The 72,089-nt window shown below is 34.7% G+C and overlaps 2 protein-coding genes and 1 pseudogene across 4 annotated transcripts; 1 reads left to right on the top strand and 2 right to left on the bottom strand.

Annotated features, from left to right (window-relative positions):
- The first annotated feature begins 24,786 nt into the window (after positions 1–24,786).
- Positions 24,787–33,232, top strand: LOC139844542 (pyruvate dehydrogenase E1 component subunit beta-1, mitochondrial-like). 3 transcript variants are annotated; one of them, XM_071834763.1, is made up of 15 exons: positions 24,787–24,835; positions 25,267–25,348; positions 25,457–25,531; positions 26,090–26,170; positions 26,248–26,274; positions 26,388–26,450; positions 26,543–26,629; positions 27,564–27,689; positions 31,215–31,348; positions 31,732–31,804; positions 31,902–31,949; positions 32,101–32,139; positions 32,235–32,359; positions 32,691–32,805; positions 32,911–33,232. In XM_071834763.1, exons 2-15 carry the CDS (start codon positions 25,295–25,297, stop codon positions 32,977–32,979), a joined length of 1,116 nt encoding a protein of 371 aa, XP_071690864.1. In that variant the 5' UTR covers positions 24,787–24,835; positions 25,267–25,294; the 3' UTR covers positions 32,980–33,232. The 3 variants fall into 3 exon arrangements, with proteins under 3 accessions (XP_071690864.1, XP_071690862.1, XP_071690863.1); XM_071834761.1 differs by having other exon boundaries at positions 31,902–31,967; XM_071834762.1 differs by lacking the exon at positions 24,787–24,835 and adding an exon at positions 24,903–25,028 and having other exon boundaries at positions 31,902–31,967.
- An 8,390-nt stretch (positions 33,233–41,622) lies between these two features.
- On the bottom strand, positions 41,623–42,930 carry LOC139842318 (ubiquitin-conjugating enzyme E2 1-like). Its single transcript, XM_071832469.1, has 4 exons — positions 42,741–42,930; positions 42,236–42,284; positions 42,021–42,144; positions 41,623–41,775 (listed from the first exon to the last, which is right to left on the bottom strand). Exons 1-4 carry the CDS (start codon positions 42,928–42,930, stop codon positions 41,623–41,625), a joined length of 516 nt encoding a protein of 171 aa, XP_071688570.1.
- Positions 42,931–48,448: 5,518 nt separating this feature from the next.
- Positions 48,449–52,619, bottom strand: LOC139844540 (uncharacterized; annotated as a pseudogene).
- Between the last annotated feature and the right edge of the window lie 19,470 nt (positions 52,620–72,089).

Below are 72,089 nucleotides of genomic sequence, written 5' to 3'. Positions count from 1 at the left end.
AGAGGCATAACACTCACACTTGCACCTAAATCTGCTAGTGCATCATACATGACACAATCACTAAGTAGACAAGGAACAATAAATTCACCCGGATCACCCAACCTGGGTGGAACTTTTGGTGGAATTGTCTTCATCGGGTTTATTTTTACTGTTTTTGTTTCTTGCACTTTCTTATTCTTCTTCTTCTTTTCAGAGGTATCACAAACTTTATTACCTATCACTTGCTCATACTCAACTCCTTTTCTTGGAAACGGGATGGGTGGTCTGTATGGTGCCACCACTGGCTTTACATACTCGGGTGGTGGTGGTGTGGTAACTTCTTCATTGTTACTTACATCTAAAACCTTCCCATCTTCTGATGTTGGTTTTTCAGAATTTGTTGACACCATATTAACATTCTCATTCCGAGAATTTACTTCAGTATTACTCGGTAGCTTTCCTTGTTCCCTCTCACTCATCATGCTAGCAAGAGTACCTACGTGTTTTTCAAGATTCAAAATGGAAGCTTGTTGAGTTCTTAGTGACTGATCAAACCTCTCATTTGTTTGGGTTTGAGATATAATAAATTGTGTTTGAGATTCCATTAGCTTTACCAACATTTCTTCTAGATTTGGCTTTTTCTCTTCGGTTTGTTGTGGTGGTTTATACAAGTTAGTCTTTGTTGATTGAAAGTGTTGTTTTGAGTTGGTTGGTTATTCGGACCTTGTTGGTTGTACGAGTTGTTGTTTGGCCCATTTGAATTGTAAAGAATGTTTTGATTTCGATTAAAGTTTGGCCTTGGCGGTTGATAATTATTTTGATAATTATTTTCCGGCCTTTGGTTCATGTAGGAAACATTCTCTCGTTGTTCCATGGTTTGCTCAATGTGACAATCTTTCATTAAGTGTGGTCCATCGCATTGCTCACAACTGATTCGTATTGGGTGAATATCTTTATTCATCTTTTCCATTCGTCTCTCGAAAGCATCTATTTTTGCGGAAACGGAATCAAAGTCATGGCTAGAATCGGCTCTAGCCACTTTAGATGAACGAAAAATATCTTTTTCTTGGTGCCACTCATGTGAGTGGAGGTAGTGTTATCAATAATCTTGTGAGCTTCGGTAGCGGTTTTCTTCATAATGGAACTACCAGCTGCTATGTCGATGTCTTTTCGTATAGCAACGTCAACACCTTGGTATAATATTTGTACTATTTGATAAGTGTCTAAACCATGTTGAGGACATCCTCTCAACAACTTTCCAAATCTTGTCCATGCCTCATATAGAGATTCATTTGGCTTTTGCGTGAACGTAACAATTTCTCCTTGAAGTCTCACGGCTTTGGATGCTGGAAAGAATTGTTTAAGAAAATTTTCAACTAAGACATCCCATGTGTCAATCGCCCCTTCAGGTAACGATTCTAACCAATCTTTGGCTTCTCCCTTTAAAGTCTAAGGAAATAACATGAGATATATCTGTTCATCCTCAACTTCTCTGATTTTGAATAGAGTACAGATCCTATTAAAGGTTCGAAGATGTTCGTTTGGATCTTCCTTCGGCGTACCACTATATTGACATTGATTAGTTACCATGTGTAGGATTTGTCCTTTGATTTCATAATCTGGTGCATTAATGTCTGGCTTAATAATGGCGTGACCTTGGCCTGTGCGTGTAGCTCTCATTCGATCTTCCATACTTAGAGGTTCTGTTACTTCCATAATTGAATTTGTTGAATCTGAATCACTAGAGGATTCTGACTTAATGGTTTCTTCCTAGACAATATCTGGATGAATAATTTGTGGTTCAGGAGGAATAATTAGTGGTTCAGGATCTCTGAATTGTCCCTGAATATCCTCCGGATTCTCAATTGTGAGGTCGGGTTCAAAAAATGGATTATCGGAAATTTGAATTGGAGTACTTGGTCGACTTGATGACGATTCTAAAGAAAAATCAACGGTGACAATATTGGCTAGATGTCTTGATCTGGTTACAGGTGGTGAACGTATGAAAGGTGGTGAACGTTTTGCTCGGTGCATTCACTGAATATCCTATTAGTTATAAAGATAAAAATTATATAAGTTATCAAATTAATAGACTTTTATGATATTGCTCACGTTTCGAATAGCCAATAGATGCAGCAGGTAGCCAGGACCCTTTAAATCGGAAGCCCACAACTCGCCACTAACAAATCCAACTATTACTACGAACCAGAAAATTTTGGATGTCTATCAATTTAACCGCTTAAAATAATTTTTTTCGTTTTGAAATTTTAGAGAAGAAATAGAAAATTCTATGCCCTAAAAACTTGAGCGTCGAGAAATAAGAAAGAAAAAGAGTGCGTCGAAAAATGTCGAAAAATAAAAGGTTGAAAAATAATCGTCGAAAAAAATAAGAAAATTGCAGCGTCGAAACTTAAAAGTCTAAAAACTAAAAATTAAAACTTACGTCTAAAGGTATTAAAGCTTAAAAGGAATTCTATATCCAAAACGGCAATAACTTAAAAAGTACTAAAATCTATTAAAACTAAAGCGATAAGCGATGTCGTAAAATTCTATAGCATCTAAATCTTAATCTAAAGAAAAAACACTTAAGAGATTTTACGGCAAAGCCTAAAAATCTAGAAATATAAATTAACTACGGCAAAAACTAAGCTTAAAACTAGTTATGAATGATAAAAATACAAATTACGAAATAAACAATTAAAATATATGATTTATAAAAAGAAACTAAAAAGTAATTACAATTTTATAAAAATATTATTTTTATATTATTATTTTATAAAAGTATTAATTTTATAAATAATAAAACTAATTGAAACTTAAAAATACAAAATAAAATAAACTAAACTTAATTATTAAATAACTAACCCTAATTAGGGTTTAATAATAATAATAATTAATAATACTCCGTAATTAATGCTGATGGTCAAAGGTTTCAGACGTGTCGGAGAGTACCATGCGGACGCATGGATTTTAGCCTACGTGTTCATGCGGTCGCATGGCCCAGATGTTCAGATCACAAATTGGGCTGCTACAGTTTCCAAGCCCGATTCTTTTTACTTATTTTTTTTTGTTTTTAATTTATAATTTGATTTTTTAAGTTTACAAAATAATAATATAAGTTATAATTTTAAGAACTAAACAAAAAAATATTTCTATACTTTTTTTTATAAAAGATATTTTCTATTTATAACACTTAAATATTTATATATACTTTTTTTTATATATTTGTATTTCAATATTTATATGAAAAATATTTTTACAAAAATAACTTAAAAACTATTTTTTTTTATATATAGCGTTTCGCTTTTCGATCCCTGGCAGCGGCGCCAAAAACTTGATGTGTGCAGCGGTGTATACGAAATAGTTATATTTTTATTGCGAAATACTATTAAATACGATACAATTTTACACAAGTTATTTATTTATTTATAGAGTGGATATACCTAAACCTTTCTACAACACTATAGGAAGTGTACCTAATTGTACAGTAGTGTAGTTTTTAGTAAGTCCGGTTCGTTCCACAGGGAGCTAGCTGAGTTTAACGCTATATTTTAAAAACTATATTTGTATAAAATATATATAATTATATATAGTAATATTATTATAAAAGGGGGTTTTTACCGTTTAATGACCGGTTTGTCGATTTTAAATAAAGTGTAATGATAAATGACGATAATATATATGACAGAATTTAAATTGCGATAAAGTAAATTGCAGTAATTAAAATGAAAGTAAATAAAGGTACGATGAAATATGAAATAAAAGTATTATGCTTATTTAAACTTCCGTAATCATGATGTTTGACGTTTTGATTTTAATTAATTGTTACCCGGGTTAATTGTCCTTTGTCCTGGTTTATTTGATACCTATCTGGTTTTTGTCCATAATAGTCCATCGGTCATAATTATAAAATGCTCGTCAAATTAACCTTATTCCCGAAGTCAAATATTCCAACTAATTAGGGATTCGAACTGTAACAAGGTTTTAATACTTTGTTTAATGATTACATCAGGTTATCGACTATGTGTAATCCAAGGTTTTATTACTTTGTTAACAATTACATCAATTATCCTTGTATGTAATCCACCCCTGTTTTAATGAGATATGAATATTAATTTACCCACTTGATCAGAATGAATAATCAATTACCCAACCCGAATAATTAAATAAATGATCGTAAAAGATGTCGTATAAACGTCACTAAATAGAACATACATAATTATTTTAATAATTATTAGATTAACTAATTTGAATATAGGTTCGACAGATTCTAATGAGTTGTCATTCGATTAGACAATACCCCCTATCTATTAATAGTTAATAGTCCAATGTCCACAAGTGTCGGTCTTTTGTCCAAACCTTAATTATGGTACAAAATCTAATAACCCCGTCTTAATATTTAGTCTAACATCACGATTACTTTGGCTCAAATAAGAATAATAATAACTTAGTTACGAGACATTAATTTAAAAGGAAGAACATAGCTTACAGTGGTGATTAATCGCGTAGCGTTACACGGACAGAGTTCCGACTTACAAAACCTTAAAACATTTCTTATAATAACCCAATTATTATTAAACTTAAATTAAACTTTAAATTATAAATACATATATATATATATATATATATATATATATGTTTTTTACAGAGAAGGAAAAGAAAAAGATGGTGTATATTACTCGTTCAATTCGTCGCTTTTTATAGCACTTGGCCAGATTCTGATGCCCATGCGATCGCATGGATTTTTAGTGCAAATCTCATGCACTCGCATGGGCTCATGCACTCGCATGAGTTTTATGCCTATTTCCCATGCGATCGCATGGCCGTCAGATCCAGCTCACATTTTTTTGTTTTCTTGCTTGTCGACATATTATTATATAATATAATATATATATATATATATATATATATATATATATATATATATATATATATAATTTTAAGAATTATTTATATATTATATTATATTCATGTGCATAGTTGACTTGTAATTTTAGCTCCGTTGCGTCGCGCGTTGAGAGTTGACTCTGGTCCCGGTTCCGGATTTTCGAACGTCCTTGCGTACTATTTAATATCTTGTACTTTGCGTTTCGTGGCTCGTACTCTTGTAATTTTGAGACGTTTCTCATCAATAAATTGAACCTCTTGGATTATATCTTGTTCATTTGAGCTTTTTGGTCATTTGCGTCTTCAAATCGTCGTTTTCTTCTTTTGTCTTCGCACTTATTTATTTAAACGAATATTACATAAAAATAGAACAATTGCAACTAAAAGCTTTACATATTGGAAGGATATTGCTTTGAAATATATGTTCATTTGGAGCACTATCAACACGCGTAACTCGCGAATTAAAATTCATTCATATGGTGAACACCTGGTAACTGACCTTAACAGGATGCATATAGAATATCTCCATCATTCAGGGACTCACATCGAACATGATAAATCGAAGTACTAAAGCAGTTCAAATTCTCTGACTGGGGCTTGTTAGTGCCCATAGATCAATCTTTAGGATTCGCGTCAATTGGTGGCAATTATAATAAACACCAATTCTTAGGCTACCAAGCTAAAAAAGGGCATATTCGGTTTGATAATTCAACCATAGAATGTAGTTTCGATCAATTGTGTCTATTTCGTAAAACATTTATAAAAGCAGCGCATGTATTCTCAGTCCCAAAAATATATATTGCAAAAGCATTTAAAAAGGGAGCAAATGAAACTCACGATACGATATTTTGTAGTAAAAATATGCATACGACGAATCTGAACAATGCAGGGTTGGCCTCGGATTCACGAACCTATATCATTTGTTTATTTATTAATATACATAGTGTAGTGACCCGAACTTTTCCATGTTTATATATATATTAAATGAAATTGTTATTTACATGATTAAGTGTTTCCAACATGTTAAGCAATCAAACTTGTTAAGACTTGATTAATTGAAATAGGTTTCATATAGACAATTGACCACCCAAGTTGACCGGTGATTCACGAACGTTAAAACTTGTAAAAACTATACGATGGCATATATATGGTTATATATATAGTTAACATGATTTTATTATAAGTATGTATCTCATTAGGTATTTTAACAATGAGTTATATACATAAAAATGAGACTATTAATTTAAGAAACTCGAAAACGATATATATAACGATTATCGTTATAACAACGTCTTACTAGGTACATATGAATCATATTAAGATATTGATACACTTGGTTAATTATGTTAAATGATAAGTAAATATATTATTAAGTGTATTAATAATGAAATACATATGTAAAAATAAGACTACTAACTTAATGATTTCGAAACGAGACATATATGTAACGATTATCGTTGTAACGACATTTAACTGTATATATATCATACTAAGATATATTATATATCATAATATCATGATAATATAACAATTTAACATCTCATTTGTTATAATAAATAATGGGTTAACAACATTCAACAAGATCGTTAACCTAAAGGTTTCAAAACAACACTTACATGTAACGACTAACGATGACTTAACGACTCAGTTAAAATGTATATACATGTAGTGTTTTAATATGTATTCATACACTTTTGAAAGACTTCAAGACACTTATAAAAATACTTCTACTTAACAAAAATGCTTACAATTACATCATCGTTCAGTTTCATCAACAATTCTACTCGTATGCACCCGTATTCGTACTCGTACAATACACAGCTTTTAGATGTATGTACTATTGGTATATACACTCCAATGATCAGCTCTTAGTAGCCCATGTGAGTCACCTAACACATGTGGGAACCATCATTTGGCAACTAGCATGAAATATCTCATAAAATTACAAAAATATGAGTAATCATTCATGACTTATTTACATGAAAACAAAATTACATATCCTTTATATCTAATCCATACACCAACGACCAAAAACACCTACAAACACTTTCATTCTTCAATTTTATTCATCTAATTGATCTCTCTCAAGTTCTATCTTCAAGTTCTAAGTGTTCTTCATAAATTTCAAAAGTTCTAGTTTCATAAAATCAAGAATACTTCCAAGATTGCAAGTTTACTTCCAAGTTTCTAAATCCATTCCAAGTAATCATCCAAGATCAAGAAACCTTTGTTACTTACAGTAGGTTATCTTTCTAATACAAGTTAATAATCATATTCAAACTTTAATTCAATTTCTATAACTATAACAATCTTATTTTGAGTGGAAATCTTACTTGAAATTGTTTTCGTGTCATGATTCTGCTTCAAGAACTTTCAAGCCATCCAAGGATCCTTTGAAGCTAAATCTATTTTTCTCATTTCCAGTAGGTTTATCCAAGGAACTTGAGGTAGTAATGATGTTCATAACATCATTCGATTCATACATATAAAGCTATCTTATTCGAAGGTTTAAACTTGTAATCACTAGAACATAGTTTAGTTAATTCTAAACTTGTTCGCAAATAAAAGTTAATCCTTCTAACTTGACTTTTAAAATCAACTAAAAAAATGTTCTATATCTATATGATATGCTAACTTAATGATTTAAAACCTGGAAACACAAAAAAACACCGTAAAACCGGATTTACGCCGTCGTAGTAACACCGCGGGCTGTTTTGGGTTAGTTAATTAAAAACTATGATAAACTTTGATTTAAAAGTTGTTATTCTGGAAAAATGATTTTTATTATGAACATGAAACTATATCCAAAAATTATGGTTAAACTCAAAGTGGAAGTATGTTTTCTAAAATGGTCATCTAGACGTCGTTCTTTCGACTGAAATGACTACCTTTACAAAAACGACTTGTAACTTATTTTTCCGACTATAAACCTATACTTTTTCTGTTTAGATTCATAAAATAGAGTTCAATATAAAACCTTATCAATTTGATTCACTCAAATCGGATTTAAAATGAAGAAGTTATGGGTAAAACAAGATTGGATAATTTTTCTCATTTTAGCTACGTGAAAATTGGTAACAAATCTATTCCAACCATAACTTAATCAACTTGTATTGTATATTATGTAATCTTGAGATACCATAGACATGTATACAATATTTCAACCTATCATGTCGACACATCTATATATATTTCGGAACAACCATAGACACTCTATATGTGAATGTTGGAGTTAGCTATACAGGGTTGAGGTTGATTCCAAAATATATATAGTTTGAGTTGTGATCAATACTGAGATACGTATACACTGGGTCGTGGATTGATTCAAGATAATATTTATCGATTTATTTCTGTACATCTAACTGTGAACAACTAGTTGTAGGTTACTAACGAGGACAGCTGACTTAATAAACTTAAAACATCAAAATATATTAAAAGTGTTGTAAATATATTTTGAACATACTTTGATATATATATATATATTGTTATAGGTTCGTGAATCAACCAGTGGCCAAGCCTTACTTCCCGACGAAGTAAAAATCTGTGAAAGTGAGTTATAGTCCCACTTTTAAAATCTAATATTTTTGGGATGAGAATACATGCAGGTTTTATAAATGATTTACAAAATAGACACAAGTACGTAAAACTACATTCTATGGTTGAATTATCGAAATCGAATATGCCCCTTTTTATTAAGTCTGGTAATCTAAGAATTAGGGAACAGACACCCTAATTGACGCGAATCCTAAAGATAGATCTATTGGGCCTAACAAACCCCATCCAAAGTACCGGATGCTTTAGTACTTCAAAATTTATATCATATCCGAAGGGTGTTCCGGAATGATGGGGATATTCTTATATATGCATCTTGTTAATGTCGGTTACCAGGTGTTCACCATATGAATGATTTTTATCTCTATGTATGGGATGTATATTGAAATATGAAATCTTGTGGTCTATTGTTACGATTTGATATATATAGGTTAAACCTATAACTCACCAACATTTTTGTTGACGTTTAAAGCATGTTTATTCTCAGGTGAATATTAAGAGCTTCCGCTGTTGCATACTAAAATAAGGACAAGATTTGGAGTCCATGTTTGTATGATATTATGTAAAAACTGCATTCAAGAAACATATGTCGATGTAATATATTTCTATTGTAAACCAATATGTAATGGTCGTGTGTAAACAGTATATTTTAGATTATCATTATTTGATAATCTACATAATGCTTTTGAAACCTTTATTGATAAAATAAAGGTTATGGTTGTTTTAAAAATGAATGCAGTCTTTAAAAAACGTCTCATATAGAGGTCAAAACCTCGCAACGAAATCAATTAATATGGAACGTTTATAATCAATATGAACGGGACATTTCAGTTGGTATCCGAGCGTTGGTCTTAGAGAACCAGAATTTTGCATTAGTGTGTCTTATCGAGTTTGTTAGGATGCATTAGTGAGTCTGGACTTCGACCGTGTTTACTTGAAAAATGATTGCTTAACAAATTTTGTTGAAAACTATATATTTTTAACATGTGAATATTATGTGATATATTAATCTCTTAACGTGTTTGATATTATGTGATAGATGTCTACCTCTAATACAAGTCCCATTGACTCACCTAATAATAATGAAGAGTCAAATGTAATTTGGAATGATTCGTGGACTGATTCACAAGTTCCCGAAGAGGAACCGGAAGAAGAATCGGAACTGGAAGAAGAATCGAAACCGGAGGAGGAGGAACCAGAAGAAGAAATAGAACCGGTGGGGGAAATAATAAAACGGTTAAGTAAAAGAAAATCCTCAACCAACCGACCAAGGTTAATTATGGTCAACGGTGTTTCCGCCAAGGAAGCAAAATATTGGGAGGATTACCAATTCTCTGATGAATCAGATCCCGACGAGGATTCCGATGATGTTATAGAAATTACCCCAACTGAATTTAATAAGGCAAAAGAGAACAATAAGGGAAAGGGCATAAAAATAGAGTAATTTGATTCCAAACCCGATGAACTTTATATGTATCGTCAACACCTGTATTTCTTAAGTTGTAACAATAACCCGGGAACCTCTAAACCACCAGGTTTTTCTAAACCGTTGTGGAAAATGACAACTCGTATTAGGGGAACATCATATATCCCTAGAAACTTGGCAAAACGAACCAAAACCGAAGAAGAAGAAGAAACGAGCGAGTCGGAATAAGATAGTTGTATTCGTGTGGTGTAATATATGTAATATAGTGTGCTTATGCTTTATGATATATGTAAAAATTGCTTGTATTAATAAGTATTTTTTTTTATGAATCTAACTCTTGTCTATTTTACAGTATAAAAACACAAAATGGATAGACAACCCAATATTTTAAGAGACCTACCCGGAGACATGATTGATGAAATCTTGTCTAGAGTCGGTCAGAATTATTCGGCACAACTATTTACGGCAAAATCAGTTTGTAAGACATTCGAAGAACGTTCCAAGAATGTCTTGGTTTATAAGAGACTTTCGTTTGAAATATGGGGGATATCACATTGGGAAACCCATAAGTTACGATGTGTTTACTTTGACGCATATATTGCGGGGAACCCAAATGCTATTTTACGCAATGGGTTAAGAAATTATTTTGACTCAATGTATCCGAATATAGGACTTCATGATTTAGAAAAAGCGGCTAACATGCAACATAAAGAAGCATGCTATGCTTACGGGTTAGTAATGTTCGCTTCTCACCAAAGTGAGAAAAAGAACATCGGGCTACAACTATTAAAGAAAATGTTCCCACAAGTGACGGAGTCGGTAATTGGGGTAAGAAATGAGGTTTTTAGGTTATTACGAGACTGTTGGTCATTACGTAACCTTCGTCCTTTTGACGACGTTACAACACGTTGTCATACTATCGGTCACAACGGTTACGTTTCACAAGACCAAGGATGGGAAGTGGTATTAGTAAAACCAGAATGCATGACTTGTTTCTGGACGTATGAATTACGTGTCTTTGTTGCCTTTGCTGAATGCCTTATTTATTAACTAGAATTATCTTCGCAACTACTTTGTATCAAAGTTTTATGTGCTATATTTCATGCTATATGTAAAATAGCGGTATTGTAAGTTTGCAAGTTATTGTATAAAGGTTTGAATATGATATATATTTTTTTTGTGATTAGTTTTTCATATAGAATTGTAGTAGTTGAAATGGTATGTTAGCTACTAAGTATGAACTTAACGGGTAGGTACTACCCGAATTAAAGAGTATAAAACGCTAATATGAAGAAAGAGCTTTTATAAATAAGTTCATATTACGCTACGAAATACTATTGACTACTCTTGATATTCTATATGATTAACTCGTTTCATTTGACTATTTTGAAGGAAATGGCACCGACTACTCGACACACCTTGAATATGAGTGAAGAGGAATTTCGTGCCTTTCTTGCTTCAAACATAGCCGCAGTACAGGCTGCGCTACATACCAACAATAACCTTGGATCTAGCAGTACAGGAAATCGTGTAGGATGCACCTACAAAGAATTCACTGCCTGCAAACCTTTGAAATTTGATGGAACCGAAGGACCGATCGGATTGAAACGGTGGACCGAGAAGGTCGAATCGGTGTTTGCCATAAGTAAGTGTACTAAAGAGGACAAAGTGAAGTACACTACGCATACCTTCACAGGTTCTGCGTTAACATGGTGGAATACCTATCTAGAGCAAGTGGGACAAGATGATGCTTACGCACTACCGTGGTCAGCATTCAAGCACTTGATGAACGAGAAGTACCATCCCAGAACCGAGGTGAATAAGCTCAAGACAGAACTTAGAGGGTTACGAACCCAAGGATTTGATATTACCACGTACGAAAGACGATTCACAGAATTGTGCCAATTGTGTCCGGGAGCGTTCGAAGATGAGGAAGAGAAGATCGACGCGTTTGTGAAAGGATTACCGGAAAGAATCCAAGAAGATATAAGTTCACACGAGCCCGCCTACATACAACAGGCATGTAGAATGGCTCACAAACTAGTGAACCAGATTGAGGAAAGAATTAAAGAACAGACGGCTGAAGAGGCCAATGTGAAGCAAGTCAAAAGAAAGTGGGAGGAAAACGGTGATAAGAATCACCAATACAACAACAACAGCAATTACAATAATAATCGCAACAATTATCCCAACAATCGCAACATCAATCGCAACTACAACAAACGGCCCAACAACAACAACAACAACTACAACAATCATCCCAATAACAATAACAACTGCAACAACAACAACAATCAGAAGCAGCTATGCCAAAGGTGTGAAAAGTATCACTCGGGGTTCTGCACCAAATTTTGCAACAAGTGTAAAAGAAATGGTCATAGCGCGGCGAAGTGTGAGGTCTACGGACCAGGGGTTAACAGAACGAAAGGAACAAATGGTGTCGGAACGAGTAATGGCGGAGCAAGTAGTGTCGGAGCAAGTTATGCCAATGTAGTTTGTTATAAATGTGGAAAACCGGGCCACATTATTAGAAATTGCCCGAACCAGGAGAACACGAATGGACAAGGCCGCGGAAGAGTTTTCAATATTAATGCGGCAGAGGCACAGGAAGACCCGGAGCTTGTTACGGGTACGTTTCTTATTGACAATAAATCTGCTTACGTTTTATTTGATTCGGGTGCGGATAGAAGCTATATGAGTAGAGATTTTTGTGCTAAATTAAGTTGTCCATTGACACCGTTGGATAGTAAATTTTTACTCGAATTAGCAAACGGTAAATTAATTTCAGCAGATAATATATGCCGGAATCGAGAAATTAAACTGGGTAGCGAAATATTTAAGATTGATTTGATACCAGTAGAGTTAGGGAGTTTTGATGTAATAGTTGGCATGGACTGGCTGAAGAAGGTGAAAGCAGAGATCGTATGCTATGAAAATGCAATTCGCATTGTACGAGAAGAAGGAGAACCCTTAATGGTGTACGGAGAAAAGGGCAACATGAAGCTACATCTTATTAGTAATTTGAAGGCACAAAAACTAATAAGAAAAGGTTGCTATGCTGTTCTAGCACACGTCGAGAAAGTACAAACTGAAGAAAAGAGCATAAATGATGTTCCCGTCGCAAAAGAATTTCCCGATGTATTTCCGAAAGAATTACCGGGACTACCTCCACATCGATCTGTTGAATTTCAAATAGATCTTGTACCAGGAGCTGCACCAATAGCTCGTGCTCCTTATAGACTCGCACCCAGTGAGATGAAAGAACTACAAAGCCAACTGCAAGAACTATTAGAACGTGGTTTCATTCGACCAAGCACATCACCATGGGGAGCTCCTATTTTGTTTGTCAAGAAGAAAGATGGTACATTCAGGTTGTGTATCGACTACCGAGAGTTGAACAAACTTACCATCAAGAACCGCTACCCACTACCGAGAATCGATGACTTATTTGATCAACTACAAGGCTCGTCTGTTTATTCAAAGATTGACTTACGTTCCGGGTATCATCAAATGCGGGTGAAAGAAGATGATATTCCAAAGAATGCTTTCAGAACACGTTACGGTCATTACGAGTTTATGGTCATGCTGTTTGGTTTAACTAATGCACCAGCTGTGTTCATGGACCTTATGAACCGAGTGTGTGGACCATACCTTGACAAGTTTGTCATTGTTTTCATTGATGACATACTTATTTACTCAAAGAATGACCAAGAACACGGTGAACATTTGAGAAAGGTGTTAGAAGTATTGAGGAAGGAAGAATTGTACGCTAAGTTTTCAAAGTGTGCATTTTGGTTGGAAGAAGTTCATTTCCTCGGTCACATAGTGAACAAAGAAGGTATTAAGGTGGATCCGGCAAAGATAGAAACTGTTGAAAAGTGGGAAACCCCGAAAACTCTGAAACACATACGCCAGTTTTTAGGACTAGCTGGTTACTACAGAAGGTTCATCCAAGACTTTTCCAGAATAGCAAAACCCTTGACTGCGTTAACGCATAAAGGGAAGAAATTTGAATGGAAGGATGAACAAGAGAAAGCGTTTCAGTTATTGAAGAAAAAGCTAACTACGGCACCTATATTGTCATTGCCTGAAGGGAATGATGATTTTGTGATTTATTGTGACGTATCAAAGCAAGGTCTCGGTTGTGTATTAATGCAACGAACGAAGGTGATTGCTTATGCGTCTAGACAATTGAAGATTCACGAACAAAATTATACGATGCATGATTTGGAATTAGGTGCGGTTGTTTTTGCATTAAAGACTTGGAGGCACTACTTATATGGGGTCAAAAGTATTATATATACCGACCACAAAAGTCTTCAACACATATTTAATCAGAAACAACTGAATATGAGGCAGCGTAGGTGGATTGAATTGTTGAATGATTACGACTTTGAGATTCGTTACCACCCGGGGAAGGCAAATCTGGTAGTCGACGCCTTGAGCAGAAAGGACAGAGAACCCATTCGAGTAAAATCTATGAATATAATGATTCACACTAACCTTACTACTCAAATAAAGGAGGCGCAACAAGGAGTTTTAAAAGAGGGAAATTTAAAGGATGAAATACCCAAAGGATCAGAGAAGCATCTTAATATTCGGGAAGACGGAACCCGGTATAGGGCTGAAAGGATTTGGGTACCAAAATTTGGAGATATGAGAGAAATGGTACTTAGAGAAGCTCATAAAACCAGATACTCAATACATCCTGGAACGGGGAAGATGTACAAGGATCTTAAGAAACATTTTTGGTGGCCAGGTATGAAAGCCGATATTGCTAAATATGTAGGAGAATGTTTGACGTGTTCTAAGGTCAAAGCTGAACATCAGAAACCATCAGGTCTACTACAACAACCTGAAATCTCGGAATGGAAATGGGAAAACATTACCATGGATTTCATTACTAAATTGCCAAGGACTGCAAGTGGTTATGATACTATTTGGGTAATAGTTGATCGTCTCACCAAGTCAGCACACTTCCTGCCAATAAGAGAAGATGACAAGATGGAGAAGTTAGCACGACTGTATTTGAAGGAAGTCGTCTCCAGACATGGAATACCAATCTCTATTATCTCTGATAGGGATGGCAGATTTATTTCAAGATTCTGGCAGACATTACAGCAAGCATTGGGAACTCGTCTAGACATGAGTACTGCCTATCATCCACAAAATGATGGGCAGAGCGAAAGGATGATACAAACGCTTGAAGACATGCTACGAGCTTGTGTTATTGATTTCGGAAACAGTTGGGATCGACATCTACCGTTAGCAGAATTTTCCTACAACAACATCTACCATTCAAGCATTGAGATGGCACCGTTTGAAGCACTTTATGGTAGAAAGTGCAGGTCTCTGATTTGTTGGAGTGAAGTGGGGGATAGACAGATTACGGGTCTGGAGATAATACAAGAAACTACCGAGAAAATCATCCAAATTCAACAAAGATTGAAAACCGCCCAGAGTCGACAAAAGAGCTACGCGGACAGTAAAAGAAAAGATATAGAGTTTGAAATTGGAGAAATGGTCATGCTTAAGGTTTCACCTTGGAAAGGCGTTGTTCGATTTGGTAAATGGGGGAAACTAAATCCAAGGTACATTGGACCATTCAAGATTATAGATCGTGTCGGACCAGTAGCTTACCAACTGGAGCTACCTCAACAACTCGCGGCTGTACATAACACTTTCCACGTCTCAAATTTGAAGAAATGTTTTGCTAAAGAAGATCTCACTATTCCATTGGACGAAATTCAAATCAATGAAAAACTTCAATTCATTGAAGAACCCGTCGAAATAATGGATCGTGAGGTTAAGAGATTTAAACAAAACAAGATACCGATTGTTAAGGTTCGATGGAATGCTCGTAGAGGACCCGAGTTCACCTGGGAGCGTGAAGATCAGATGAAGAAGAAATACCCGCATTTATTTCCAGAAGATACGTCAACACCTCCAACTGCTTAAAATTTCGGGACGAAATTTATTTAACGGGTAGGTACTGTAGTGACCCGAACTTTTTCATGTTTATATATATATATTAAATGAAATTGTTATTTACATGATTAAGTGTTTCCAACATGTTAAGCAATCAAACTTGTTAAGACTTGATTAATTGAAATAGGTTTCATATAGACAATTGACCACCCAAGTTGACCGGTGATTCACGAACTTTAAAACTTGTAAAAACTATACGATGACATATATGTGGTTATATATATAGTTAACATGATTTTATTATAAGTATGTATCTCATTAGGTATTTTAACAATGAGTTATATACATAAAAATGAGACTATTAATTTAAGAAACTCGAAAACGATATATATAACGATTATCGTTATAACAACGTCTTACTAGGTACATATGAATCATATTAAGATATTGATACACTTGGTTAATTATGTTAAATGATAAGTAAATATATTATTAAGTGTATTAATAATGAAATACATATGTAAAAATAAGACTACTAACTTAATGATTTCGAAACGAGACATATATGTAACGATTATCGTTGTAACGACATTTAACTGTATATATATCATACTAAGATATATTATATATCATAATATCATGATAATATAACAATTTAACATCTCATTTGTTATAATAAATAATGGGTTAACAACATTCAACAAGATCGTTAACCTAAAGGTTTCAAAACAACACTTACATGTAACGACTAACGATGACTTAACGACTCAGTTAAAATGTATATACATGTAGTGTTTTAATATGTATTCATACACTTTTGAAAGACTTCAAGACACTTATAAAAATACTTCTACTTAACAAAAATGCTTACAATTACATCATCGTTCAGTTTCATCAACAATTCTACTCGTATGCACCCGTATTCGTACTCGTACAATACACAGCTTTTAGATGTATGTACTATTGGTATATACACTCCAATGATCAGCTCTTAGTAGCCCATGTGAGTCACCTAACACATGTGGGAACCATCATTTGGCAACTAGCATGAAATATCTCATAAAATTACAAAAATATGAGTAATCATTCATGACTTATTTACATGAAAACAAAATTACATATCCTTTATATCTAATCCATACACCAACGACCAAAAACACCTACAAACACTTTCATTCTTCAATTTTATTCATCTAATTGATCTCTCTCAAGTTCTATCTTCAAGTTCTAAGTGTTCTTCATAAATTTCAAAAGTTCTAGTTTCATAAAATCAAGAATACTTCCAAGATTGCAAGTTTACTTCCAAGTTTCTAAATCCATTCCAAGTAATCATCCAAGATCAAGAAACCTTTGTTACTTACAGTAGGTTATCTTTCTAATACAAGGTAATAATCATATTCAAACTTTAATTCAATTTCTATAACTATAACAATCTTATTTCGAGTGGAAATCTTACTTGAAATTGTTTTCGTGTCATGATTCTGCTTCAAGAACTTTCAAGCCATCCAAGGATCCTTTGAAGCTAGATCTATTTTTCTCATTTCCAGTAGGTTTATCCAAGGAACTTGAGGTAGTAATGATGTTCATAACATCATTCGATTCATACATATAAAGCTATCTAATTCGAAGGTTTAAACTTGTAATCACTAGAACATAGTTTAGTTAATTCTAAACTTGTTCGCAAATAAAAGTTAATCCTTCTAACTTGACTTTTAAAATCAACTAAACACATGTTCTATATCTATATGATATGCTAACTTAATGATTTAAAACCTGGAAACACGAAAAACACCGTAAAACCGGATTTACGACGTCGTAGTAACACCGCGGGCTGTTTTGGGTTAGTTAATTAAAAACTATGATAAAATTTGATTTAAAAGTTGTTATTCTGGGAAAATAATTTTTATTATGAACATGAAACTATATCCAAAAATTATGGTTAAACTCAAAGTGGAAGTATGTTTTCTAAAATGGTCATCTAGACGTCGTTCTTTCGACTGAAATGACTACCTTTACAAAAACGACTTGTAACTTACTTTTCCGACTATAAACCTATACCTTTTCTGTTTATATTCATAAAATAGAGTTCAATATGAAACCATATCAATTTGATTTACTCAAAATGGATTTAAAATGAAGAAGTTATGGGTAAAACAAGATTGGATAATTTTTCTCATTTTAGCTACGTGAAAATTGGTAACAAATCTATTCCAACCATAACTTAATCAACTTGTATTGTATATTATGTAATCTTGAGATACCATAGACACGTATACAATGTTTCAACCTATCATGTCGACACATCTATATATATTTCGGAACAACCATAGACAATCTATATGTGAATGTTGGAGTTAGCTATACAGGGTTGAGGTTGATTCCAAAATATATATAGTTTGAGTTGTGATCAATACTGAGATACGTATACACTGGGTCGTGGATTGATTCAAGATAATATTTATCGATTTATTTCTGTACATCTAACTGTGGACAACTAGTTGTAGGTTACTAACGAGGACAGCTGACTTAATAAACTTAAAACATCAAAATATATTAAAAGTGTTGTAAATATATTTTGAACATACTTTGATATATATGTATATATTGTTATAGGTTCGTGAATCAACCAGTGGCCAAGTCTTACTTCCCGACGAAGTAAAAATCTGTGAAAGTGAGTTATAGTCCCACTTTTAAAATCTAATATTTTTGGGATGAGAATACATGCAGGTTTTATAAATGATTTACAAAATAGACACAAGTACGTGAAACTACATTCTATGGTTGAATTATCGAAATCGAATATGCCCCTTTTTATTAAGTCTGGTAATCTAAGAATTAGGAACAGACACCCTAATTGACGCGAATCCTAAAGATAGATCTATTGGGCCTAACAAACCCCATCCAAAGTACCGGATGCTTTAGTAATTCGAAATTTATATCATACCCGAAGGGTGTCCCGGAATGATGGGGATATTCTTATATATGTATCTTGTTAATGTCGGTTACCAGGTGTTCACCATATGAATGATTTTTATCTCTATGTATGGCATGTATATTGAAATATGAAATCTTATGGTCTATTGTTACGATTTGATATATATATGTTAAACCTATAACTCACCAACATTTTTGTTGACGTTTAAAGCATGTTTATTCTCAGGTGAATATTAAGAGCTTCCGCTGTTGCATACTAAAATAAGGACAAGATTTGGAGTCCATGTTTGTATGATATTATGTAAAAACTGCATTCAAGAAACATATGTCGATGTAATATATTTCTATTGTAAACCATTATGTAATGGTCGTGTGTAAACAGTATATTTTAGATTATCATTATTTGATAATCTACGTAATGTTTTTGAAACCTTTATTGATAAAATAAAGGTTATGGTTGTTTTAAAAATGAATGCAGTCTTTGAAAAACGTCTCATATAGAGGTCAAAACCTCGCAACGAAATCAATTAATATGGAACGTTTATAATCAATATGAACGGGACATATCACATAGTTGTAATTGAACAAATTATATATTATATCCTAAATTATATATGTTATATGTTAAATTTTTGTATATATTCAAAATGATTAATATTTATATAGTTATATTAATATATATATATATATATATATATATATATATATATATATATATATATATCTGATTTGTAATATATTAAAAATACTTAATTTGTTATTTATAAAAAAATTGTTAATATGATTAATACATACTTATAATCCTAATAATATCTTTAAAACTTTTATTTTTATAACAATATTAAATATTAAATGTTTATAATATTGATAATACTAATAATAATAATACTGATAGTTTTAGTGATAGTAAAATGATGATTGCTAATAACAATAAGAATTTTTTGTTAATAACAATACTAATAGTGGGAATTATATTAATAATAATAATATTAATATTTATAAAGATACATATATTAATAATATTAATAATAATTCTAATTATTATAAAATTATACTTATACTAATATTAATGAAAATAATAGTAAATTTTATTATTTTCAAAATAATAATAATAATAATTATAATCACAATCATATTAATTATAGTAATAATACTTAAATGATACGGTTTATGTTAATCTTAATAATACATATAAAAATGCTAATGTTAATAAAATTTCTAATACTTATAAACATAGATATGATAGTATTAATATTGATAATCATAATACAAACAACAACACAAACAAAAATAATAATCATAATGATAACAATAATAATTATAATAAAAAAAATTGAAAACTACCTTTAAAAAGCCCATTTAAAAAAAATTGCACCAAGTGAGGTTTGAACCCGAGACCTCTCGCTCTCCGACTACTCGCCTAACCAATGCTCTGCCCATTACTTTTCTGATATATTTTGTATTCTATATCTATTTATTCTAATATATTCGTCTGTCAGTTTCTTGTTCTTCCTCTAAAACAATCGACCGAAGCAAAACACCCACAATCATGAATTCTATGTTTGAATTAAAATGTGTAATTGAAACGAAGACAACTATATTTGGTTGAATGGAATCATCCGAACAGAAAAAATAAAAAAATAAAAATAAAAAAATAGCGGCAGCAGACGCAGGAACCCAAATAAAACTCAAATCGCGTTTTAAAGTTTTAGGCTCTTTTAGATTATACTTATAATATAAAATTTGTAGTAAATCCCTCATGGAAACTTTCTGGATCCTTAATTTCAATCGACACAACTTATAAAATCCCAATTTGATCTTTGAACACAGTTGACTTTTTAAAAATTATGATTTGACTCCAAAATTTGTAATTGAGAGAAAGAATTAAGAGCTGAGATTTTCCAGATAGATTGAACGATAGATTTCTAACATGACTACATTTACGCAATTTGAAATTTTAGTCGAATTTGAGGAAATGCTTAAAAGCTATGGCGAACAGGGTGTTTTGTTTTAGTTTCTGTTTCTAATACTTGAATTGCAAGAATAATTGGTTGTGTATAAAGAGGATAATCGAATAGGTGAAGCTAGTGATAATGATATGATCGTTTTGTTTGATTTTGGCAATGAGATTGACATCTAACAAACTGCATGACAAAATGGACAGAAAATATTAGTTCCAGCAGAATAAAAACAGAAAATTAATAGGAATTAGATGGAGACATCAAAATGATTCCTATAATTGCTGAATGTGATAAAGATATCGACCAGACAGGAAAATAATTTGATAAAGTTGGATTGTGATGGAGAACAGAATACATATTTACGCAATTATAGCTGTACATACCAGTATTTATATGTATATATCTATATATAATATACGTATCTGTATATAATACATATTCCAAATACAGAATCCTAATATATATATATATATATATATATATATATATATATATATATATATATCTGTTTTATGTATTTGATTATATATGTATATAATTCATAAACATTAATATTAATAATGTTATTAATAATAAAATACTAATACTAATAATTATATTAGTAATAATACTAAATCAAATAAAAATAATAATTCATATATGATAATATTAGTAATGGAAAAGAATAAGTTTAATAATAATTAATAATTATGATGTCAATAAAAAATATGATAATAATAATCCTATTAGTTATAATAGTATTAATATGATAATATCAATAATAGTAATATAACAACTTATACACATCAGATTTTATATATAGCTTTATATTTTACATTAGAATTTATAATATTGATAATACAAGTATTTATTTTAATAACAATATTAATAATAATATTGAATGTAATAATCATAACATTAATATAACATTTATATATTAACTTATAATTACATATGATATATTAACCTTAATTATGTATTACATATTTTATACAAAATGATATTTGAATATTTATCATATATATATATATTTTATATATATTACAATACAATACAATAATTATTAATAACAATCATATATATATATATATATATATATATATATATATATATATATATATATATATATATATATATATATATATGATTGTTATTAATAATTATTGTATTTATTGTAATATATATATATATATATATATATATATATTCTTATATTTATATTTACATTTTTATTTACAGACAATAGTTCGTGAATCGTCGGGAATAGTCAAAGGTCAATTGAATATATGAAAACAGTTCAAAAATTTTGAAACTCGACATTACAGACTTTGCTTATCGTGTCGAAATCATACAAAGATTAAGTTTAAATTTGGTCGGAAATTTCCGAGTCGTCACAGTACCTACCCGTTAAAGAAATTTTGTCCCGAAATTTGATTGGAATCGTCATGGCTGACAATAAGTATGTTTTCATAACGCATACGAGCTGAAATTTAGAGTTTTATCATTATTAAGTAATGTGGATAAAACCTTCTGATTTTGTGAAGAGTACGAGTGAAGCTATCACAAAATAGTGAAATGAGTAAATGCAGGTTTGACTTAACCAGTGTCGTAGTCACGGTTGATTTCCGAAATTCAAGAGATTTAAATAAAATCTTCGAAATCTATATTAGATTTGATTCTTCGGTGAACAAGAAAATTAGGATCCTCTTTAATTAAATGCAGTAATCTATTTCGATTACTCTATCGGATATTTCACTATAAATCTACTCCCTTCGTTTCCTTTATATTTTGGAGTTCCATCCTTTTGTTTTCTCTTCTCGATTTTAAATAAAGCCAGTAATGGTCCAGAATTCGTAGGTATGAATTTCAGAATGAACAGAGTTAATGTTCTAAGATAGCTTTTGTAATAGCACGATCTTGATTGGTTAAATTACCAGAATTTAAGAGATAAGATAGAACTGTCAGGAAGATATGTTCTCGATCTGTTTGGAGATTTGGTAGAATGTAAGAGTCGTGTAATATGGCACATGATGACGTTATAATCTGTGAATCATCACGTTCCATTAGAAACTCAACATGACTTACTGTAATATAATCACGTTGATCAAGTGTCATTATATATATATATATATATATATATATATATATATATATATATATATATATATATATATATATATATATATATATATATATATTCTTATATTTATATTTACATTTTTATTTACAGACAATAGTTCGTGAATCGTCGAGAATAGTCAAAGGTCAATTGAATATATGAAAACAGTTCAAAAATTTTGAAACTCGACATTACAGACTTTGCTTATCGTGTCGAAATCATACAAAGATTAAGTTTAAATTTGGTCAGAAATTTTCGGGTCGTCACACGGACCGACTTACTACCTGCATACTTTTCGTATCTACTTTTACTGCTTATTCACTGTGAGTTATATCTTCCCTTTTTTTACTTTACTATTTTTGGGACTGAGAATACATGCGCTTTTTATGTTTTACATACTAGACACGAGTACTTAAACTTTACATATGTGTGGGTGATATAACGGCACAAAGATTCCCCTTAGCACGGTAACGTTTTATCATTGGTTTTTGAACCGGTGAACGCGAATATTAGATATGGATCCATAGGGTTTGACATCCCCACTCGGGCTAGTCGCGCTAGCATTTAACGGGTGTTTGATACTTCGAGGACATACGCACTCGCCAAGTGTACTTTTAGGGGGTATTACTATTACGTTAAGTTAGTTACCGGGTGCCCACGGATAAGCATATACTTTTCATACTGTTTTAAATACGAAATCTCGTGGTCAACATTACATTACTGAATACGAACTATAGCTCACCAACATTCGTGTTGACTTTTAAGCGTGTATTTCTCAGGTGCTTAGACGTTGTTGCTTCCGCTGTTAGACTTGCTGTCTTGGTGTTATAGACTTGCTGCTAAAGACTCGCTGTGTTAGACTTCCGCTGCATAACTTAGAGATGTCTCAATCATGGAACTTTTATCTTGCATTCACAACTTATGTTATTTGAATAATGGCTTGTAACGACCTTTGTGTCACGTTATCTTCTGTAAAACGTTACCCTTTTTGAATGCAAAACTTGTTTTAAAACAGCATGTAGTATTGTACCGTGTAATGGACCTGTTGTTGACGATTCGTACATGATGGTTTTGTACGGGGGCGTCACAAAGTCTATTCAAGGAAGCCTCATCAAGAATCTCATGTTTACTATTACATACACTCTTCTATTTTCCTTTCTTTATACAACAACAAAACTCAATACCACATAAGTAGTGTATGGGGGTGAGATGTAGACAATCCTTCCCCTATCCGAGAATAAAGACAAGTCATTTCTCCACCCAGAGTGAAAACACTCTCAAAAGTAGAGAAAATCATCCCTTTCTTTATTCGACGGATAGAGAGATTGCTTCCGAGTGGACCTCCGGCCAATAAGTAGGAAATTTTTTTTAAAAAATATAATAAAATTAAGACGTCATGAAAATGGTAAAATCAAATTTCTATGGGTTTTAAATCCTGCCTAAAATTTACTTTAGGCTCTAAGAGTCAGTCAAGTCGCCAATAAATCGACGATTGCTGTCGACTCAATAACTAGACCCGTAAAAGTTATCTTTTCATTTTCCTTTCATGAATACATACTATTGTTTTTAACGTGGGTTAAAAAAATTCTTTTGTAATTGTGGTTAAACTTTTAAGTTTATAATGTTTTACCATAATTTATTAGCCTTATTTACTAACCTAGGAGTCAAAATTTAGATAGATATAGAAGATTATAAATAATAATAATAATAATAATAATTATAATGATAATAATATAATAATAATAATAATAATAATAAAATAATAATAATAATAATAATAATAATAATAATAATAATAATAATAAACTTAAAAAGTTTTGCTATTGCTAGAGGTGTGGGGGTCCAGATTGTCTCTAGGCTTTCCACTAATTTTTTTGTAAGTTTTAATACTTTTAAGTTTATTATTATTTAAAAAAAAAAAAAAATAATAATAATAATAATAATAATAATAAAAATATTTTATATTTTATATTTTATATTAGTTTAAATTCTGTATATCACCGAAGAGACAATTAAGCAAAGGAGATGCTCTTTCCCTGCTCCTTACACGCGGTAATCAGAAAATATACAGTAAGCACTTCATATGTTTAATCCTATCTATTTCATTAGTTAGATACGTAGTATTAGATATATACATCAAAACTTCCATTTCTTTTTTATATTCTATTTGCAGTATTTCATCTATGGGGATGATTCTCACACACACTTTTTTGATCATCACACACTAATCGAGTATTATTAGAAGAGTAAAAGGTTAAAATAGGTGTGTGAGGATAAAAAAGTGTGTGCGAGAATAATTACGTTTATAGTTTATATATAATAATAATAATAATAATAATAATAATAATAATAATAATAATAATAATAATTACTATCTATAATCTATAATAATAATAATAATAATTAGGTTTTTTACTCTCATTTCAGCGTCCGATCCGATTTATAACTATTACAGATCTGATTTCGTAACTTCTGTTTTAACATATTTTTTGTATTTATAGTTTTTGACCTAAAAGGAGAGAGAGAAAGATGTTAGGGACTATAAGGCAAAAAGCTGTTGCTGCTAGAAGCTTGTCTTCTCAGGTAACTGAAATGATTTAGTACATTTTTAGTAATTGCAAGTATCGTCGGTTTAAAATGTGAATTGTGATGATACGTGATAAATTGATAATATGTTTTGTGAATTATTAGGTTTTGGAGAATGATTTGATGAGGTTAAGGTCTGTAGCATCCGTCATGAGACATTATTCAGCTGGAACTAAAGAGGTGATTCAAGTTTTTATTTATTTATTTTTGATTTGTTTATTATTATTACAGTATATTAAGTTCTTGTATGTTTGTGTGACGTAATTAATTTATATTAATTAATATACTAGACTGTTGGTTATCTAACAAGCTAAGATTATTTTGATTAGCAGTTTAGAATTGTAGGATCGTTTCAATTTAAGGTGGATGAAATGAATATACAGAAGTACTCTTGGGTAATTAATTTTAGGGTTTACAACTATATCTAGGAGTCAGCTGCATTTTGTAATTAGTATCATTTGTATTTGTATGTATATTTCGAAAGTAGAGTGTATGTATTAGGATTCATTCACTTCAACTTGCGATAGCTTATTTAGCTCCTTAGATTCATAAGAATGAGAGTTTCTTTAACGATGAGTGCGAGTATAACCTATTGAGAATTGAGCTGTCAGCTGAGCTACATTTGTATATATCAAGCTCCATGTTCAATATACACTATTGATTATACAGTATAGTTTGTTTAAAAGTTTCTGTCGATGTAAAATTTGGTCTTTAGATAAGGTTTTTATGCTATTGCAGATGACTGTTCGAGATGCTTTGAACTCTGCTCTTGATGAGGAAATGGCTGCTGATCCTAGTGTTTTTGTGATGGGAGAAGAGGTTAAATTGTTCTTTTGGGAAGCTGAGAGTTTTTTTTATGTCTTTCGTGCTCATTTTTTTTTCTGTCCCGTTTGCAGGTAGGAGAATACCAAGGCGCATACAAGGTTAGAATTTTGTATATATGTATACTGTATTTTATTTTTACATAACAAAAACATATAGTATTTTCGTCTGTATTTTGGTCTTACTATACATATTTATTTTTGTGTTGCTATAGATCACCAAGGGCTTATTGGACAAATACGGTCCGGAGAGGGTTGTTGATACCCCAATCACAGAGGTATGACAGTGATTTTTATCATCTTTATTGGATATTTATCTTTTTTAGAGCCTCCAAATCTTATAATATTCATTTATCATTTATATTTTCAGGCTGGATTCGCGGGTATTGGAGTTGGTTCTGCATATCATGGTCTGAGGCCCGTTGTAGAGTTTATGACTTTCAACTTTTCTATGCAGGTAAGATTCCTGTTTCAATATAATGAGAACTCTTGTTTCTGTTATTTTTTGCTATTACTATTATGTGTGAATGTGATGTGTTAAGGATTACCCATGTTTTGAATATCAAACAAAACAGAAATTAATGTGTTTTCTCATTGCTGAACTGACCAATGCTAGTGTGAGGCTTTTCGTAATACACGGATATGTAAAGGACTACCCAGTTTTTTTATTGTTATCTGTAACAGCAGAGTTTTGGCCTACACTAGCGAAAGTTTGTTGTCATCGTTCTGTTTCTGCCTAGTAATTTGGCATTGTTTCTTGGACCACTGATGTAAAAATATACAGAGTATTTGTAATAAATATTTAAATCATAACTTTTTCCCATGTTGGCGTGTTTGCAGCATTGCTTACAGTGGGATCATGATTATGATTTTGTATCTTGTTGCAATTGCTTTCAAAATGAACATAAGTTATTCTCCTAGTGTTCTTTTGCGGGCAATTGATCATATCATCAATTCTGCTGCAAAGTCAAACTACATGTCTGCATCGTTTCTGTTATTTTTTGCTATTACTATTATGTGTGAATGTGATGTGAAAAAGATTACCATGTTTGAATATCAAACCAAGCAGAAATTTATGTGTTTTCTCATTGCTGAATTGACCAATGCTAGTGTGGAGACATTTCTTAATACACGGAAAAAGGACTACCCACTATTTATTGTTATCTGTAACATCGGAGTTTTGGCCTACACTAGCAAAAGTCTGTTGTTTTGGACTACTGATGTAAAATTGTACAGAATATTGGTAATAAATATAGAAACAATACTGTAATTTTTCTCGTGTTGGCGTGTTTGCAGTATTGACTACATTGGGATCATGATCCTGATTTTGTATCTTGTTGCAATTGCTTTCAAAATGAACATAATTTAATCTTCTAAGTGTTCTTTTGCAGGCAATTGATCATATCATCAATTCTGCTGCAAAGTCAAACTACATGTCTGCTGGGCAGATTAATGTACCTATTGTTTTCAGGGGACCAAATGGGCCTGCTGCCGGTGTCGGAGCTCAACATTCTCAGGTCTGGTTCCTTCTTTTTTATTTATTTATTTATTTTTCTCTTTGATTATCACATGCATAATAAAGTATATTGAGAGTTGTACCAAACATCAAGTACAGATTAATGACGGGCATTTTATATTGGCAATCATGTTTTCTGTTACATAAATTATTTACTCCGTATTTGCATTGTAAGGAAAACTAGACACTTCATAGATATGATTTATGCGGAACATGAAGGGCGACTCATGTAACTAGTGTTTGCTGATTAGATCACCAAAATACCACTTATAGATTTTCTTTTTGTTACTATTTTGCAATCTATTAATTTTCCACTTTTTATAGTTAACAAAGCTGCTGAAGCCATCAATAGGAATCTTAATACCTCATTAGGAACTATTCTATGTCATACGGTGGAAAACACGGATTAATTTTTTTAACATAAAAAAACTCAGTTTAAAGACCCTTTTGGTGATTTTCTGATAGAAACAAAATACAGCAGTAGCAGAAATAATTGAATAGTAGCAGCAATAATCAATAAAATGAGAACTAAAATATAAAGAACAGTAAGAACAATGGAAGCTATGAATAACTGAAACAATAAGATAGAAATCAGATGAGATCCTCAAAGGATTGATCACTGCCAAATCAGAGAAGATGCACCAGGTGCAAACTTCCTACCCAAGCTACTCTAGTAGCCGAATACCACAAAACAAATAATCTAAAACCTGCTATCCTATTACACCATACTACCCTTTATAAACCCTTTTGTGAAGCTTCTAGATCCTGGGCCTAGTGGGCTGTAAGTCATCATAGTTGGGCTGGGGATCATTGGGTTATTCCTTATCAATACCGACGTCATGAAGAATAGGCTTGTCCTCAAGCCGGTAATCTGGATGTTGGCTTTGGATTTAAAGGAGTCTTCCCAAGTTGTGTCATCCATAGAACGGGAGTGCCAAGCAATAAGCCATTGTCGAACTTGTTGCTCATCTTGCAAGATTGTACGCGTTACAAAGCGGGATTGATTATTTATCCGAGCCATTGCAGGTGCAAGTTCTTGCAAGTAGCTCACAGCAACTGTTGCAGCCCGCTTTTTCTGAACCACAAGATGCACACACAATCTATCTTTCTGAACATTCTTTACTGCGAGTTCTCTTTGGACACTAAAGATTGTAGCCATCATTTTCTTCAAGTTGGCTTCCATATTCTCATTCTGAAAACTGTGCAAATCCTTCACAAGTGACAATAATCTCTTCACCATACTCATAATATGCTCTTCCATTGCACTTTCTACACTGAAAATATCTTGAACCGAATAACCATTTGCTACTGTGTGATCCTTACTTTTCTCAATTTCTAGAACTAAATTCTCGCAAGCTTCATATAGAATCGACATAAATTTACGTATCATTATATTTTCAGTCTCTTTTTGTTTACCAGGGGACTCTAACCGAACAATCGCTTGCTTTTCAAATTCAATAAAATATTTAGAAGTAGTTACTTCCTGATGAAGAGTTGTTACCACTGTCTCAGATAAATTGACAACCTTTTCATGTAAAGATCTTGAACTGATAAGCAATTTTTCTCCCAAAAATTTGTGGGATGATCCACTATCACTAGGAATTAAAGCTAAGAAACCAAATATTACTCCAATCAATTTTAAAGCTTTCAGGACTGGGGATGTAAAATTAGATGAGGAAACACAAAGTTTCAAAAATTGACATTCACATTCTGTTTCCATAGCTTCTTCGGATTCAATGAAACGTATATCTTCTTCATCAGTCAATTCTTTCCAATTAACAATCAATACTACTCGTAATTGACCTTCTAAACACTTTTGAGGTGTGTACTGAAGCTCGCAATCAATACATCGGTCTTTCCATTTATGCTTAATCAAATGTCGTGTAGTGGGCTGATTAGAATTAAGATGCTCCTGTGGGTAATAAGTGTGACTTTGGGCCTGACCTGATGTTGGGCCTAATTGTGTAATGGGCTCATTTAATTTTGCAAAACAATATGTTAGTGGAGCTGACTTACAGAAGCGTGAATTGATTTTTGACCTAGCATAATTCTGATAAAGGAGATGATATTTCCACCATCGTATTTACTTCTTCCACATGAATTTTCTAAACTGTCCTTAATGATTACCTTTCACAATATTTTTGTTATAAGTTATGTAGGGATATTTTTGGAACAAAAGCTTATAAAGACGGTGGAACAAGTAAATTTGATGGTGGAAGTATCAGCTCCCGACTGATAATACAGCTTACTTCTGGAACGTTCGATTGTAGCAGTAGCAGCACAAGCGGCAATTGAAACCTTACGGGAGAAATCAATTGCTTGAATTTCTTCCTGCCCTTGTAAAAACCTGTTGATTATATGTTCCTCTGATTGATTGGGGGTGTTAGTCGAAAGGGCTTCAAATTCCTCTTCTTCAATATCTCTTCTCTGGTATGCCTTGGTATCAATAGATTTAGCGTAATTCTGTTTTACCCCATGACCAGTGGCGATGGCTACATGACGAGCAAGATCGATAGCCTTACTACAAGATACCGGATTCAATAACCGTAACCAATCTTTAACATCTCTTTGTAATCCCCTCACAAACATTTCAATTGCTTCATCTTCAGAACAATCAGGAATTAGGGCATGAAGTGATTCAAATTTTTTTATATATTCCTCTAAATCTCCTTCATCAAACAATGATTCCAAGGCTTCATATGCTTGTCTGGTGCTGGAGCTAGATCCAAACAGGTTATCAAGCATTATTTCAATGGTTTTTGGTAAATTGGTGATTACTTCTTTCATGGAATTAAGAGAAGAACTCATATCTGTAACAGTAGAACTCAGAGTTGAGATTTGGTTTGAGAGGAGCTCTAATCTTTCATCATGGGCATCAATTTGTGCTTCTAAGTGGGTGATGATGGAGGCTTGATCTTGATTCACCATTGTTGGAGGTTTGGGGTTTCCCGGCAATGGAACCAATTGATAGAAACAAAATACAGCAGTAGCAGAAATAATTGAATAGTAGCAGCAATAATCAATAAAATGAGAACTAAAATATAAAGAACAGTAAGAACAATGGAAGCTATGAATAACTGAAACAATAAGATAGAAATCAGATGAGATCCTCAAAGGATTGCTCACTGCCAAATCAGAGAAGATGCACCAGGTGCAAACTTCCTACCCAAGCTACTCTAGTAGCCGAATACCACAAAACAAATAATCTAAAACCTGCTATCCTATTACACCATACTACCCTTTATAAACCCTTTTGTGAAGCTTCTAGATCCTGGGCCTAGTGGGCTGTAAGTCATCATAGTTGGGCTGGGGATCATTGGGTTATTCCTTATCATTTTCATTGTTAAGGAATATGGATTGATTGTTTAATTATTTGTTTTGTAAAAGAAAGTATTTTCGTTACCAACATATATGTTAGTTAGGTTCTTCGATCATCCTGCATTAAAAAGCTGTGTTAAATACCAGTTTAACACTTAATTTTCTCATATAAAAAAGAAAGCTCATATAATATTTCAACGCGCTGCAGTGTTATGGTGCGTGGTATGGTTCAGTTCCTGGTTTGAAGGTGCTCGTACCATACTCTTCCGAAGACGCTCGTGGACTTCTAAAAGCTGCAATCAGAGACCCTGACCCTGTTGTGTTTCTTGAAAATGAGTTGTTGTGAGTATAATGTTACTTATTAACTTAGAGATGCCAATTTTGACCTATTTAATTATTTATGCGTGCTTTACCGTGTAACATGTTAAAGGCTTTAAAGAACTAAAGTTAGCTGAAAGCAATCGATCCAATTCGGCTAAACAGTTAGAAAGTTGTGCAAAAGTATATATATAGTGCATTAAAAAGTTATGTAAATCATTGTAATCATATTTGATATCTATTTTTCAAGCTTCTAAATCCTGCTTACCTAATGTGCATGAAGTTACTCGTTTTGATTTGTTACATGGCTCACCCGACACGTGTCATTATTGCCACCTTTACTTACCATTTATTGCTCATTAATCGCATTACAGTTGACCTGAGGCATTCTGTTTTATGCTCTTTAGATACGGTGAATCTTTCCCAGTTTCCGCGGAAGCCCTCAATTCAAGTTTTTGCCTTCCGATTGGAAAAGCAAAGGTCCTTACAAATATTGTTATAACTCTCATGAAATTTCATTGTGAATTTATTTATTGGATTTAGCTCATTATGCATGTTTTATGTTCGCTGGTCACAGATTGAAAGAGAAGGGAAAGATATCACAATCACAGCTTTCTCCAAAATGGTTGGATATGCTCTTAAGGTTTGTTGAGGTTTTTTTTTTTTTTTTTTTAAATGCTCACTAGATAAATTCTAGTAGTGTTTTTCAACCGTCAGTTATTTTAATTTTGAGCGTAATTTTCTGCGAAACTGATGATTGTTTTGTACAATTTTAGGCAGCTGAAATACTTGAAAAGGATGGTATAAGTGCCGAGGTGAGTTGTATATGGGCCAAAGAGCCAAACTTGATGTTCTTAAAATGGAAATTTTGCTCATTTAAATGTCAGTAATAAACGAACTTGTTTTACAGGTTATCAACTTGCGATCGATTCGACCATTAGATAGAGCTACAATCAATGCTTCAGTTAGGAAAACTAATCGACTGGTCACCGTTGAGGAAGGCTTTCCTCAACATGGCATTGGTGCTGAGATCTGGTATCAGTTTCTTTATATGATGGGTCGGGTTAGGATATGGTTTGGGTCAGAAGTACTCCGTAATACTTTGGTACACGTCTAAATGGCTTGGGGTTGGTTGAATATAAACACTTATTACTCCGTTAGGCATGGTTACAGATTTTAAGATATGTCAATAAGAACATATAACCTGAATCGACCCAATTATAAGTAAGTGGGTTGAAATTCCCACCTCTAGCTAAGGCCGTATTTTCTTTGAATCGCACAAATTTTTTATACGATATATTCGAATTCTACTATTTTTTCTTAAAGTCAGCAAGTATGGTTTTTTAAAGGAACTTTTTATCTGCAGTGCTTCTGTTGTTGAAGATAGCTTTGGTTATCTTGATGCTCCGGTCGAAAGGATTGCAGGGGCCGATGTTCCGACACCGTATGCTGCCAATCTTGAGAGAATGGCTTTTCCTCAGGTGAATTATTAAACTAGCTTTTGAATATTTATTTGTTTTTATTTCTTATACAAATAAATTGTGGGGCTCATGCTAATTGTTTAATTTGCATAATCTACTATTCAGATAGAGGATATTGTTCGTGCCGCTAGGAGAGTATGCTACAGGAAATCATCTATAGCTGCAAGTGCTTGATTTTTACATTACAAGAGTATCAAAATGCTGACACATTTTCTTTTGGGCGGTTTGAGAATGCATCTCCTAATTTTCGACGGATGTAAACGTCAAAGTTGGGAAGTTCCAATTTTTTGCTTGTGTATTGTGTGAATTAACTTTGTGACCGCGTGCAACTGCCGTAGGATTCTCTCTTTACACGATTTTTTTTTTTTTTTTCAATAAAGAATAAGGTCGAATTCAATACAAAGATCTGAGGTTTAGCTTTTTTTTTTTCTTTCTTTGATTGCCTTTTTTCTTATATAAAAAATTTATTTGCACAAAAGCTATTCAAACAGCATGTGCTTTCTTGGTATTGCCTGATCTATAACATTAAGAGAGACAACAAACAACAATTGGATGCACAATATCGAACAGCATTTGCTTTCTTTAAAAAGAGCCGTACATATACTAGGAAAATGGTGATTGGTACAATATCAAAAACAGTAACGAATGTTATAATCATTTGGGTTTCACAATTTATACTAGACTTAGTAATTGTGGTTTGAGGCTTTTACATGTCAAAATTGATGGAAAACCGTGTGTACTTTCAAATCAAATTAACGCAGCGGAACGATAAAATAAACTTATTATTACAAAACATACACACGATTGACGGTTCAACAAGATCCAATTACACCACTAATAATTGTCAAAATATATAAATTCACAAAGTGAGTAAACGATATACCTTTCCTGAAGAAACGGATTGTAGGAGAGAAACTTACGATCAAAAGTATGATCGTCACTTTGGATAGTCCACACTACACTTCAAACGACCGTCAATGGATGCTAGTCCAATACCAAGTAACAAATTAATATAATCAAATTATATTAATTAACAATAGATGTATAATACTCAGTATACAATTTTGTTTTCAAGATGAACCAAAAGAAATAAAATGGTTCTCTTGGTGAACATGCAACAACAACAAGAAAGAATATATGTGTTCTTCCTTTTTTTTTTGTCTGATTGAATCTCATAGTCATAAAACCCAAGTCATAATACATATATAATGTTTGTAATTATTCAATGATCCAAAAAACACGTATGAATTATTTGTTTTCCATTTGCTTTTTCTTTTACTTTTGCTTTATGAATTTTTAATACAAAAGAATCAAGATATGGAGTAGATATATGGAATATGCAATCATCATTCCATTGTGACTAATATTAACTAGTATTAATCATAAAGCATGTATTAAATATTGAATTATTGATCAACCAACTATTAGTCAATAAACAAATTAATATTTATCATATATTCAAACTCAACTAGTTTAAATTGTTTAGTTACTTAGGTAATATATATATATATATATATATATATATATATATATATATATATATATATATATATATATATATATATATATATATATATATATATTGCATTTGACGTCTAGGTGTATATGTGTGTGACCCCGAAGGCTCAAACGAATTTAGCCATATAATTATATGTTGTACCTTGCACATTAATCCTACAGACTCCCACTTGTGCATGGTACAACACCAAGTAACTATACTAACAATGGATACCGTCTAGCAACAGGCCATTGTCCCTAAATTCACGTGAGGGTAGTTTCTCGGAACTGCTTATGGTAAGTGTTAAATGTCATTCGTCCTTTTGTTTCAGATACTTTAGTTAAACTTGAGATATGGATCATTCGTCATTCTCGTTTGTTTAACAATTTTATTTCTCGATCTTAGAACTGAATTAGATCACCAAATTAATTAAGTATCATCTTAATTACATCTGGGTGCGGCCACACAAATATCTTATTCATTCATCGAGGAGCTCAAAAGTATCTAACTCCAAACATTTTGGAGGAACAAATCCTATATTGCATACACGTGTCTCTCACGAGCTTTGCATTATACCCAATAATAGCCTTTATTACCGTCTTATTCAGGACAGAATTTAACCATATCAAAGTACAATATTCCACACATCGAAACCGGCGTGCATCTCAAGTCTAAGGACATAAAGACATAATCACTAAAAGATTCACTACTGACAACGATCCATGTAATGATATCTCGGTTGGGTCATTCCAATATCCATCATCAATGAATACATATGAATTTGGTCTCTGCAAGTTAACTATTTATCATCAATAAATATAAACCAAAACTTCATATTAATCTTAATTCATGTTATTCCCATAACATGATCGATTATGGAGATTTTGAATAATCAACAATTACTCATGGATTAAACATGCTAATATAGAACATAGTGATATAAATGAAAATGATCATAACATCAATATATCAATTCATTATGATAAAACTGTTTAATGTTCCAAAAATATCCAAATACTAAATTACAAATTAAAAAGATCAGCAGCATAACGAAGTCCAATACTACTAGCATGATCATCATGCTTGTTGTGTGTCATGGGCTTCGTGAACGGGTCAGCCACATTATCATCTGTATGAACCTTAAGAATACTAATATCATTCCTCTCAACGACTTCTTGAATGTAGTCAAACTTTCGAAGAATGTGTCTGCTACCTTTACGTACACGTGATTCTTTCGCAAGTATAATAGCACTTGAATTATCACAGTACATTTCCATAGGGGATTCAATGCTGGGAACTACTCCGAGTTCAGCAATAAACTTCCTAATCCAGACAGCTTCTTGAGCAGCTTCTGAGGCAGCAATGTATTCTGCTTCCGTTGTAGACTGTGCAACTGTGGTCTGCTTTGAGCTTCTCCAATCAACTGCCCCGCCATTCATGACAAAGACATACCCTGACTGGGATCGAGAATCATCTCGATCAGTTTGGAAGCTAGCATCTGTATAACATCTAATACTCAACTCTTCTTCCAAACCACCGTAAACCAAGAACATATCTTTAGTTCTCCGCAAATACTTAAGAATGCTCTTAACAGCAATCCAATGTTCTTCACCTGGATTCTGTTGATAACGACTCGTCAAACTCAAAGCTAACGAGACATCAGGTCTAGTACATAACATAGCATACATAATGGATCCTATAGCCGAAGCATAAGGAACACATTTCATTCGTCTTATCTCATCAGGTGTGATAGGACTTTGAGACTTGCTCAAGGTTATGCCCTTTTGCATGGGCAATGCTCCGCGCTTGGAGTTTTGCATGTTAAATCTTCGTAAGATTTTGTCAATGTATGTACTTTGACTCAAACCAATAAGCCTTTTGGATCTATTTCTATAGATCCTGATTCCTAAAATATACTTAGCTTCTCCAAGATCTTTCATGGCAAAACATTTTCCAAGCCAAGATTTGACATCTTGCAAAGTTGGAATGTCATTTCCAATAAGTAGTATGTCATCAACATACAAGATCAAGAAGACAACTTTGCTCCCACTAGCTCTAATGTAAACACAGGGCTCATCTTGGTTTTGAGAAAAACCAAACTCTTTGATTTTCTGATCAAACTTAAGATTCCAGCTCCTGGATGCTTGCTTTAATCCATAAATGGATTTTAGAAGCTTGCATACTTTATTAGGATGCTTTGGATTTACAAACCCTTCCGGCTGAACCATATATACGTCCTCACTTAGGTCGCCATTTAGGAAAGCGGTTTTCACATCCATTTGCCATATTTCATAATTATGAAAAGCTGCTATGGCAATAAGTATCCTAATTGACTTAATGCTCGCGACTGGTGAATAAGTTTCCTCATAATCAATTCCTTGAGTTTGAGTATAACCTTTTGCCACCAATCGAGCCTTAAAAGTGTTTACATTACCGTCCATGTCAGCCTTCTTCTTGTAGACCCATTTACACCCAACTGGTTTACAATTGGGTGGAAGATCAATCAAGTCCCATACTTGATTTTCTTTCATGGACTGCATCTCTGTATTCATAGCATCTCCCCATTTTTCAGATTCTAAACCTGATATGGCCTCACGGTAGCTAGAGGGTTCATCATAATCCCCTATATGAGATTCATCTGAATTAATCAGAAGATTTAACTTCTCAGGTCGATGAGGAGTTCTACTAGATCTACGAATTATAGGTGCAACACGTTCTGGCTCATCAACAATGTGCTCAGCTTCAACGTGTGGATAACTAGTGCCTTCAAAAGGTATGTTACCTTGTGATTCTTGAATTTCTTCAAGATCTACTTTACTCCCACTGACTTCTTGTAAGAGAAGATCTCTTTCAAAGAATTCAGCAAACCGAGCAGTAAACACTTTGTTTTCAGCTTGGTAGTAAAAGTAGTAACCCATTGTTTCCTTTGGGTATCCCACAAAGTGACATTTGATACCTCTGGGTTCTAACTTGTTTGAAGTGTCACGTTTCACATACGCTTCACAACCCCAGACTTTCAAATAAGACAACTTAGGACTCTTTCCATGCCATAACTCATATGGTGTCTTATCTACCTTCTTGGTTGGAACCATATTGAGTATGCGTGCAGCAGACTCTAATGCATAACCCCAAAAAGACATCGGTAGAGTAGTTAGACTCATCATAGATCGAACCATATCAAGTAAAGTTCGATTCCTCCACTCCGACACACCATTGTGCTGTGGTGTATAAGGTGGAGTGAATTGTGAGACAATCCCACAATTCTTCAGGTGGTCCAAAAACTCTTGACTCATATATTCCCCTCCCCGATCAGAACGAAGGGCTTTAATGGTCTTTCCAAGTTGATTCTCTACTTCATTTTGGAAGATTTTGAACGTTTCAAAAACTTCATGTTTATGTTTCAGCAAGTAAACATAACCATATCTACTATAATCATCAGTAAATGTAACGAAGTATGTTTCACCATTTCTAGACATAGTTCTAAAAGGGCCACATACATCAGTATGTATTAGTCCTAAAAGATCTTTAGCTCTTTCACCTAAATCGGAGAAAGGAGCCTTTGTCATCTTTCCACATAAACACGACTCGCATACATCAAATGACTCAGAGCCAGTTGATTCCAAAATCCCATCAGATTGGAGTTTTGAAATGCGTTGTTTGTTTATATGACCAAGACGACAATGCCATAGATAGGTATTATTCAAGTCTTTCTTGACTCGTTTGGCAGTACATGTATATACAGAATTATTATTTGAAATTACACCATGCATATCAATTTCAAAAATACCATCACGTGGAATAGCATTAAAATAAAATACATTATTCTTAGAAACTGAAATACCAAAGTGCATAAATGTAAGTTCAAAACCAACATTTTTCAAAAGAGAAACTGAAATTACATTGCTCGTAATACTAGGAGCATAATGACATTGTTCCAACAAAACAATAAGACCACTAGGTAGAGTAAGCTCATAGGTGCCAATAGCTTCGACTGCAGCTCGAGCCCCATTGCCCACTCTTAAGTCTAGTGTGTTGTTCTTCAGTCTCTTACTTCTTCTCATTCCCTGCATATTGTTACAGATGTGAGTACCACAACCAGTATCAAAAATCCAGGAATCACTAGAAAAAGTATATAACTGTATATGAAATATACCTGATTTGCTAGTCTGGCCAGCTTTGCCTTTTCTCAACTCAGATAGGTAGGAAGGACAGTTCCTCCTCCAGTGGCCAACTTTTCTACAGTGGAAACATTCGGCGTCTTTCGCTGGGTTTTCTTTCTTGGGAGGTGGTGGAATCTTTTTCTTAGCAATTGACTTGCCTTTTCCTTTTCCCCAAGTTTTTGGCTTATTCTTTCTCACTCTACCTTCCCTAATCATAAGGACACCTGGATTGGAAACCTTATATGGAATATCCTGTTCAGCAGTTTTGAGCATCGAGTGCACCTCTGCCAGAGATTTCTCCCAACCTTGCATATTGTAATTCATCACAAATTGGTGATACGATTTTGGTAGTGAAACCAAAACCGTGTTCACGGCCAAGTTAGGCGGCAAGGTAGTTCCAAGTTTTTCCAATCGGTCAATGTAGCTTTTCATTTTTAAGACATGAGAACTCACTGATTGACCCTCCTCCATTTTGCATGTTTGAAGAAGCTTATAAGTTTCATATAACTCTTGACTAGCCTGTTTCTGAAACATATTTTTCAGCTCAGTCATCATATCATATGCTGTACGATCTTCCATTTCCTTTTGGAGGTCAGAAGTCATACTAGCAAGCATGATTAAAGCTATCTTCTCTTGCTCATCAAACAACTTCTGATAAGCATTCTTTTGAGCAGCAGTAGCTGTCTCAGGAGGAGCTTCGGGTAAGGGTTCTTCAATTTTGTTCAACTTCCCTTCAAATTTGAGAACAATTCTCAGGTTGCGGTGCCAATCGAGAAAGTTTGAACCATTAAGTTTCTCCTTCTCCAACAAAGAACGGAGGTTGATTTGGTTTACGTTTTGATTGTTTGACATCTACAAGAGAACAAGATTCAATTTTAGTATTTTCGATATTGTACTTTAATAAATTAATTACCCAAGTTTTAATATATTTAAAAACAATTAATTTACGAAAGCCTAAAATCCACATAGAGGTTCCATAACTACATCTGTTGATCAGCTAGCAGTTATAGAGTCTACTGGTAGGTAGCGAGTACCAATTGCATCACAGATGCAACTCTTAGATCTTTATGGGACCCTGAGATATGTGTAGTCTAACAAACCACTATTATCTAATGGCATGTTTGTCCCATCCTTGCCTCGATCTCAGGTCTCACCGTGAATACGATTAAGTCGTCCAATTTGGAAACAGTGGAAATTCAGCCTAGTCTCACTCGTAACTGAAAATTCACCTCGTGGCTATAATTCGATTAGGTCTCACCGTAATCAAAAAATAACGAGGAGTGTTTGCAAGCTCATTGGATGGCATGACTTAAATTTGACGGGTATTTTAAAAATGTTTGTGTTAACGAATAATGCATGCACACAAGATTCGCTACAATTTGTTAAAAAAAAAACATTTTAACCAATTTTATATATGTCGATCGTGTTTATGCGTCAAGTTTGTTATTTTATTTTATATAAAAAAAATAACAAATACACACTGTGTATCATTTTAAAACATTTTTAAAAGATGTTGCTCATATATATTATTTGAGTTTCAAAAAATATTTAACTTTAAACTCGTTAGAGTTTAACTTTTTAAAATCATCAATTTTAACCTTTGAAACTCGTTACTAGTTTTATTTGATATTTTCATCAAAAAACATTTAGCATATATTATAATCAACAATTAAATATAAATGCGTAAAAATAAAACACAACCATACCATGCATCACACACACATAGCCTAGCCCAAAAATCCTATGCTTGATCCCATGAGCCGACATGGGATCAAGAGGTCAAACTAAGGGTAATATCGTAGCTCCCACTTGATTCAAGAATCAAGTGAAAACTTGACAAACGCCATTGTTGTCAACTTGACCTGTTCGCCATCTTCTAAGCCAAAAGCATGTTGTATTTTATCTTCAATCTTCATCTTGTTACATTTATTTAAATTTGAAAATACAACTAAACTAGTACTTTTACAAATTGAAATAAACTTAAATACAATACTATGAAAATGGAAAATAAATATAATACAATTTTGGCTTCAAAATGGCCTTATAATACAAATAATCAACATGACACAATATTGCTGTAATCAACAATCACAACAATCATACATAGGCCGGGGCATTATGGGCTATGTGTGCAATCACAATTCTAATAACTACATTATTAAAAACTACATATGGCTTGTCCATGGTTACAATGCATGTGTACAACCATGGAATGAAATAAACAACAATTATTCAAGCCATAATAAATAAATTCAAAATTTATAACAGTGATATTTTTCAGATCTTATTTGTGCGTCATGAGATTTAATTTAAAACAAACATGTTGAAATTGCAAAAAAAAAATTTTTTTACTTTGTAATCCTACAAAAATGACTAAGTTGCAACTTTCAAGATACTGGTACATTGTAATTATAATTTAGGTTGTAATCTAAGATTGAAATCTATATAAAAATATTGAATATGTTAAGTTTACCATAAGCTTCGACTTTTTCTTTTTTTCTTTTTTTGCCAAAAAAACTGAAACTGTATATAAATGAAGTCACTTCTCGCCATGGACAACCGAGGCTCCTCACATACCCTCTACGTTGAAATTTATCAACTCCTCGCCATGGACTCTTCTCGGCTTAACTTAATAATATAATTATATTATATTAAGTTAATATACATATATTTATGGATTTATATACTTCTGTAATCTAAGTATCTATTGAACTGTTTTAATTTATTAGTATGCAAGCTTAACCATTGCCTTCAAGGATTAGTAAATCCTTTAAACGAATTATTACGAAGGAGTTATCTAAGTAGTCCATAATCATAATCCAGATTTATAATCCTAGTAAACAACTAAACAGTAATACGTCTTTTCCAAAGGTAATTTTGTTAACCCTGTATATAGAATTTGTCGGTTAACTAGACATTAATTATCGAACTCTGTAACTAATTGAATAGAGTAAAGAAAAAATCACAGATTACTTCATTTAACATGAAACTTGGTACAGTTTCAGATTCTTCTGAAGTCCCCTAGATAATGTTTTACATATTCATACAGTACCATGTACTGTATATATCACAAAAAGCAAATAAACTGGCTTAAGTAGCTTAACAATTAAATATGGTATATAAGAGCAGTTTGAACTTATTTTTCTCCAGCACATGCAGTTATGGTATGAAGTCTTTCAATTGTGCTGGTGTCTTAGTTGAAGGTCTTGTCCTTGAGGTTTTTGTTGTCCCATTAGTAGGTGGATCTGCGGTTGCATACTTCCGAGTCCAGATACGAGCTTTCCTACTAAACGAGGAAGAATCGCCATAATGCTGCAATAACAAAAATAGAAAATGTATTATGTATCTGAGGTCGATTATTGCATAACAACCGTTATGGTAATTATAAAACCTAGAGATTAATTAGTTCTATGCATCAAGTTTTTGGCAGTTGTGCATCAAGTAACTAAAAAATTGATGCACACCTAGACCTACCCACATTTTTATAAATAACCACCAGGTCTGCACTCTCCTTTTTCATACAATTTGTGAAAAAATCCCTCAAGTACATGACTTACATCTGGTGCAGACAGTAGCGCTTGAACTGAAACCATTGCATTTTCAAGTCCGGTCCCAGGACTCCAATCGTCATCGAATAAACTCAAACGTATTGCTCCATTTTTGCTGCAAATATTCAGATGCCTATGAAACATGATATACGAAAAGGTTAGATTATATAATGTATCATTTTCCAATTTTGAAATCTTTTATGGGATTATCATCAAAATGTTACCAAATTTTGGTGATGAATCTCACATGAGGAGGCTTGATCGGGAACCCATCTGCAGATTAACTATCAGTAACAAATGTGGACTAACATGGCAAATGTATAATGTGATTAGACTTGCACAATTGATAGATCAAATTTATTACTTTTTTTTTTTAGTTGAATCGTAAATCATAAGATCTAAGCTAAGGTTTGGGTCATTCCCATAAATACACAGATCGCCAATCAATGAACACAAGCAATTCTCTTATAATCTTGAAACGCAACTTTTAAAAAAAATTGGCTATCACATTTAACGAGATTTAACTAGTTGATCACACTAATTCAAAGTGATTATGATCTAGCACGATTCACTAATATTCAACGCTGGTATAAAAAAAACAAAGTAGAAATTTATTGAATATAAATTAATGAATCGAAATTAAGGGAACATATAAAATGTAAGCAATTAAATGTTTATATTGAAAGAAATACACTCAGATAAACAGCAATAATTAAGAGAGATTCACACCTGGTATATGTATGTCGATTTTGAATCTACCACCTTCATATGGGGTGGCATTCGGGCCGATAATTGTAGCAACAAGGTGGCGAATATTAGTTTCATCCCACTCGAAGGTTATATCGCCTGAATTATCATGTCTAATTGCAGACAATTCATTCTGAATTCTTTGATCAGTAAAACTTTGACCATCACTCATTTTTAGTCACAGTTATCTCATGAATTAGCGAGAATATATGTACAGCTTAAATACAAGGATTGTCCATTGATTCACAAATGGAAAAAAAAAAAAAAAAAAAAAAACGTGACTCACATTTCATTATTTCCGGCTTCATGTATTTTCCAACCTTCTATTTCCGTATTCCCGCTAAAAAGTAAAGAATCAAAATTGGGGATTTAACGCGCGTGATTTAAGTTTACGTAAATGTAATATTGGCCCCTTAACTTCAAAATTTTCATGTCCTTTAATCTATTTATTGGCAACAGCAAGCGTCAATTTATTACCGTCTTGACTGTCATTTAGAGCCAAAATTGAATTCTAGACAGGATTTAAAACTCATGAAAATTTGATTTTACCATTCTCATGGAGTCTCAATTTTTTTTTTTAATTTTATTTTACTATTTTTTTTTTAAAAAAAATTCCTACCAACTGGCCGGAGGTCCACTCGGAAGCAATCTCTTTATCCGTCGAATATAGAGAGAGAGATGAATTTCTCTACTTTTGAGAGTGTTTTCTTTCTGGGTGGAATAATGACTTGTCTTTATTCTCGGATAGGAGAAAAATTGTCTACATCTCACCTCTCACATACACCACTCATGTAGTACTGAGTTTTGTTGTTGTTTAATCGTTTTATTTTACCTTTCGGAAATGTGTCCTAGATTAAAAGCTCGGTTTTGGCTCGAAAGATGTTCCAGAGCTGCTCCAAAAATGAAAATTGATGCAACAGTTTTTCGTATAAGATGTTACTTTATCTCTTAATTAAAGTTTAAAATGCATGTAATTAACAAACATTAAACTAATTCTAATTCTAATTTTAATTCCAACTTTTGTCACTTTAATAAAAAAAACTGTTACTTTATGATTACTTGTGTTGATGCATGCATCAATCGATTAGAGAAACGTGATAGGTATTTTGGTGTTATACATGTGTAAGATGCCACAACCATAAGATAAGATAATAGCCTAGTGATCAAGTTACTATAAAGAGATCAAGTTAAACTTAACTAGCAGCAAATCTTAGCGTGGTTAAAGAATTGGTCGAAAACGATATTTGCCTTTTTAAGGTAACATGAAAAAGGACAATTATAACTTACCAGTTTACTTGGGTTCCACGTCAATTTTACGTACGTACAGATGTTGTAAATCTTAATTCCATATAGAGTTAATTTTGTTCATCGAAAATTAAGACCGAAACTGTTCTCTTATTCAAGAAATCTCTTATTTAGTATACCTACTCTTAGTAGGTGTATTTCCTAAACCGTACCATTAAATCAATTTTAATTTTTAAGGCATTGACATCATGGACATTCTTGGTAAATATGTTTACACTACAACAGAAGACACTTTTAGCGATAACAACAGTTATTCGTCACCAATAAAATTGTTCACTAAGTCAACTTAGTGACTAACATTGACTTGTCACTATAGATTCGTTACAAAACACTATTAGAGACAAAATATTAAATGTAGCCCCTTTAGTGGCCATCTTAGGTCACTAAAATCATATATTGACTATTAATTTAATGACAATTTTTTAACTGAAATCAAATATCATTATTAGTAATTAAATAATGAGTCGTCATTAAAAAAAAGGTCAATGACCATTTGTCTTCTAGTGTTACAATGTAAGTATGTCATTCAGTTTTTTTGTATGTCATGATAAAACCGGCTAGGTGTTTTGTTTGTATGTAAGCTTGGGGGGCCTCGGCATTGGTAGCCTTAGAAGCAAAAATCTCAGTTTGATGGTTAAATAGTGGTGGCGATTTAAAAAGGATGAATGCTCATTATGGCGAAGAATAATTATATCCTTGTATGGTAATGATGGAGGATTGATTATGAACATAACTTCGAGTAACTATATTCATCACAGCTCTATTTGAAGTGATTCTATAAAAATCCGTATGGAAATAGATAAACTTGGTGTGTCGTTATCTACCTCATTTTGGCGAATATTAGGCAATTACTAATCGATTTCTTTTTGGAATGATTTATGGTTGCCAAACTCCTCCATTCCACGTCAATCTATGTTCCCACGCAGGGGCGGAACTTAATGGAGGCTGGGAGGGGCACTCGTCCCCCCAAAATATTGGTTAAGTAGTGTTAATTTAGAACGATTTTACAGTAAATTATACTTCAAAATGATGCTTTGAGAAAGAAATGGAGAAGAAGAGAAATTGATAGAGGAAGGAGATGAAGAAAAAGAAATATTTCCTCTTTTTGCTTTTAATTTGGACCACAAGATGTCTTTACTTTTCTCTCTCTTTGAACTTTACCCAGATTTAATTTTTAAACATTCACCAAATTTTTCCATTTGATCGGAACATTCATCCCCTTTAATATTTTGTAAGTTATCAAATTTTCTTATTGCAACAACTATTATATCTACTTTTGTTCTCGCTACAGTCTTCGCCGTTAATCTCCTTCTTCTCCATCTCTAATGCCGGTTTGCATCTCGGGGTTACTAAGTGAGTTCCGGCCATCGGCATTTTACCGGTGGTTCGGTTTTTTTCGTCTTTTTGTTCAAATAAGTAGGATCACCTTCTTTTTCCTTCTAACGACATGTGTTCCGAGCACCAACTCCAGTCTCAGATCCAGTAAACAGGCGGCGATTTCGGGCATTTTAGCTCGGGATCTGTAAACTGGGTGTGGGTTGGGGATTTTTTTTGCCTTGGTTCTACATTTTCCGTTCGTTGGGAAAGGTGGATCCGACGGTTCTTGACTTTTGTGCCTCTTTGCCGGTTTCGCGTTTCTAGGTGGGTGTACGCGGCAAGTTCCGGTAGGAGCTCCATGCCCATTTTGGTCGGGTTTCGGTTCTTTGGTTGGAGGAATGGATTTGCTTGACATGTGATTGTAGTGTTGGTTTGTGTGTTGAAATTCGTGTTGTTGTGGTCCGGTGGCTACTGACGGTAACCTAGGACTGTTGGTGTCTGATGGCAGCCAAAGGAGGCTGCTAGCGGTCGCTGGCGGTTCGGGGTGGCTGCAGGTGGCTACACTTAGTGGTTGCGGTTGCTGCTAGTGCTATTGATGACTTTTTGGCAGCCACTAGTGGCGGACTACGGTCTGTTGAAGTTGTTGGCGGCTGCTAGTGGTAGCCAGTAGCCTACGGTGGTACTGGTGGTGGCTGGTTGCCGCTTGTGGGCGACTAGAGTTTGTGGGTTTGTAAATGGTCTTAAAAAATCCGGTGGAAATGGTCTGATTTCTTTATGGTTTGATTCTGCTTTCGGTTCTGTTCGGGTGCTGCTCGTTTGGTTCATTCATTCCATTTATTCCGTCATCGGGTCTTTAGTGGGCTTGATGTTGTTGCCGGCGTAGTTGAATTTGTTAATTTCGGAAAATAGGCCTTGGGTTAGGTGTTCTTGGGTTGCCCGGTGAATGGTTTGAATTTACAGTATTTGAAGAGTGAAGTTGCAGGGTTGGATACGGGATGGGGTTATGTATATGTTTTAGGGTTAGGTTTGGTGGATTGTTTGTTTGCAATTTCAAGTGTAATTTCAAATCTGCTCGCTCTATATTTCATTGTTGTCGTTCATAGTGTTTAGAACGAATAGAGTAAGGGTCAATGAGTTTTGGTCGTTTGTGATCAAGTACTTCCACAATAGATCATCGTGATCTGCTCAATGTTGTTCCATCGGTTCCTTTATTCTATTATTATTATTATTATTATTATTATTATTATTATTATTATTATTATTATTATTATTATTATTATTATTATTATTATTATATATATATATATATATATATATATATATATATATATATATATATATATATATATATATATATATATATATATATATTGCAAAAAAAATATATAATATATAACTAGGGACTAGGGATTAATAAAAAGTATTTTCTGAATTACTGAGTTTTCCTTTTCGTCGTGGGAGGTGATCCTCACACACCACTTTTTGATCCATTTACACCTAATTACCTATTTTACCTTTAATTATATTTACAATAATAATATAAGTTCAACTTGTTAGATTAATCTAGGAGCATAACTGTGAATTTATGAGATAAAAGTGTAGATGGATCAAAAAATGGTGTATGATGATCATCTCCCTTTCTTCATACATACATAATACATAGGGTATATGGTATAATTTATATATATTTTGTCTATATTACTGGACAATACTCTGTAATACCGAGTACATATATATTTTACCGAGTACATATTTTGATTTTGTTTTTCTCTTAATTTATACTCTTACATCTTTTCATTTAATAATGTATGTTTTTAACGTAATATGTACAGTAGTAACATGAATATAGCTCGTAAGTTCGTTTAGTTTGCCTATGACTAATTTATAGCAAGACTTAAAGTTAGATAATATCATTCAATTTTACTATATACACAGTACGGAGTATATGCTTTACGCGTAAATAATTTCGCCCCCTCAAAACATTCATCCAAGTTCCGCCACTGTTCCCACGACTTGTTTTTGGAACCAAATCAGGATGCTACAGTAGCTGCATGTGTTCGTAATTCTGATATGGGTTTGGAAGGAGTGTGGTTCTGGAATAATATCATTCGGGGTAGGGCAAACAACGATCTCGGTGATTTAAAATCCATTATTACTAATGCAACGCAGCTAATCGATATGGAAGATGGTTGGGTTTGGAGGCTGCAGTCTAATGGGAGATTCAATTAAAAAACTCACCTTTCTTCTTGATGAAAAGCTGCTCAAAATTAATGGTAGCAGCATTTTGTTTTCATGGCTCCAAATAGTCCCAAAAAAGATTAACGTTTTTGTTTGGCGACTATCAATAAACAAGTTGGCTTCTAGATTAAATTTGTCGAACAGAGGGGTAATTATGGATACAGTCATGTGCCCCTTTTGTAATGATCATCCGGAAGATATCGAGCATCTTTTTAGGAGTTGCAAGTTCACAACTCCCCTATGGCGAAGCTATTTATCTTGGTGGCAACATTCCAACCTATCACATATGGTGTAAGTAATGTTATTAATGCGGCAAACTTCGACTTGGGTCATGATAAAATTAACAAGGTGGCACTGGCAACGCGGTATGTGCTTCTTTGGATAATTTGGAAGTGGTGGAACAAGTTGGTTCACGGAGCTTTGGATCAAAGAGGAGCAATCTTAAAGGAGGATTTAATGGGAGTCTAAAAGTGTTAACACATCTATGGCTATCTAGTCGGATAGATGCAATCAAAGGAGAATTTGAAGCTTGAAGGTGCAATCCTAAAGGGGCTAGTTTCTTAGCATATGCTTCCGATGTAATAGTTTAAGGAGTGTTGCTTCTTGTTTTGCAACTCTTTTGTGTTCGGTTGTTTGCACCCTTCTTGTGTGCTTAATATAATGTGCTTTTCAGAACAAAAACAATAAACTGTCTTGGCTCGATATGTATGACACAACTCCAATAATTCCATTGTCAAATAAATTTTGTAAACGGTGTTACTTTGTATTATAAAATCCTAACATAGGTTTGCCACCAAATTACCTATTTCCATAAGTAATAATGATGCCAAATTTCATATGAGTAATATATTACAAGAAACAGACTATTATATGTAGTATCATATTCATAACTTAACACACCACACTGTTACATTACCACATATACACTAGTACTACTTCCTTCACTTAACCATCATTCATTATTATTCTTTGCAATCAAAGAAAGAGCTATTTCACCCTAATTCTAATTGCCGTTTGATAAATAGATCATCAGTTTCCATCACTATCATCGTCTCTCACGGAACCCATAAGTTCTGGTCCTTCTAGTCTTGGATTATTCATAAAACTGCATTAAATCATATGTTGTATAACGTATCACTTTTATTAATACTTATCAAAAATAAAATGGGCCTAATATGAACCATTTCAAGAATCTTCACCTTTCTTCTGTCAACATAGAGAAGGAACCCCAAGTAGGAAATGTGCCACATAAATCATTATCAGATACATCACTGTAAAAATATATAAATCATAATTATAAACATTAATTATAATATTTGATACAACCAAATAGAAGCCTAAGAGAACAAGGAGAAAGTGAGCTCACAAAATCTTGAGGTTATCAAGCTTGGTAAGATCTCTTGGTATTCCTCCTGTCAACTTGTTGCCGTTGAGTCGCCTGCATTCGCAATTTAACAATTATGTTCATCTTACTCGTCTTCAATAATGCGTCAAAATACATTAGAAGTTGCAAAATTGGCAGATTGGGCGGTTGTAATGGGTAAATTATTACCTAAATTTTCAAATTTGTGTATAAATAAGTAGCATAAAATATGATTACAAAACTGTTTTGTAACTTTGTTACGGATTTCCCTTAATAATACAAAAAAATTTAGAGGAATGTAAATTTTTTTGGAACAGCAGTCTGGGAATCACCCAGGGGACTAAACCACCCACTCGCTCATCTCCCGCATTTACATAACCCGTCCCCAACTGCTGCCCTGGAAGAAATCCGGACCAATCCGAGGGCATGGATGGCCGGTAAAAACCCCCTCCCCGTTGCCTCAGCAACGCAATGTGCGAAAGGCGACCTTGGTGGAATTCAAGATCAGGGGTTATCCTTGTGTGCAATGTTGCCGCCCCAGGGAATCGAACCCCTATCCTCTAACAAAGAGGTATGGGTCATTACCACTGGACTAACAACACAACACAGTGATAGAAATGTAAATTTGTACGGGTTAAAAATTGCACCTTTGTAAAATATTGATGAAATTAAAATTAAATGGAAAAAGAGGAAACATAAGGAGTAAGAAAACATACAAGAATCTAAGCTTAGAAAGCTTGGAGATAGAAGGGGGAATGAAACCAGTAAGATTATTATGAAAGAGATCTAAGCTTATAAGATTCTTTAGTCCACCAAGTTCTGCTGGTATTGTCCCCACAAAATTGTTCATGTACAATTCCCTGCAACATTATGCAAATAAACAAACCCGTATTATTTGTCATAATTAATTCTAGTTATTGATTAAATCTATCTTGCTTTTCAAAAAAATAATAATAAATAAATAAATAAATACATGTTTCATCTTTTTATTACCAAGTATTTAAAGGCTAAAATCGACCCTGAGAGTCTTGAAACTAACATGAGAGAGGAAAATCGCGTAACACGCGGTTAAAGAAACATGGAGAAGGGATTCCTCCACCTACCAGGCTACGTACCATAGTCAGAACAAGTACCAAGTATTTAAAGATTTGTATGTGGGAGTTTAACACTGTCAATAGTGGTTCTACTAAACTACGGGGACCACATAGGTATCTTTTATGTGGAGCACAATAAGTACTTCAACATTAATAGAGCAACTGGAGCATGGAAACTGCATTAGAAAATGTGCAAACTTTAAACGGGTCTAAAATGGGCCAGGCCTTATGGCCCACATAATGAACGCCTAACATAATTACATAAACATTGGCGGTGAAATTCGTTTGCACAAATTATTTATAGAATTGGAATTATTAATCAAAGATACATTAGAAAATAAGGAATGCAATATATAACTAACTACATTATAAATGAATTTGGAATTGGATTTGAAATTAGAATTGAAAGGCATATACAGCTAATAATAAGTAATAATTATAACTAACTACTTAAAGAAACCAGTTTTTCATCAACAAAATTAGCAACTTAAATAATACAAATACAGATTCATTTAAATAACGTGATTCTACATATATTGAAATGTATAAAATTTACTTACAAGTACTCAAGACGCTCAAGCTTTTCCCAACTCAGAAACAAGCTTGCCCGACAGCTTAGCTTTTCCAAGATCCCTACACAATTTTTAAAAATAAAAGCACTTTTTATACGGAGTAAAAAAAAATCATAAAACAAAAATCTCAATGTACCACACATTGATCCTTAAAAATGAACTAGTACATTTTTCTTGTTTCCCATAAAATATATTTGTTTTCCAAATAAATTTTATATATTCTGGTTGGTTTAAAATTCAGTGATGGAGCTTGAACACTTACAATGAGGGGCGAATAAACTCAATCAAAAGATGTATTCTCTCAATTTAAAAACAAAGAATTAATAAACAGTATGCTAGACATTCAAATATTAATTTGATAGGTCAAAGATTAAATTTTAACATATTTAGTCCATAAATCTATACAAATTGCTTGTAAGGACAAAACGTTTTGGAGGGATCATGACACCCCTGCCCTTACAATCCTCCGTCATTGGTTTAAATATAACAAAGTACTTGGTTATCTACTTATCCAATGCAATTAAATTCGCATTCTCATATTTAATTTTTTTTTTCTAATAATATACATAAATAAAAAGATCGGAAGATCAATAATTAACACCGCAACAAAAGCATTAAATAAAAAATTAAAGAAGCATAAACCTAAAGTGGGTATGTAGTGTACTTACAGACGGGTGACCCGGTTTTGAGAATCACAAGTAACATGAAACCAAGTACATGGATCAACCAAAGTCGGATCCCAGCTTTGTAACACATTTTTTGGGTCTTTCACGGACCTTCTAAATGTATACAAAGCATCCCCTGTTTTTGATCAATAATATAATAATGTAAATATTATTATTTAAAGATAGATAAATGGATCTAAATGAAGTAAAATGGGATATGAAAGATTTACCTTCAATGTTTGCATATGCAGATTTTGAAAGAAGATTAGAAAGAAAAACAAGGTGAAACAGAGAATATAGAAGAAGGTGAATTGCCATTTTTAGAAAATTTATACAGTTACTACTTCCTTCTACTTGTTGTGAACTTGTGAAGTGTGTGTGTACTTGAAGGTTAAAAATGAAGTGTGAAAATAAAATGCTGAATCTTTGAGGGCGTGTTTGTGCTGGTGCGGTGGGAATTTATGGCGACCAAAAATGGCAGCCGATAAATCCAACACTCTTTTTACTTCATTCAACATTATTTAATGAAAATACCCAAAGTACCCTTATTCCCTTACACCATAGTACTCATAACTCACTGTTTAATTCTTAATACGGGGTATTTGTTATCCTCTTTTTTTTTAGTTGCCTCGTTCCTTTGTATTCTTTTTTTTTTCCCCTTCTCCGATAGTTTGTTCTCACTTTTTTTTTTCCCTTTTAAAACAACTTTATTAATAAAGAGATATAAAGATACAAATCACCTATAAGTCATGCCCACCTGCACAGCTCAAGCCACTGGTATTTATCGTTGAATCGAACACTATTTACAATATTTTGTTCCAACTATAAAATTGTGAAAATTCTTGAAAGCACTTGTGTTCCTGCTAAAATATAATAACTACGGGGTACTTTTTTTTTTACTCACTTATAACTTCCAGACATGTGCTTTTGCTTTAATTTCTCAAATAATCTCTGACAATTCTAACAAATGCCTTCCAATATTATCTTAACAAAGTATTGGTGAGGTTTTCTTTTACTTTATTTAAATTACAACTATTCAAAACCTGATGCACTGTATCGCATTTTTAACTATTTTTCCAGTGCTTTATAAAGCAAAGGAACAAAGGAATTACCACTGCCGTAGAACAAAGAATTCCAGTCAAGGAGGAGCAGTCCGATGGCTGTTGGCGGCAGATGACGGCAGTAGGTGTTGATCTGAAGCAAATGAGTTTAATGGTGGTGGTGGCGTGATTTATTTCTCCATAGTTTGGTAGGAATTGATGTTTAAAATTTAATAGGGTTTTGGATTTTGGGTAAGAAGGAAGAAAGAGAAATGCAGAAGTGAGAGACGAATTAAAATTAAAAAAAAAAAAAAAAAAAAAATATATATATATATATATATATATATATATATATATATATATATATATATATATATATATATATATATATATATATATATATATATATATATATATATATATATAGTATTAAGGGTATTTTAGGGAGTTACTTATATTAATGTTGGATGTATCAAAATCAAAAGTGGAAATATCATTTTGAATAATACTAACATTTAATAAATAAATTGAATTATTATATGGAATTAATATGAAATTTTACTTTTTCTTTCTTTAATTTAATTTCTATTTTTTGCCGAAATATATATTTTAATAAATTGAATTAATATGGAATTTTTCTTTTTCCTTATTTTCTACAAAATGGCGGATTTGCTTCACCCTCTTCTCACCTCATTGGGTCTGCTTCTTTCGATAAACTTACCAGAGTTCGGCGTTTTGGCCAGTCGTTGTATTCGGCTAGTTGGTTTAGGTTTTGTGTGGGTTTGATCGGTGTTGTGGGCTTTAAGTTCGTTTGTCCCATGGCGGTTTTGATGGGTTCGTTCCCGCTCGTTCCATCTTATGTGTCATCGAATTCGGTTCGGAACAGTCTGGTGTTGTTGCCGTCTTAAAGACTTTAGGGTTGTTAAGCGCTAAATAATTGTTCTCCTAGGGTAGTATTCTATGTTGGTGCTCGATCATTCGTATGGTTAGGTTTTGACAAGTTAGGGTTTTTGAGCCGATTGTTGTGTGGGTTTGCTTGGTTGTGCTGGTCAACGGGGTTATGATTTGGGTTACTGGTTGATGCAGTCTCGAGGTGGGTGTTCTAGGGTTGCTCGGCGAGCGATTTGGGTTCAGTATTATTTGTTTGGGGTTGATGTGGTTGGGTGGGTGGACTCGCGGATTGTTGTTCGATGTTGCTCACTTCGGTTCAGGTACGTGAGGACTTTTTTCAGGATTCTGTGGTCTAGGCAGCTGTTACTTCAAGGAAGCAGCAGCTTCTGCTCATTGTTATTGTTTGTGTCGGGGTCTTCCCGAGTATTGTTGTACTAATGTTATTGTAATTGGGTAAAGTCAAATAGAATCATATTTGTCAATGTAACAATTCATGTAACGCCCTTGATCATCAGATCTATTTTTCTTTATTTATATTAATTCGTTTTTCGCACATAAAAAAAGACTGACATACTTTCTCTCAAATGTTTGATTGTCACATCTGCGTCACATCAGCATTTCCGTATCAATACTAAATTATACTTATCACTTTCAGACATAACAATCTCTCTCAAATGATAATCTCTTCCACCGTCACTACCACCACTATCATCATCATCATCATCATATACCAATAAACTTATTTTACAAATCTAACTCAATTGTTTCAAAATCATATTTTTTGCTTTCCACATTTAGAAGTCGAGGTCAAAGTCAACGTGTCCATTGAAAGTTGGGCGTTGCGAAGTTCTTGTTATGTAGGCATATTCACTAAAGGTTTACTACGTCTATTGTTTGAAGAATTCTAATTCAATCTTTGCATTAGTTCACCATCACCTCAATTCGACTGCAGGGAGTAATAGAGATAATTTTTTTTAACAAACTTTCGTAAATGTATTTGGTATGTATATCTCTTTCAATAATATTGGAAGGGATATTAAAAGTTTAACAAAAGATAAGATGGTAGGATATATCGGTTGTATATATACATCTTATTATAAGAATGATTTGGGCAACGATCAAAAACTTTCAGTAAGCATGAAGTGCTTTGGATTCAAGTTTCAGCATATGTCAGACCATATTATCGATATGGAGAGTTTCAGTGAAACCTTAAGCTTTGGTCTTAAGTCAAGATGAAGATTTGTAGTGATTATATTCTAATGTGCTACATTTTTCTACCAAATTTGGTGATCCAAATATATGTCTCCATTAATACACACTTCTATCACTACAAATAAATGTTTATTTTTTGACATTTTCATTATTTTTGACACTTAACTCATGAATAACTTTGACATGTTTTTGACACCTATAAGTATCAAAAAGTTGAAAGCATGGAAAAATATTGTGTAAAATAATTGAAGTACAAAATATATGGTGTCAAAAAATTGAAGTGTCAAAAAATATGGTGTCAAAAAATTTGAAGGTGTATTAACCTTTTGACACTTTTAAAGTGTCAAAAAGTTTTCTTTTGGCAATTTTAAGTGTCAAAAACTTACTAACACCTATAGGTGTCAACAACATGTCAAATTATTTATATATTAAGGCGTCAAAAATAAAGGAAGTGTCAAAAAATGAATTTTTTTGTAGTGTATGTGACCCAATCTGTAGCGACCCGACCAAATCATGTTTGACGTCGCCGACTACTTAGGTCCCGTTACGTGGTCATAAGTCTTTAACGTGACGTTTGACCAAAATATGTCGCATTCATTTCATAAGTAAAAGGATGTTTCAAGTTTACAAAAGTAGTTCAATGACTAGTTACATTTCAATGTTTAACGTACAAATGAAACCTATGCGACACAATTTATAAAAGTAGTCAAAAGACGCTCCAACTATGCACGTATACACGACAATCCAAGCAAGTATCAAAAAATAAGCGGAAGCATGTATCCTTAAGCATTCAAGGACCTGAGAAAACATATAGAAAACTGTCAACGAAAACGTTGGTGAAATCATAGGTGTTTTAGTAATCGTAGTATTTGAACCACAAGATTTAATATAAGATGATTATCAAAATCATTTGCATTCCAAAGTTGTTATTTGTTTCGCGGGCACCCAATTATCAAACTTAACTGTTTTGTACCCTGTTACGTAGTGTTAGAACATACACTATACTCGAAAATATATTTCATCCGCTAACGGTAGCGAACCGTCCGAATGAGGCTCGTCAAGCCCATGTGATCACATAATATAAGTTCTCGTTTACACCCTGCAAGTGTAACTAATGATAATTGAATTGAGGATTTTTGTTCAAACCCGTACGTGGAATGTTCGTTTTCGTACTTGTGTTCAAAGTGTAAAAGTATGATACGTATATGTTTCTCATCCCATAGTTTAAAGCATAAAAGTTGTTTGAAAGATGGGACTATGATCTCACCTTGTGTGTGATGCCCTGTACAAAACCATCGTGTACGAATCATCAACAACAGGATCATTACAAGGTTAAGTACTACATGCTATAATAAAAGAAGTTGCATTCACGATAAAAAGATGACATCATAACCGACGTCAATTGTTTTACACCAACAGTATGCTTCTACGAATAGCAAGCATGAATAAATGTATGTGACCCTTAGGTCGTTACAAAACATAGTTCAAATGTATTAAAGTTTGAATGCAAGATAAACAGTTCATGTGGTGATAACACTAGAGCAGCGGGTGTCTACGGCAAGACTAGCACGACAACGGAAGCAAATAACCTTAAGCACCTGAGAAAAACATGCTTAAAAACGTCAACACAAAGGTTGGTGAGCTATAGTTTAAGTATAACGGTATGTAAGGTAGGCCACGAGATTTCAGTGCTACAAAGAGCGTTTCAAAACAGTATGATAAAGTATATGTTAACCGTGGGCACTTGGTAACTAACTTAACGTTTATACCCCCTGAAAGTACACTTGGCAAGTGCGTATGTTTACGAAGTATTAAACACTCGTTAAATGCTAGCGCTACTAGCCCGAGTGGGGATGTCAAACCCTATGGATCCATATCTAAGATTCGCGTTCACCGGTTCAAAAACCAATGACTAAACGTTACCGAGCTAAAGGGAATGTTTCTGCCGTTATATAACCCACACATATATAAGTTTAAGTACTCGTGCCTAATATGTAAATCATAAAATCCGCATGTATTCTCAGTTCCCAAAATAGTTAAAGTAAAAAGGGAATGCTATAACTCACAATGATAAAGTAGCCGTAAAGTATGACTCGGAAAGTAAGCAAGTAATGAAGGTTGTCCAAACGGGTCCTCAACCTAAGTCAAATAGTACTAAGTCTATAAATCGTCCGAATAGGTTTAAAAGTATGTAAATAAGGTCTTAAGGGTCATCATCATTCATCATCAAACAAAAGGTGTAAAGTAGGTTTCTTTTATGAAAGTAGTTTAAAAAAAAAGCTGACTTCGATCAGTTACCACGGCCTCTACCCTTACTGAAATAAGGTGAGACCAGTGGCCATGGCTCCATATATGAGTCCTTTAAGTGTGGTAAAATTTACAGAAGCAAACTCGTCTTCGTTTGACCGTGGCGACGGTCTAAGTGCGAGTAGGTCAAAAATTTCTGCACAACGTTAAAAGGACATAGTGACGATCGGAGGGCCATAAATCCTAAACCGTAACTCGGATTAAGACGAGTCCTATATGAAAAGTTATCTACACGAACTGAGCTAACTGAAAATCAAAGTTACAGTATCCCAGGTGTACTGGTCTGTTACAGAACCCAGAAAACAGTAGGCAGAAGACAGTAAACAGAAAAATAGTGGGTTCCGGTGGGTTTGGTGCTTGATGTTCATCATGGTTCTCATCCTTGATGCCTATAGCTTCAAGTGTACAACTCAATGATGTGTTTACATCATCTTTACCAAGTTTTGACCATCATAACCCTTGTGTAAGTCTAAGACATGAAGCACAACTCACTTAAGTGTTGCAAGTGTTTTGATGAACCAAAGTTACATCAAAGTCTTAGATCTAACACATACATGAACTTTAAAACTAATAATAAGTTACAAACTTGAAAGTGAACTTATGAAATTAAGATCTTAAGATGTAGAACATAGTTCTTAGTTTGATCTTGAAGATCCAAGACTCAAAAGTCTAGATCTAACATAAGTATACAAAGTTATATTTAAAGAAAACTTACTTACATGTTCTTGAACTTTTAAGTTAACTTGTAGTTCAAGATTAATGAGATCAAAGTTAACTAGTAACATTTGACCAATAACAACCAACAAACAAGAAATTAAAGTGCATAAAATGAAGACATAAACTAAGTAAACAAGTAACTAGTTCATTGTTGTTCATACTTTAAAGATTCAACCCAAAGTTTGATCTTTAAGAAAGTAAACTTTAAAGTTTACTAACATGAATTACAAGTATGAGTTTAACAACTATGAACTTACAATCTTTTGATACATTAAGTGTAGAACATAAATTAGTAAGCTTAGTTCTTGTGTGTTCTTGAAATTACAAGATAAAAGAAGAATGAAACTAGTAAGTTTGATTCTTGAAACTAGTAAGTAAATAATAAATAACAACAACAAGTAAGTAACAATAAACTTCAAGTAACTTAAACAACAACAAAGAACAAGTGATGATGATGATTTAAGGTGTATATAATTCGATTTTATCAAGAAAAAAAGGAAGAAGAAGTTGTTCAAAATACTTACAAGAAAGAGAGAAATGCCTGAGAGAAAAGAGAGAAAAGTGAAAGCAAGTTGAAGTGTGTGTTTTGAATGAGAGAAGTATGAATGAAGTAGTGAAAAAAAAAAGAACCAAAACTCTCTTGTGCACCCTCTAGGCCACGGTTTCAACAGAAAAATAAAGGGAGGGATAAGTTCAATGGTCACTAGCATGTTAAAGTTTAAAAGATTGGATAATGAGGATGCATGCATGGGGATTATATGTTAACTAGATTCTAATTATGAATAACTAACTAGTTACATCTTAAAATGATACTTACATGTAGTATAAATGGGCTAGTTAATCCAACAAGGTGTAGGGTGGGTTTATAAGCCCATATTCATGAGTCCATTAACATTAAACAAGCTCAAGTTTCATTAATTCACAAGTTAAACCAATTAAAGTCCAAGTAACTAACTAATCACCATAGTTAATTAAAATGATTAATAAAATCAATCATGAATGTAAATAATACTTGAAAATATTATTCTTGCAAGTTTCGGGTGTTACAAAGACGTTTCGGGCAATTAAAGTCAAGTATGTTTAGTCATGGCAACATGTAAATGTAATAACATACATTCGTTTAATCACACGTATTAACAATAACAATTATTAATAAATAAATGTTAGAAAAATCCAGGGTTGTTACATTATGTGCACGAGTAATAAGTACTTCAACAAGTAACGTGTGCAAAGAACAATGTTAGTCTTGACCTAAACAAATAGGTCGTATCAATAACGGTAAACACGATAGGTCAAAGATGTTCAATTAGTTCTATGGCTCGTTACGACTCGATTATGTAGCATGTGAATCAAATTGTCAAGTTTCATGCAAGATACAAGTATAGAAACAAGTTAGAAAGATTACATAATCATTTGGTTAAGTTTGACAAAAAGTCAAACTTTGGTCGGTCAAAGTCAACAAAAATGTCAACACGTTCGGGTCGGGTCCCGAACTATTTTTCTGTGCTAGTTATTCATATATAAGCATATTAGAACAAGTTTCATGTGAATTGGAGGTCTCTAGCATAGCAAACATTTTTCCTCTAAATGACAAGTTGGTCAGCTCACTTGGGCGCGCCGCGCGGGGATATGGCGCGCCGCGCCATTACCTGTGCAGAAATTCTGGCGGTTTCAAGTTTAATGCACGAACCTAACTTCAAACAATCACCATTTATGACCCGCAAACAACCAAAACATGTATCTTATATCATCGGAAAGGTAATTTGACAAGGAAAACAACTAAACACATTTCATCAATTACATTTACCTTTACAACAACCAAAATCACATTCAAAGCTCTTCATTTAATGCATTCAAGTTCCTAAATGCCATTCGATGATTCGGCACCAATTTACATGAATGATATGCCGTTTCGAAGGTAATCAAGCATACTGTTGGTCCCTTAATAACAACAGGAGTATTGTAGAGGGGGGGTGAATACAATTCTTTTCTTAATTAACTAGTCAGTTAATCACGTTTAGTATTCTGTAGTAAATAAGATAGAGTCACAGGTAATTTTCAACTGTTATTCTTTATTGATTAAATCAGAAAGAATCACAACTATCCTTGGCGGAAATGATAGTTGGTTGATACAGATTACCTAGATTATAGCTAAGAGATAAACTAAAGCTATTACACGGTTTTGACTCTAACAGATAAACCCACACCACTAGTTTTTACAATAGTGGATGCAACAATATATATAGTAGTTCTATTAACCGTGTAATTAATCTATTGTCCACTAGTACATTGGATGCTTTGTACTTGTGGGGACAATTGTGTCAGAAGGCGTGCTTTCCTTCTTTCCTCTTAGGTAGCTATTTGCTGGAACACACCCATTCGGTTTGGCACTACCAATTGATTTAAACAAATGGAATGTTGTGTTCCCTAGGTATGATTAAAGTATAACACATGTCTGCACATGCGTTCCACTTCTGCATTCCCACGTGGTCTTGTAAGGTCACTTGTCAGCCGCCGACTCCTGTCCTTTTCTGTTCAACTTTGTCTTCGACTTCTGTTGAATAGTGCGTTGATGTAGACCACTCTGGGAAACTACCATGCTTGTAATGGAGCATGGCTGTCTTGTGTTGTATGCTAATATCCAGACTTACTGGTCCTTCATATGCTGAGTCACTTGATATTCTTGATTTGCTGGGTGCACATCCTGTGCTGATTCGAAGAATACATATCTACCTTGTGCTGATAGACTAGGCAGCATACTAAACACTCGACACAGCTATATTAGCTGACTATACATAAACAAACGTGTGCTGGCTGCACATAACGCTTTAGTGCAAATAAATATTGTTTTGTCATAATTAAATCCTTAATTATTTTGGGGACTCAACAATCTCCCCCTATTTGATGATGACAAAACCTATGACTTGAAGAGAAAACACTAAAGCCAGCACATAGGGACCTAGAGAGAGTAGACAGTAAATTCGTCCCTTTAAGTTTGTTTTGGGATCTTTTGATGAGTTATCTATATCTTATAATTTGATATGATTTTGAAGATAAACTCACTTTACTTACATTACAACAGATATATACAATAATTACAAGATAATTCAAAAATAAAAAGTAAATTACAAAGATACAAGTTAAGCACATAGGAGACTATCTATCTTTATCCCTTTCTTCATCAGATAGCTCCTCTTGTTTAATCTTCCAGGCTTCAGGGAACAGGAGAGGTAATTCAGCAGGGTCAAAAACAGGGATGGAAGGAGGTAGAACAATTCGGCTACTCCCAGTTGGTCCTTCACCAGTAGGTTGCTTCCTTTTAGGCTTTTGAGCAAGAAATTCATCAACATCAACTACTGGTGCATTCCCAAACTTAGTTGCCTTCTTGAACAGCTGTTGGAGTTCAGTCTTAAGAGCACTCTTGATAGCACTCTCACCTTTACCAATGAAATACTCCAAGATTTCTATCCATTCACTGAATCCAAGAGTTCTCAAGTCATCAAAACTAATCCTTTCTTGAACATTGTTCTCCCTGACAACATTAAAAGCCCTTTTTGTCCCCCTGTTTACCTTGATAATTCTGCAGGGATTAGATCTTCTATTCATCACATTACCATACCTGCTCTTATAGTAAGTATCAGGAAACTCAATATTGTGATCAGGTACTACAGGAGCAGTGGTAGGTACTTCCTTAGCAGTTTCTATCTTATCAAAAACCTTATCCTGTTCTTTGACAATGGCTCTGGCTAGTTTGAGGGACTCAGCCTGTTGCTTTCTGTCAGCAGCCAATCTGTCTTCAATATCCTGAAGCCTTGAACGTTCAGCAAGTTCAGCATCAGCAGCTTCTCTGGCTTCCCTTTCAGCAGCTAAACCCATCAGATAATCATCATATGAAATGTTCAGGGATCTTACTGCTTCAACCATCTTTCTACCCTCTTCAGTACTAAGGGCAGCACAATACTCCCTTATATCCATACCCATCTGGAGAGCATCTTCAAAATGAATTCTTTCATCAGTAGTGGAGAGCCTGAGACCACTGTTATTCAAGTACACCCTAATGTCAACGCCAAAGTTTAGTGCAGCAATATAGTGTGGCTGATCAAGAGGGTGATGCAGCAGCCTGACTTGACGAATTCTTTCATTAAGTTCAATTTGTCTTTGTTCAAGCAACTCTGGAACAGTGATCTGAAGTCTGTAGGCATCTCTTTCATCTGGATTCATTTTTCTGATGTTTGGCTCACCATGGGTTACTGAGTCATCTTCCCAAGTGATATGTTTGTCATGAACCCTTGGGGAAGATGGAGGATACATAGATGATTCATAGCTGCCAGATGAACTAACTGGATGCTGATTGACCCGGTTATCCTGTGTTCTGTCAAAGTAAACTTGAATCTGGGGAGGAAGAGGAGATAGAACAAATGTTTGGCCGTCTCTTCCCCAGACTGTGAAGTGAATAGGATCAACCGTTTCATCACCTACTTGTTTAGCACCCAGCTCAACCGACTTTGCTGGGTCTTCAACACTTGTACTACCCAGCAGCACACTTCTGGCTGGGTCTTCTATCACAGCACTCCTTGCTGTGTCTTCAATGCCAGCTGACTGATTAGTATCAGCTGGCTCAACCACATCAGTACCTTCATCAGCTGCCTCGAATAGGGGTCCTTTCCTCAGGGACTGATTGTCCCTAGGAGCAGATTTCACCCTGTATTTGTCAATAGGCATGGGTTCAGCTGATGGTTCTTGTGTTGGTACTGGTTGAATAGGAGGCAGGTAAGGAACAATAGCAAGATGCTCCCCCTGTCTAATAACATCATCATCACTAAGGATGATTGTTTCTGCTGGCTGTTTTTGTTGTGTAGCTGGCTGAGCAGCAGATGCTGGTTGAGGAGTAGAGCTGGGTTCTAACATAGCATCAACCCATTTCATGAAAATATCAGCTCTAACTCCACCTGTTGACCCAGTAGAATCAAGGTAATCCTTCATCTCAGCAGGAGTCATGTTCCTGATTCTTTCTGCTCTCTGTGCATACAGCTTTGCCCTCTGTTTGTCGAATTTGACCATGAACTTGGCATTTCTTTTTCTTGCCTCTTTTCTGTGTTTATCAAAGGCAGTCAGGTCATCATCGACTTCCAATGCTTTTGGACTCAGCCATCTTCTGTGCATAATCTTACGACGTTTAAGATCAGCAAAGGCCTCGAACTTGGCATTGAAGGCATCATCTAGTTCCTGCTGTCGCTTTTGATGTCTCTCTAACTTCCTCTTCATTTTACGTTCAATAGATTGAGACAGCACAAAAGCTTCAGCTACAGCCATATCAGAAACATCACTGGGCTTACTGCCAGAACCAATATCATCCACTGGTGTGGCAGACACACTGGGTTGAGTACCACCAGTTGCCTGTGCACCACCAGCTTCAGTATGAGCGTTGCTGGGCTTAGGGCCAGTGTCTTGACCATCACCATCACCATCTCCATCTCTCCTGGGTTGTTTAGGAGCCTTTTCATGTTCATGCTCCCCCTCAGACTGTTTTCTCTTTTTAGATTTCTTTTGAGACTTTTTCTCCCCCTTTTTGTCATCAGCACGGACAGTAATAGAAGGGGAGACAGTAGCATCAAGATCACTGTCTGACTGAGGAGCAGAGAAGGCAAAATTGTTCCACTCAGCAACCTCTGGAGTAAGATGGGCACCAGGATCCACACCAAATTGTCGTAGCAGAAGATTGGAGGATCTAACTTCATTCCTTGCTACACCCATAGCCATTTGTTCAACGATGGCCCGAACATCACCTTGCAAAGCAGCCATTCGTTGCATGTTTTCAACCATCTGAACATAGGCAGCAGCGGGAATCATGTTAGCCATTTGAGCTTCCTGCGATTCCAATCTCTCGTGTAACACCCTGTTCTCCTCATTTAAGAAAGTATTTCTGCGGTTAGCAGCATCCAAATCAGCTTGGAGTCGGGTGATATTTTCACAGTATTCATTGTGAGAGATGATTCGCCTTTGAAGCTCCTCTTCATCTTCATGGTGCTTTGTGATAGCTTCGACTGCCACATCAGCAAAAGCACACAGCTGCTGGAGTTTAAGATCAATAGGAGTTGTAACAGCCTCTCCAGCAGATCTGACAGCAGCAGAGACACTATCAACAATAGCTCTGCGAATAGTTTCCTCCAAATTTGGTGTGATCCCTTGCAGTGTCTTATAGACAGCAAAGGTGGAAATATCAGCAACCTCATCTGCATTGAACTTTAAGTATGCAGAGGTTGAAGGTTGGTCAGCACAAGCTAACAGAGGAGTATCACCGTGGGGTGGTGGAGATGGAAGGTCAGGAGCTGACTCATCATCATGATCACCATCGTTTTTACCTTCGCCCGAAGGCTTAGAACCACTGATATCCTTGTCAGCATTACTATCAGCATTGTCATCAGTAAGATCCACTGGTTTGTCTTTGGAACCAGTCACGTTATCATGAGTGACTGGTTCGCCCTTACCAGTACCTTCATCAGCATCCTCATCAGAAGAAGATGAGGAGGAAGAAGCTGAGGAAGAAGAAGGTACTGGCGAATCAGGGACATTTTGCATAACACACTTACCAGTAGCAGGATCGATGACAAACTTGAGAGGCCTCCATGTACCAGGAAATGGCGAAGCAGCTGGAGCCATACCAAAAACATGATAGTAAGGCTGTTCATTGATTTGCTCCAGCAGGGCTATCCTCTCATAAATTTCTTCTCTAGCTGGTCGATCAAGCTGAGATAATAGCTCAACCATCTCTTCACGAGGTAATCTGCTGGCTGAGACTATCGCAGATTCGGGATCAAGGGTCAGCTGATCGACCAGCATAGCAATCTTGGGAGAAATCGAAGCTCCCTTGAAAATGAAGTTAGGAACAACTTCATCTGGATCTGGTACCTGCACAACATATGGCTTTGTTTCCTCAGTAACAGAGGCCTTAGTCGAATCAATCGTTGTGTCAGCAGAGGTACCAGCATCCTTAACATCAGCAACCTCAGCGGTTGGCTCAGTAGCAACCAAAATCGGACCAGTAGGATGACGAACTGCCGATTCTGTAAGAACTTGACGTTCCATAGAAGAAGAATCAGAAGAATCAGCAGGCTCATCAGACATTAATGCAGGGTCCATTCTTGGTTGGGTGACAGGTTCATCAAGAAGAACATCCTTGACAATATTGTCAATAACCTTCTCAAGAACAGGAGGTTCTTCCATGATAACATCTTCCACACCAGCAGCAGCAGAATCAACAGTACTAGCATCAGCACCACCAGTAACAGAATCAGTGGCACCAACACCAGTAGCAGAGGCAGCAATATCACCAGTAGGAATAACAACATCTTTATTTTGCTCCCCCTCTGCCTGTTCATCTACCCTGCTAAGAACTGAAACAATAGAACAAGTTATGTTAGCAACTGTAGAACCAAATAAATTTGACTCAACAATTGCATCTGTTTTTGGTCTCTGGGGACAGACTTGTGATTTGGTCAGCCCTTCGAATGAGACAGAAGAAGGTGTCTGTAAGTACAGCGGTGACTCTGCTGACTCATTGGCAACACATGTTGACCCAGATAGTGTAAGAGATCTGGCTGGTAATGATGTAGGAGTGCGACTCTTAACAGTATCCGAGTAACGTACTGGCTGTGCAGTCACCTGAGCTGGTTCAACACGATGAAGACCCAGCTCAAGTGTGCTTTGGGGGTCAGTTATGTTCTCTGCTGGTTGTACTGTCAGCAGAGAGTATTGCAATAAGTTCATTTCAGAAAAATGTGGAAGTGCCTGGTTAGACGAGTATGGGTTGCTACTCTTCTTGACACAAGTTTTAAAACCAGTCAGCTTGGGAGCCAGGGTTATACCGTTAACTCCCTCAACATTTTTCAAGTCAGCAGTTAAAAATATTTCAATTAAGTTAGATTGTTCTGCTGTTTGGTCTAGAAACGCACCAGGTTCCATAGCTACATCCTTTGCAGGAGCAGCAGCTGAGACTGGTGCAATCTCCCCTGTGGTTCGCTTGGAGCCAGCTTTAGCACGCTTAGGTTTGCCTGTTACCAAGAAATAGATGAGCAACGGATTCCAACACTAGAAATGGGTAGTCAGTATATAAGACTAGGGCTGTTCTTTATGATTAGAGAGCACTAGATTCTAATACAACTACTGCTTTACCAGTATATGAGACGGTGGCTGTACTAGTTGAGGTAGCTGGCTGCTTCCTTCGCGTTGCTGGCTTTCGCTGAGGACCCTCCCCCTCAGCTGGTGCAGAACCAGAGGCAGTCGATTGGGTGGCTCCACGACGAGCAGCAAGATACTCGTTCATTGCTGGTGTCAACTCAGCATATGGAGCAGCAGGTACATCCTTTGGCATACCCCCTTGTTTTACTGGGACCTCAAATGATTGATCAGCAATTTGCTGATAAGCTTCACCCAGTTCACTTTCAAATACCAGGCTTAAGAATCGTGGAAATGGAATCAAGTTGGTTCTTACTCTAGCAGTCACCATTTCCCTTAGCCTCAAATAAATTTCAAGGGCGTAATCGATGTTCCTGTTGAACAACAACCCATGACCAAGCTTGAGCTCAAAATCTGAGCATTGGTCAAAGCTACCTGACTTTTGACTCATGCACTGAGTCATCAACCCAAAGAAGTAGTACCACAGAGGTGGCATATGCTTTCTCAACGGTGTATGTGCCACTGGTCCAGCAAACCCAATGGTCTCCAACACCTCCCTTCTTAATTCGTCACTAGTAGGTGAAGCAACAAATGGTCCACCGGGCAATTGAAGAGCACGTCTAATAGCTTCGACGGTGACAGAGCAATTTAGGGTTTCAGTCACCATGCCACGAATACATGGAACGTTGCCAGGAGTGGTGGCAACAGTGGCAGTATACCAAAATCGTGCCAAACAGGCAGCATAGAATCGGGAAGGTACACCGGTGATGGCTCTTGCCAGAGGTGATTGACGGATGTATTCGATGAGGGCCTCATACCCTTTGTTAACCTTCGATTTGGGAATAGAGAGGGCATGTGCAGCATTGCCTCTAGATAGGCGAATCAGGGAGTGATCAGGTGCATTGGGAGCCCTAATCAGGTTGGGGTGGAGATTGAACAGTGGTCCTTGAACGACGTGTTCTTGAACCACCGGTTCCTCCGGTGCCGGTGCCGGTTGTGGGGCAGGTTGTGGTTGCTGTTGTGGTTCGATTGATTGAGGTTGTTGTTGCTGTTGTTCCTCTTGCTGGCTTGCAGCACGTGGTGATTGCTGTTGTTGTTCTGCCATTGATGAGTGTAGGATGAAGATTTGAAGATTGAAAAGATTTTGAGAGTAAAAGTGTGTGTATTTTGAAAAATGAATAACCGAAGGTTATTTTGTAAGATGAAACACACTTTTATCCGTTGTGAGTGGGTGAAAAAGTGCAGGAGAGAGAAAATGACTGTCACCTGCAGGCGCGTGGGCAGATGTGACGACTGGCACGTTTTCAAAGGGAGACAGACGGTTGACATGACATTTATACGGCTTAAACACTCATTACTCCCATACTGCATTAAATGCATCAGATTTCATTTCAAACAAATTGATTTAAAATCTCAAAAATAATTTTTTGTATTAAATACAAAATACTTTTGTTACATTTAATATGTCATGAATTTAATTTAAATCATTGGAAGTAAATGAGTTTCCAGTTTTAAGGAATCATTAAATTTGGAGAGCTATTTATTATTTCATTTAAAACATTTAAGTAACCAAAATATAAAAGACCTTGCTGTGCTGGTTGTTTGACATGTAGGCAGTAAGTAAATAAATGTGACTTACTGGTTTGCCCTACACGTTGTAGAACCAGCACACCAACAAAAATTGTCCTTTATTTAGAGCTCAAGCATACCCAGCTCAGAGATGAGATAGTTAAAACGTTTCTCATCTAATGGCTTTGTAAATAGGTCTGCTAATTGCTGGTCTGTAGAAATAAAATGTAACTCAACATCACCCTTTTGAACATGATCCCTTATGAAATGATACCGAACATCGATGTGCTTAGTCCTTGAGTGCATCACAGGATTGTTGGTGATAGCAATTGCACTGGTGTTGTCACAGTAGATTGGAGTTTTTGTAACATGAACACCATAGTCCTTTAGCTGGCTTTGCATCCACAGTACTTGAGCAGTACAACTACCAGCAGAGACATATTCTGCTTCAGCAGTGGATGTGGACACAGTATTTTGCTTTTTGCTTGTCCAGCTGACTAGCCTACTACCCAGTAACTGGCACCCACCAGTAGTACTTTTCCTGTCTATTTTACATCCTGCAAAGTCAGCATCTGAATACCCAATTAGTTCAAAATCCTGGTCTTTGGGATACCAAAGACCACGTTTAGCAGTACCTTTTAGGTATCTGAATATTCTTTTTACTGCCAGCAAGTGTGACTCTTTAGGATCAGCTTGATATCTGGCACAGAGACATGTGGCGAACATAATATCTGGTCTGCTGGCTGTGAGATAAAGTAGGGATCCAATCATACCTCTATATTCAGTGATATTGACTGGTTCACCATTTGGATCAGCATCTATTTTAATGGATGCTGCCATTGGAGTCCCTATGTCTTTTAAACAGGTCAGACCAAATTTCTTTAACATATCTTTGATATATTTATCTTGACTTATGAATATTCCATCATCAAGTTGTTTGATCTGCAATCCTAAAAAGTATTGCAGATCTCTTTGTAAACTCATTTCATATGCCTTTGACATACGTTTTGAAAAATCTTGACAATGTTTTTCATTTTTAGAACCATAAATAATATCATCCACATATATCTGTACCAACAAGAGATCACCATCTATCTCTTTTGAGAATAGAGTGGTATCAATTGTTCCAACTTTAAAACCTATACCAGTGAGATACACATGAAGTGTCTCATACCATGCTCTTGGAGCCTGTTTAAGGCCATAAAGAGCTTTGTCTAGCTTGTAGACATGGTCTGGATATTTACTGCTTACAAAACCAGGAGGCTGTTTGACATAAACTTCTTCTTGCAGCTTCCCATTCAGAAATGCAGATTTAACATCCATCTGAAATACTCTAAAGTTCATCTTAGCAGCATATGCTAAGAACAATCTGATAGCTTCCATCCTAGCCACTGGTGCATAAGTTTCCCCATAATCCAATCCTTCTTCCTGTCTAAACCCTTGAGCAACCAATCTTGCTTTGTTTCTGATAACGACACCATCTTCATCCATCTTGTTTTTAAACACCCACTTAGTACCAATGATCTTCTTTGTCTTATCCTCAGGTTCAGGTACCAATGTCCATACTTTGTTCCTATCAAACTGAGTAATTTCTTCTTGCATTGAACCAACCCAGCTAGGATCTTGAAGTGCTTCCTCAGGACACGTGGGCTCAATGGTAGACACAAAATTAACATGCATACAAAAGTTACTGGTAGCATGCCTCCGTGTTTTAACACCACTCGCAAGATTACCAATAATCTGCTCAATCGGATGCTCCCTTGTCCATTTGGTGTTATGAACAGGTGAGCTGGTTGTAGAACACACAGCATCTTGATCATCAGCTGGTTCAGATGAGTGAGCAGCAACAGAAGGTTGCTGATCACTATCAGTAGAAACAGTACCAGCTTGTGATCTCTCAGAACCAGCAGACCTAGGCTCAAGTTGCAGCACTTCAGTAGAGCCAGTAGGTCCACTTGGTTTAGACACAGATGGAACAGAATGTTCCATTTCATCATCAGAGAACCCAGCAGCATGGATTGGTGAGGGTTGTGCTGCTGGCTCTTCATCATCAAGAGCTTGCTGAGTAGGCTCTTCAAACAGTAACACTTCATCTTCACGATCAGTAGATGAAGCAGAGGCAGTTTCATCGAATGTAACATTAATGGATTCTTCAAAACAACCTCTTCTTTTGTTGTAGACCCTATATGCCTTTGACATGTTGGAATATCCAAGGAATATACCTTCATCAGCTTTAGCATCGAATTTGCCCAGCTGATCCCTATTATTTAGAATGTAACAGGGAGTGCCAAATACATGAAGAAATGAAATTGAGGGTCTTCTACCTTTGAGAACTTCATAAGCAGTTTTCTGATGTCTTTTCACAATAAGAGATCTATTCTGGGTAAAACAGGCAGTATTCACAGCTTCTGCCCAGTAGGAATTCTTCAACCCAGACTCAGCCAACATAGATCTTGCTGCTTCAATGAGAGTTCTGTTTCTTCTTTCTGCAACACCATTTTGCTGAGGTGTTCTCACAGCAGAGAAATTTTGGGAAAGACCTTTGTCAGCACAAAATTCTTCTAATGTAGCATTTCTGAATTCTGTACCATGATCACTTCTTAGTTGCTTCACCAGTTGCCCATTCAAAAGCTCCATTCTTTTGATAAAATTGATGATTTCATCAGCAGCTTCACTCTTTTGCCTTAGAAAGAACACCCAAGTGTATCTCGAGTATTCATCAACAATAACCAGTGTATACTTCTTCCCACTACAGCTGGCCACATTCACTGGACCAAATAGATCCATATGAAGTAAGTGAAATGGTTTCTCAACAGATGAGATTTGCTTTGATTTGAACGAGGCATGGTGATGTTTTCCCTTTTCACAACCAGGACACAATCTGTCCTTCACATAAGACATTGTGGGTAGCCCAGACACCAAACTTCTACTGGATAATTTGTGAATATCTTTGAAGTTGAGATGTGAGAGTCTCTTGTGCCATAACCACTTCAGGTTGTCTGCTGCCTTCGAATAGAAACAAGTATCAGTTGTTGTGACTGCTGTGTTCATGTCAATTTGATACATGTTTTCATGACGTTTTGCAGTCAGCAGTGGCTTCCCTGTCTTATCAAAAATAGTACCAATTTTCTTTCTGAATTGGACTATCTTATTCTTGCTTGTCAGTTGGCTTATGCTGAGTAAGTTATGTTTAAGCCCAACTACATATGCAACATTTGAGAACGTGACATTCCCATTTGTCAAAGTACCAAAACCCTTTGTGTAACCCAACGAATTATCTCCATACGAAACAACTGGACCATCCTTTTCCTGATAGTCCATCAGCAGGGACTTACTTCCGGTCATATGTCTCGAACAACCACTGTCGAGATACCAGATTTGCTTGTTTTGAATGCCCTGCACAATAACTTAGAGATTAGTTCTTTTTGGGAACCCATCCAAGGATGGGTTCTGAAGGAGTCACCTTTGATGACTTCTTCTTTTCTACTGGCTTGCTAGAAGAAGCAGCAGATGGGGTTTGGGTTTGAGTACACTGGTTAGCCAGGTGAGCTTTGCTGCCACATTTGTAGCATTTTCTCACTTTTGGCTTTTGTGGCTGGTCATTCACAGATCTAATAAGGGCAGTAGGATCGGGTCGACTTTTAATTACTGCCTCAATTAGCTGGTCAAGCTTGGCTGTCATTATCTCAGTGATAGACAGCTCATCAGTCGAGTCAATTTTTGCTTTTCCCTTATGGGCAGCTTTCCTTTTGGAACCAGTACCATGACCATGGCGAACTGTCTTTTCTTTATCATTTGACAAGTTAGCGTGGGAAGTTGCTGGCTTGTCTTCTGATGCTGATGAACCAGTAGGTATCTTAACTGCTGCCTTAGATTTGCCAGTATTTCGTTTCACTGGCTTGTCTGCAGCTACTGGGTGACCAGTAGATTGGTCATCAGCTGGCTTAGCACTGGTAGAACTCGAACACGAAGGGGAATCAGTTGGTTTAACTTTTCTCAAATTGTTTTCAGTGATTTCCCTTTTAATACGTCTTTCTTTCGGAGTCATGTAGTGGATGCTTGAGGGGTCAGTAGTCTCATCAATTGAGTTACTGGCTTCTCTTGCTCTAACTTCATCCTCCAAAATTTCTTTCATGGCAGGTGGTGGGGACACAGTAGGTCTAACAAATTTGTTTGTCACAACCTTTTTACCTTCAACTATCTTGGCAAAAGTATTTGGCAAGACAGCTTCAGGATCAGTTTCAAGAGTCGGGTCCATGAAAGTAACTTCTGCAATAGCAGCAGCAGCAGCATAGTCACCAGCAAAGAAGGCTTGAACTTGGGCAGGCACCTGCTCATTAACACATTTAGCTGTGCGTTGAGCAGATGTGCACCATGAAGCAACAACTCTTTTGAGATTGTCCAGCTGGGTCTTGACTTCTGCTGCCTCAACGTGAAGAGTTTCTAAAGCAAAGTTTTGTTTTTCAAGTTTGGAAATTGTATCTTTTAAGATCTTAATTTCATCATTTTTGCCTTTGAGTTTTTCATTTAAAGATTTGTTATTAGATTTCAAACTCTCTTCACGTTTGCAGCTTCTGCATAAATCAATTCTTAGGTAGTCAAACATTTCAGCTTTTTCATCATCAGTATAAGTTCGAAAATTATCAACCTTATACATCATTTCAATTTTCCATTGAGGAGAGTCTCTGTTTTGATCAGCTTCCCTCATATCAGCCAAAAACGTACTACTACCATCATCCTCATCAGACTCCTCGACCTCTTTGGCCATCAAACACAGCTTTTTACCAGTAGCATAACCAGCACCATCATCATCAGTATCACTATCAGAAGATGAGGACGTGCTGGCTTCATCCCAGTCATGATGTT

This window comes from Rutidosis leptorrhynchoides, chromosome 4, assembly GCF_046630445.1.
Source record: "Rutidosis leptorrhynchoides isolate AG116_Rl617_1_P2 chromosome 4, CSIRO_AGI_Rlap_v1, whole genome shotgun sequence".
In the NCBI taxonomy this organism is placed as follows: domain Eukaryota; kingdom Viridiplantae; phylum Streptophyta; class Magnoliopsida; order Asterales; family Asteraceae; genus Rutidosis; species Rutidosis leptorrhynchoides.
This window is presented reverse-complemented; position numbering and strand designations above follow the sequence as displayed.

Excerpts from the sequence above, each read along its gene's own strand:
- LOC139844542 (XM_071834761.1), top strand. The coding sequence starts at position 25,295 with ATGTTAGGGACTATAAGGCAAAAAGCTGTTGCTGCTAGAAGCTTGTCT. Across the intron at positions 26,275-26,387 it reads AATACCAAGGCGCATACAAG|ATCACCAAGGGCTTATTGGA; the intron begins GTTAGAATTTTG and ends GTGTTGCTATAG. Across the intron at positions 26,630-27,563 it reads CTTTCAACTTTTCTATGCAG|GCAATTGATCATATCATCAA; the intron begins GTAAGATTCCTG and ends GTTCTTTTGCAG.
- LOC139842318 (XM_071832469.1), bottom strand. The coding sequence starts at position 42,930 with ATGAGTGATGGTCAAAGTTTTACTGATCAAAGAATTCAGAATGAATTG. Across the intron at positions 42,285-42,740 it reads AATCGACATACATATACCAG|ATGGGTTCCCGATCAAGCCT; the intron begins GTGTGAATCTCT and ends GTTAATCTGCAG. Across the intron at positions 41,776-42,020 it reads CGCTACTGTCTGCACCAGAT|CATTATGGCGATTCTTCCTC; the intron begins GTAAGTCATGTA and ends TTGTTATTGCAG.